This window comes from Malania oleifera, chromosome 5, assembly GCF_029873635.1.
Source record: "Malania oleifera isolate guangnan ecotype guangnan chromosome 5, ASM2987363v1, whole genome shotgun sequence".
NCBI lineage: Eukaryota > Viridiplantae > Streptophyta > Magnoliopsida > Santalales > Ximeniaceae > Malania > Malania oleifera.
In genome coordinates, this window is record NC_080421.1 from 31,323,693 (window position 1) to 31,395,781 (window position 72,089).

The 72,089-nt window shown below is 36.0% G+C and overlaps 1 protein-coding gene across 1 annotated transcript; it reads left to right on the top strand.

Annotated features, from left to right (window-relative positions):
• Positions 1-18,021: 18,021 nt before the first annotated feature.
• LOC131155172 (conserved oligomeric Golgi complex subunit 6) lies at positions 18,022-54,362 on the top strand. Its single transcript, XM_058108120.1, has 11 exons — positions 18,022-18,397; positions 18,473-18,525; positions 19,550-19,697; positions 19,795-19,902; positions 33,054-33,121; positions 51,398-51,521; positions 51,624-51,770; positions 51,878-52,141; positions 52,250-52,534; positions 53,012-53,158; positions 53,600-54,362. The coding sequence occupies exons 1-11, from the start codon at positions 18,179-18,181 to the stop codon at positions 54,119-54,121; spliced, it is 2,085 nt and encodes a 694-aa protein (XP_057964103.1). The 5' UTR covers positions 18,022-18,178; the 3' UTR covers positions 54,122-54,362.
• Positions 54,363-72,089: the final 17,727 nt, after the last annotated feature.

Sequence of the window (72,089 nt, forward strand, 5' to 3'; positions counted from 1 at the left end):
TTATCCCAAAATATCCCTATAACTATCTACAATTATCTTAAAATGCCCTTATACTATTTAATTTTTTGTTATTTTTTATAATTTTTTAAAAACATTTTTTAAAAATGGAGAACCTTAGGGCACATATATAGTGTGCCCATGACTAGTGAGATATAAAATGATTAATGTCAAATTTTTGTAATTTATACTTAATTATGTAACTTCAATGTCGAATTGTGTGTGCGTGTGTTTTTTTTTTTATGAAAGTTCATACTATTTTAAAATTATGCAATCAATGCCAATTAATAATTAATAAAATATTAATTCAATTACTATCAACAGTTACAAAAAATAAATTATAAACTTATATAGAGGTTTCAAAATATTAAGGAGAGTTTTCAAAATATTAATAATTTTATTTATCATCTTATAAGTTAATTTGTTTATTAATAAGGGTTGTAGAAATAATTAACTGAATTACTGTTAAATTACGAATTCATTATTAATAGCAATTAAAAATTAACTTATATATGGAGAATATACTTACGATGTTGTTCCAACTTATAGATTAGCACGGTTACATCCTTACCCTCTTGAAATGAATCAATACTTTCGACCCGAACTCCATAGTTTTCAAAATTTAAATTAAAAAATTAATATATTTTTTAAAATTTAGTTATTAATAGAGATTATGAAAATAATAATAATTTAATTATTATACTAGCCATGGGCATGCAAAAAGAAAATAAAAAATTATTAAGTAGTATTATTAAGTAGTATAAGATCATTTTGGGATAGTTGTAGATATTATAGAGGTATTTTGGGAAAATTATAAGTTGTTATAAAGATAAATTTGGTATAATTATAAGAGTGTTTTGAGATAGTTGTGGGAAGTTAAAGGAGTATTTTGGAATAATAATTGATAGTTATAATGATAAATTTAACATTTTGAAAGAAGACACCAAAGGAAAAATCTCCTATAGTATTAGAGATTAGAGATTAGATATTAATGTTTTGGAAAATAAATTAAAAAATTACAAGGAAATTTTATAAAACGTATTGACCCTATGGGTCATATCTAGTTTTGATAATGACAAATACTCTTTGTATTTGATGACTTTCAAATTTGTGTGCAGGATCATACTAACTGGATTATATTGATGTCATGCGACAACTTGAAGAAAAATGAAGACCTCGACATATTTGTTTATTGTAATCTATATTAATTCGGGTCTGTAATAGTAACATAGGAAAAAGGTCTGTAATAATCCCTGCATATCATGCATGTAAATTCTAATAAGCTCAAAAGACCTAGACTGACCTTAGGACCCTCATGTCTACATTAAAATATGCCCTAGTGAATTAAATTCAATCACCATATGAATAGGGATAATTTTATAAAGGGACTAGAACCGAAATGCTCGAAAAAGGCATGATCGGTCGACCGAACAGCAATACACAAAAGCATTCGATCGACCAAACCTTCACCGGGTCAACATTTTTTACCCTTCGGTCGACCGATTAGAAATGTACTCCAACATCCTGGTCGACCGAACCTCCTTGGGGTCAACAAGTTGACTCTTCGGTTGACCAACCAGAAATAAGTTGCAACGCTCTCGTCTACCGAACCACCTCGAGGGATGTCCCAACGTTTTGGTCGACCGAACCTCCAAGTTCAAAAGAACTTGGTCGGTCGAAGTTCGTACAATTCGGTCAACCGAATCCAATACAGTCGACCAAACCACGGAGGTTCAAAATTGCTTTATGAATGGTCAACCAAATACATAGTTCGAATTTTCCCTGGTCAACCAATCTTAGCGCTTCGATCAACCAAACTCTCAAGACGATCGACCGGTCCTCTCGGGTTATCTGAAATTGCCAAGGTTAAAAACACTGTTATTATTATTAACCTCACTTAAACTTTTACAAAAATGACATATATGTCCCCAACAATTATAATTTTCACCTTTTCTATATATGAGGGCTCATTTGTGAAAATTAGTAGGAGATTAGCAAAATAATTAGTGAAAAATCCTCTGAAAATTTCCAAAGCCTATATTTCCCAAATACTCTCCTACTTCATTTTCTTTGATCATCCAAGCTTAGAGAGAGTGTTTAGATTATTAGTGTTTCATTCTAAATAGCCTTATACTCTCATTGAAATTTGTATTGTTTGATTTTTGTATTGAGAGTTTGGCTAGGGTTCTTCCCACAGATTTAACTTGATAAATCTTGTGTTGGAAAAACTCATTAGCTTGAGGATCTTTGCATTGTCATTGCAAGATTCCTTAAGTAATAATTTTTGTGTGCAAAATATTTTACAAACCTTGATTTCAAACAACTCTTGTGCTTGATACAATTTGAGAAAATAATTTTGAATTCGTTTGAATATTATTGCTAGTATCTTTGAAACACTAATATGATATTGAGATTTGATATACTTTGCTTTCAAAGATTAACTTGCTTGAACACTCTAGTGCATACTTGAGATTATCATTGTATTAAGTGTAGATTGCACATATACACCACTGAGCTCATCGTTCTTACATGTTTGGTGTGCATTGATTTGTGATTGTGCTTAGTGGTATATACTTGCTTAGTATAAGAAACATTTCCGTGTACGAAAATTTTTATACATTTGTTGTATTCCAGGCGTGGGCCTGAAGAGGGAGACTAGTCTTGTGGAATAGTCCCGGATTGGCTTAGACCCGGTTAGGAAAGGTAGGTGTACCATCCTAATAAGGTGTAGGTTGAGGTTAGCCGCGCTAATTAATCTAATTGTAATCAATGCCGCTCCACCCATTAAGTGAGCATTAGTAGAATCCTCTTGTTTGTGAGCTTGAGGCAGGGATGTAGACACAGTTGGTCGAACCCCAATAATATATCATGTGTGCACTTTATATTTTTGCAATTTACATTCCTGCATATGTATGTTATATTATGAATGTTGTGCATGTTTTAATTTACGCACATTTTATTTATTTGCACATTTGGGATTCCGTAGATAGACTTTAGGTTGTGTATTATTGCTTGTGAAATTGAAATCAACTTAGGAAATTTTAAATACCCAATTCACCTCCCTCTTGAGAATACACCAATTCCAACAATACGGTCTCACTACAAATAGATGAGGATAATTAAATTAAACCCAACCCATAAGAAATATTTGATTGTACTTTGCTCCTAAATTATTAAATGAACTCCACAAAAAATTATCACTCTACAATATCCCTATATTATTATCAAATTTATAAAATATTTGAGAGAAAAAATGGATGATATCAATTTTTTTATAATTTATACTTAGCTAATTTCATTGTTGAATACTGTGTGTGTGTGTGTGTGTGTGTGTGTGTTGTTCTTTTAAAGTTTATATTTACTTTAATGATGTAACTAATGTCAATTAGTAGTAAAATATTAATTCAACTACTATTAGCAGTTAAAAATTAAATTATAAACTTATGAAAGTTTTAAAATTCTAGTTATTTTATTAGAGATTTTTAAGATATTAATCATCTTATTTATTTTTTATAAAATAATTCATGTATTAACTTTATAGAAATTATTAATTCAATCACTATCAAAAATTAAATCATAATTAATAGTAGCTAAAAATTAAATTGCAAATTTAAATTATAAAAAAATCATGGCACAATTTTATTTGAAAAAGCATAAAAGGATCCTTACAATAAACTTAGCACAAGAAAATTATTTAAGTATAATATAAAGATATTTTAACTTTGGTGCTAGACTGTTAACTTAATGAATCCTATAAAAAATTTAAATTTGTAATATCTCTATATAATAGTTAAATTTAATGAATATTTGATATATAAAAATGATAATATTGAACTTTTATAATCTATATTTACTAACTTCATTATTATTTTTTTAAAATTCATGTTATTTTTAAATTTTACAATTTGTGGCTACCGAAAATCGAGCGGCTTTTGTAAATCGTCCTTAGACCGCAACCACCTGAAAAGAACCAAACGAGGATGGCTTGGAGGACTAGGGGCGTATTCCATGGGATCACTTCGATGCCTAAGTCAGGGAATGAGAGGTTCAGATTGCAATAGTAAGTGAAGAGCGAGTGAGAATGAGATGCTTATTGGCCTTCTCCTGAGATCCCTTTTTATATAGTGGTGAGGGCAAACTCCCCTTTAGCTTAAAATTTATGAGCGTGCCATTATGCTTAGAGGGGTTAAGAGTGAATTGCCATTATGCTTAGAGAGGTTATGGGTGACTCGCTATTATACTTAAGGAGGTTATGGGTGACTCGCCATTATGCTTAGGGGAGTTATGAATGACTTAAGGCAGTTATGCAGGATATCAATAGTAGCTCTTGTAACTGCATCAGAAGTTATGGATAACCTGAAGGCAGTTATGCGAAACATCAAATGTTGTCCAATGTTGGTCTTATAACTATCCATCCTTATGGGCATATTTTTCAATTTTGGGTGTATTAGTTGCCCCCCAATACTCTCGAATATTTGAAATAAATTTCTCTTATTCAAGAGTAGTAATAAATTTATGGGTAGGTCTATGGGGCCTCACGAGCTCTGCTCATCATATGGGCTAATATATGTGAGTCATGCTCATTCTTCTATACCTCATGAGCCATTCTCATCAAGTGGGCAAGTTTTAAGGGCCTCATGAGTTGTGCTCATTAGATGGGTCATTATGGGTGAGTTGTGCCCATTCCTTCATTACCTCATATGCTGTGCTCATTAGGTGAGCCATTATAGGTGAGCTGTGTTCACTCCTTTGTTACCTCATGAGTTGTGCTCATCAAGTGGACAAGTTTTCAGCACCTCATGAGTTGTGCTCATTAGATGGGTCATTACTGGTGAACAGTACTCACTCATTTGTTGCCTCATGAGCTGTGCTCACCAATTGGGCTTATTTTCGAGGCCTTGCTCGGTGCTCATCATATTGGTCATTGTTGGTCTAGGCATGTTTGCACTGTTGGGATTCACACCATTGGGGTTTGCACCACTGGGGGTTCGCGCTCTGTGAGTTTATAAGTTGCCCACACTATTTGCATCTTCTACCTTCTTTACTGAATCTAAGGCCTTCACAGCAACTTCTTGTGGGGCAGCTACCTTCCTATCAGACATTGCTTCTATCCAGTTAGCCTTTGGACCATGCTCCCCATGATCCTTTTTATTTATTTATTTATTTTTGCAAGATCCTAGTGAACATGTCTTCTACCCCTCTCTTAGAAGGCTAGAAAGTCACTCAGTGGCACACTTGGGTTATCTATTGGAGTGGAATGAATTGACTAGGGTGATGGGTTTCCCCCAACAGGTTCTAATTTGGAGTTATGTGATGTGATCATGGTCAATGATAGAAAACTTCCCAAGGGTTCCCATAGACGGTGCCAACTATTGCTGCCAAAAATCGAGCAACTTTCGTAAATCGTCCTTAGACTACAAACACTTGAAAAGAATTAAATGAGGATGACTTGGAGGATGGGGGGTGTAGTGACCCAAAAAAATAAAATGATAAAAGAAATCAGAAAAATGGATATTTGGTCAAAGAAGGTGAAAATCGACAACGGTTTTCTAAAGGAAACCAGCAACGATTTTGGAAAGTTACCGCGGTCGAGTAAAGGTAAAACGGTAAATTAAGGGGCCGATTAATAGAAAACCGACGATGGTTTTCTAAGAAGCATAGAAAACCGGCGACGGTTTTCTGGCTAGCGCTGAAGGTTATAGAGAACCAAGAGCTTCATTTTGTTAAAACTAAATCAAATTACTCTTTCTCTCTCTCTTTCTCTCTCTCTCTCTCTCTCTCTCTCTCTCTCTCTCTCTCTCTCTCTTCAGAAACCCACAATCCCTCTCCATTCTCTCTACAATTTCTACTCCAATAGGCCTCATTTCGACGATTAGGAACCACCACGGAGTTCTTGGGAAGATTCTCTACAACGTAGGTAGAAAAGAATTTCATTTTGTGGTTTTGGGGCACCATCCCAAAATTGAGATAAGGATGTTATTTGGATATTTTTGGATTGATTATTTAATTATTAAAGGTATAAGCTTAGATGTGTATGTATTTCTGAGGGTAAATTGAGAAATTAGGATTTTATAAAATATAGGGTTTGGTGCCTATACTGCAGGCATGCTAGGATTTTCAGTAGGTGTTTTTCCTCAGGAACCCAGGTAAATGATAAATAGTTTATAATTCAGGAAATGTGAGTATGAAACTATTCTGGGAAATTTAGTTGATTGATAGGGAAATATATATGCGTAATTTCAGGATTTGGTATTTTGGACGCCGTGGGAGTGAGTTAGAAATTAGCATACGAGCTTAGTAGTCAGGTAAGGGAAATATGCTATGCTAGTAAATTTAGAAATTTGATTAGTAAATTATAGTATTTGTATACTAAAGATATGGATTATAAGTATACAATTTTACATATTTCAGAACATGTATTTTATTGATTGTGTGGCATGAGTAAGTATTTGTTCAGTACATAGCTTATATAATTTTCAGAATATCATGTTTTACAGTATTTATGCACAAAAAATATGTTTTACCAGATTTTACAGAATTATGATTTATAGTGTACATAAGACAGATATATCTTACAGTATTTACAGAATACCATGATTTCTAGAATTTCAAAACCATAACACTTAGATATTACAGTTTATTCAGTTCAGATATTACAGATCAGATATTACAGTTATTCCAGTTTAGATAATACAGTATTTTTAGATCAATTTTATAGTGTTATGGTTATTTTGAAATCATTATGAAACAATAAGATAATTATATATATTAGTATTATATAGTATCAGACCCTGCTGAATCAGTTCAGTCAAATTCGGTTAGCAGAGCACAGTACCGTAGCTATTTCAGATCAAAGTGCAACCACATATCTTAGATAGTGTGTGGATTTCCGTCAACCATGCCTTGGAGGGATTGCAAGCTCCCCAAAGGTCTGGGTTGAGGTGGCCGGTTTGACAAGGGAGATGTCAGTTACCGTGCCTTTGGAGGGATTGCAGAGTCGCCGGTCAGATGATTAATAGAGTTTTAGTTGACTTATTCTGTAGTGACCCGAAGAATAATAGCATTTTAATAATAAGAGGGAGAGAAAATAGATACAGAAACAGAAGGAGGCTCCGCGTTCGTCGATGACATTGCATTTTGGAGATAATATTAAGTAATCAAAATTTCAGAAAATTGCCAAACTTCGTTGACGAACACAGGGTTTCGTCGACGAAGGCCTTAAGGATTTCGTCGACGAACACAGGGCTTCGTCGACGAGAAAATACCGAGAGACGATTCAGGCTTCTCTGAATTTCGTCGATGAATACAGGGCTTCGTCGATGAATTTACTGCAGGATTCGTCAACGAAGTGACGTGTCTCGTCGATGAACCTAGCCCTATAAATAGTGGAAACCCGGGATATTTATCATTTTCACCGCGCCTCTCTCTCTCCTCTCTCTCTACGTCACTCTCTCCCTTCTCTCTTCGTTTCCGGGCTCGTTACTCACCGAATCGAAGATCTGAAGCCTCCACAATGCTCCTAGCGCAGTTCTCTACAAATTTGCCAGAGTAGATCATCGGGAAAACAGAGTTGGAATTCAGGGTAAGACCTTTTAACCTATTTTTGGCCTTATGGCAGTTATAGGAAATAATGTAGGTGGAGAAATACTGATATTATGTTCTGACATATGTTGATTTCAGGGTGTTTTGTAGGAGGTCCTGCGGGTGTTAGGCTTGTATTCCCTAGGGTCTTTCCAGTAGTCAGGTAAGAGAAATATACTATGCTAGGTATTTCTTAAAATACTATACAACTTATTTAATTATGAAAATTATGTATTTAAGTATGGTGTGGCTTGTGAATATGAATATGGTACGGGTATATGTTTTACGTATGCTAGTTTCATGATTTTAAGAATTTTAGTACCATGATTACACGAATATCAGTATTATAATTATGCAGTTTTCAGTGTTATGATTATTCAATTCTCAGTATTACGACATATGAATTACAGTACAGTTATGCAGTATCATGGTTATTACGATTACTTCAGAATCATGGTAAATCAGTTAGATATGTGTAGAAATATATTATATGATATCAGACCCTGTTGGACTTGCAGCTACAGTGCACGATACCATTGCTACAGATACTATGTTACTTTATGAGTGGAATTACCTATTCAGATAATACATGGTAAGGTCGACCACCTAGGCCCTTGAAGAGATTAGGCTCCCCATCCAGATATGGGTTGAGGTGGGCAGGTCGACTGACGGAGTTCAGTGATTTATTAGCTAGCCTACGGGCCGCACAACCTTATCATGAGGGGGCATGTCATGACACACAGATAGCCACAGGGAACAGTTTCAGTTACTATTACTTACGTACAAATTTACAGAAACAGGGACCATACTTATGTACATTAGAAGTACTTTGAATTATAACCATAATATTGTTATGTTAAGCAATAGGGAAAAAGGGGTGGTGTATTTTATTATTTGTACGGTACTTATGTATTCAGTTATTTATGGTTATATGAAAACAGATTTCATGATATATAGTAGCTCATTTGCCACACACTAGTAATAGCATATTTCTTCTTACTGAGCGTTGGCTCATCCCAATGTTGAAACATTTTTCAGGTGATCCAGGTAAGCGAGCAGATCAGGCTCGCAAATAGAGGAGCGACTGTAGTGCCCTGTCAGCAAAGTGAGTACAGTGGAGGATTTTTGTATTTGCCCTAGTTAGCTAAGGGTAATTTGGGGAACAAGTATATGTATATATTTTGGGAAACATGTAGTACTCTTGTATTGTGTGGTATTGTATCTAATGGTTATGGATATGTTTATGTGATTCTGCTTCTTGCTGCTTAGGTTAATGTTGTGGTATCAGAGTATGTTAATTGTTACAGTGTGTAAAAAAAAAATTCAGTTAATTAAGCAGGTCGTTACATATTCTGGTAGGTCAACCAGTGTTAGGTCCCGCCTACGAGCCGCACAATCCTATCATGAGGGGTTAAATCATGACATACGATTTTCCAGGGATGTTTTCACAATTATATTTATATGTATACAGATTTACAGAATAACAACAAATATATTATAATACTAGAAGTATGATTAAATAGAAAGTTCAGATATTACATATATATTTTAAGCTACATAGGTGTGAGTTATACTGTATATTTTACAAGTTATCTCAGTTTCAGTTATTTATCAGTAAATTATTTATGTAAACTCAATTGCCACACACTGGTAATAGCATATTTCTTCTTACTGAGAGTTGTCTCATCCTAGTAATTTAACATTTTTCAGGTGATCTAGTTAGGCGAGCATATCAGGCTCGGAGGTAAAGAGGTTATTTGCACTGCCCTGTCTGTAGGGTAAGTGTTATAAAAAAGATGCATTTTTGATAGGTTTCAGGAGTTTTAGTAGATGATGCTAGGGAGATGTGTATTTATGTATATATATTTTGGGGAAATACTAAATTCTGGTATTGTAATAATGGTTATACTGTTTTATGTTTTCCGCTGCATAGGTGTTTTCAATAGTCATTACAGGGGTGTTAGAGTAAGAAGAGTATCGGTCTATATATATATATATATATATATATATATATATATATATAAAATGGTATGACTAAAAATGGTATGAATTTTGGGGTCGTTTCATTTTGGTATCAGAGCCTAGTTTGCTAGGTTCTATAGACTCTAGTGTACAGCGGAAAACAATACCAAAATATAGGAATGGAGTTTTGAGAAGGATAGAATAGGATATCAGTGAATTAATGTTGGGAAACTAGGGTGAGAATTTAGGGTTCTGTTCTGCAGTCTGGAAGCAGGAACTTCAAGGTGGTTTCTGTGTTTTTCCTGGGGTGACGATTTCAGGAAAACCATAGTAAACTATCGTCGGTTTCCATTTCCATCTGGTAGGACTAGACCTTAAATTAGTAATAGGTACTATAAGGGCATTTTAGTTAGATGAAAGTAAGGTAGTATTATGAGGTTTGGATTCTTAGAATAATTTGTTATTATTGTAGGATGGATCCCGGAGGTAGTAGTGCTCATGCTAGTGGCAATGATGGAGCAAGGCCTTCTAGCATGGGGGTGGGGACTCAGATGCTGTTTTATGTAGCGTAGCTCAACAAGTCATGGTAGAGATTGCATGGAGCTCCAAGGGGCAGGGAGGTCCATCTGCAACGCAGGAGTATACCATAGAAAAGTTCACGAAGATGAACCCTCTAGCGTTTTCAAGAGCAGCTAATCCTGCAGTTGCTAAGAACTGGATGCAGGAGATGGAGAAAGTACTGATGGTGTTTGACTGCATCGATAAGCAAAGGGTCGTCTATGCCACATACAAGTTGTCAGGTGAGGCCGAGAGATGGTGGACGACTATGAAATTATTGGAGAAGTAGAGACCCATATTAGAGCCTATGTCTTAGAGCTAGTTTAGAGAGATATTCTTTGACAGATATTTTCCCACCATTATTAGAGAGGGTAAAGTGCAGGGGTTTCTGAGTTTGACTCGGGGGCTGTTGACACTTCAGTAGTATGCGGCAAAATTCATCGAGTTGTCATGATTTGCTCCATACATAATGCCAGATGAATCTAAGAATGCCATGATGTTTAAGAGGGGTTTGAGGTGAGATATATATAAGCAGGTGGCGATTCTAAAAATGCAGGACTTCTCTGAATTAGTTGACAGAGCCACAGTAGTAGAGGAGAGTTAACATACAGATGTGGGAGTACCGAGCCAGAGGAAGAGGCCCGCGTCTTCGGGATTTCAAGTGGGTTCCAGTCAGGACCCATGGAGAGGAGACCAATATAGAGAAGGCCAGAGGTAGATGACAGGACACCATGGGTTTCAGGGTGAGCAGACTTACCTCATTTGTCCTAGATGTGGCTGGAGGCATCCAAGTGAATATAGGATGGGGGAGAACATCTGTTATCGGGGTGGGAGACCCAGTTATAGGGCTTGGTCATGTTAGGGACTGCCGGCCCACGCACCAACTTACAAACCGTTCCGGGGTGGTTACCATACGCCTCATGGCGGCTAGCGGAGGAACGCAACTCCAACAAGAGTTTATGCATTGACGTCGGGAGACGTTGAGGCTGCTGGAGACGTCGTGACAAGTATTCTTACCGCTTTACCATATAATGTTGTTGTTTTGTTTGACACAGGTGTCACCCATTCTATCGTGTCATTGGGATATGCTAAGTTATTTGGGATTGAGGCACAGTTTATGGATGTTGAATTGTCAGTAGCCACGCCGACTAGATCAGTAATAAGGTATAGAAAGATATTTAAAAACTTTCCAATGGGCCAGCCAATCTTGTGGTATTAGATATACAGGGGTTCGATGTGATATTGGGTATGGACTAGCTGGCAGCTAATCACACATGCATAGATTGTCATTGAAAAGAAGTGATTTTCAGACCCCCAGGTGAGCAAGAATTCAGATTTATAAGTTCACGTGTACATGCCTTGCCACAGTTAGTGTCAGCTATTCAGGCGAGGAGATTGCTATAAGGTGGTTGCGAGGGGTATGTTGCCTACATAAAGGAGTTGCCGAGGGAAGAATTGAAATAGGCTGATATTTAAATAGTCAGAGAGTTCCCAAATGTTTTTTCAGAGGATTTACCTAGTTTACCACTGTACCGAGAGATTAAATTTATTGTGGATCTTCTACTAGAGTCGACACCGGTATCTAAAGCACCGTACATAATGACTCCAGCTAAACTGAAAGAATTAAAAGACCAGTTGCAGGAGTTGATGGATAAAGGGTTAATTAGACCTAGTGTATTGCCTTGGGAAGCACTAGTTCTGTTTGTGAAGAAGAAAGATGGGACCATGAGGATGTGCATAGATTATAAAGAAATAAATAAACTAATAGTCAAGAATCAATATCTTTTTCCCAGAATTGACAATCTATTTGATCAGCTCCAGGGGACCCAGGTCTACTCCAAGATTGACCTACGGTCGGGACATCATCAAGTGAAAGTTAGAGTAGAGGACATTTCGAAGACAACTTTTCGAACTGGGTATGGGCACTATGAGTTTTTGGTAATGTCGTTCGGATTGACTAATGCACCGGTAGTGTTTATGGACTTAATGAACCGAGTGTTCCATCAATTCTTAGACCAGTTTGTGGTATTCATTGATGATATACTGGTCTACTCAAAGAGTTTTGAGGAGCACGAGGATCATATAAGAATGGTATTGTAGGTGTTAAGGGAGAAGAAGTTATACGCAAAATTCAAGAAATGTGAATTCTGATTGAGACAGGTCACTTTCCTCGGGATGTGATCTTCGGGGATGGTATATCAGTTGATCCGCGTAAAATAGAAGTAGTGGTGAGTTGGGTGAGACCGGGGAATGTTCAAGAGGTTAGAAGCTTCCTAAGTTTGGCAGGGTACTACCGACGTTTTGTGGACGGTTTCTCCAAATTATCAGGTCCACTGACACGACTCACAAGGAAGAATATGAGGTTTGAATGGACAGATGATTGTGAGTAGAGCTTCCAGGAATTAAAGTAGCAGTTGGTTACAACACCAGTATTATCTATACTATCAGGAGAGGATGAGTTTGTTATATACAGTGATGTGTCCCAAAAGGGACTTGGGTGCGTGTTGATGCAGCATGTGAAGGTTATTGCCTATGCTTCTCGGCAGCTTAAAGAATATGAAAAGAACTACCCAATACATGATTTGGAGTTAGCTGCAGTAGTGTATGCTCTAAAGATCTGGAGGTACTATATTTATGCTGGGAAATGTGAGATCTTCACTGACCATAAAAATTTGAAGTATTTCTTCACTTAGAAAGAATTGAATATGAGGTAAAGAAGATGGCTAGAGCTCATTAAAGATTATGATTGTACGATCATCTACCATCCAAGGAAAGCAAACGTGGTGGCTGATGCGCTGAGTCGAAAGTTAGTGAGTACAACATTGTTAGTAGTAGAGGTACAACATTCGATTTGGATGGACCTGGAAAGGCTCGGTGTAGAGTTCATAGAGGGTGGTCACCAAGCATTTATTGCCAACCTGGTGTTATAGCCTACCTTGCAAGAGAGAATTAAAGCTACTCAAAGAAATGACGCAGAGTTGGTAGAGTTGATAGAGAAGGTGCAGAATGGACAGGGGAAGGAGTTCAGTATATCAGATGATGGAACCCTACGGTTTCGTACTAGACTGTGCATTCCTATGATGCTGAGATTAGGAAGGTTATTTTAGAGGAGGCTCACAGATCCCTTTACATAGTTCATCCTAACAACACTAAGATGTATCGGGACCTTCGAGAATCTTTCTAATGGAGTGGTATAAAGAGAGAGATAGCTGAGTATGTGGAGTAGTGTTTGACATGCCAGCAGGTAAAAGCTGAGCACCAGAGACTGGCAGGACAGTTGCAGCCACTCCACATTCCTGAGTGGAAGTGGGACCATATTTTCATGGATTTTGTTACAAGTTTACCGTCGACGTTGCATGGGCAGAACACCATTTGGGTAATTGTAGACCGACTGACGAAGATTGCTCACTTCCTACCTATTAAAGTTAGCTACCCTATGAACATATTGACAGAGATATACATTTAGGAGATAGTTCGACCTCTTGGAGTGCCAGTATCTATAGTTTCAGACCGAGACCTGCATTTTACATCACGGTTTTGGAGAAGCTTACAGTAGGCTTTGGGGTCTCAATTATCATTCAACACAGCTTTTCATCCTCAGACTGATGGGCAGATAGAGAGGATGATCCAGATACTTGAGGATATGCTATAAGCGTGTGTGCTGGATTTTGGGGGTAGCTAGACCCAATATATGCCGCTGGTTGAGTTTGCGTATAATAACAACTATCAAACCAGCATCAAGATGACACCTTATGAGGCATTGTATGGTAGGAGGTTCTGTTCTCCACTATACTGGGATGAAATGGGTGAGAGGCGAGTTTTGGGACCAGAATTAGTGCAGCAAGCATACAATAAAGTTTGACTAATTAAAACAGGATCAGTGCAGCTTAGAGTCGGCAAAAAAGTTACGCAGATACTCATCGCCAGAAGTTAGAGTTTGATGTGGGAGATCAGGTGTTTTTGAAAGTAGCACCACTGAGAGGAGTTATGAGGTTTGAGAGGAAAGGTAAGCTGAGCCCTAGATTTATTAGCCCATTCGAGATACTTGAGTGAGTGGGTCCAGTGGCTTACAGGCTAGCTTTACCGTCAGCTCTATCCAGATTACACGGCATATTTCATGTTTCCATGTTAAGGAAATACGTCTCAGATCCCTCCCACGTGATTAGCTACTAGAAGATAAAGCTCAAAGACACACTAGTATATGAGGAGACACTAGTGCAGATCTTAGATAGAAAATATCAGGAGTTGCGTACTAAGAGAATTCCACTAATAAAAGTTCTGTGGAGAAATCACATAGTGGAGGAGGCTTCGTGGGAGCTAGAGGAGGAGATACGACAGAAGTACCCACAACTGTTTGGTAGGGATCAGTAGTAGTCAAGAGTGATAATTCAGAGAAAATCAGTATTACTTATTTCAGTGTAGAGTAATTAAAGTATGAATGTATATTAGATTATAGGATAAATAATGTTTTTGGTTTTGGGAGAATTTTCTTTTATGTATATATTTGTAATCTTCCAGAACTCTGAATGTAACCATGATATTCCTCCACCACAAGTGAGGGTAATTAATAAAATAAGTAGCCAATTTTTCCTTAGAGGATGACATATAGCACAGATAGTAAATTTTGAGGACGAAATTTTATAAGGAGGGGAGAATGTAGTGACTCGGAAAAAAAAAATGATAAAAGAAATCAGAAAAATGGATTTTTGGTTGGGGAAGGAGAAAACCGGCTACGATTTTGGAAAGTTACCGTGGCTAGGTAAAGGTAAAACGGTAAATTAAGGGGATGGTTAATAGAAAACCGGCGACGGTTTTTTGGCCAGTGCTGAAAGTTATAAAGAACTGAGAGCTTCATTTTGTTAAAACTAAATCAAATAACTCTCTTTCTCTCTCTCTCCCTCCAGAAACCCACGATCCCTCTCCCTTCTCTCTACAATTTCTACTCCAATAGGCCTCATTTCGACGATCAGGAACCACCACGGGGTTCTTTACAACATAGGCGGAGTAGAGTTTCAGTTTGGGGTTTGGGGACACCATCCCAAAATTGAGGTAAGGGTGTTATTTGGGTATTTTTGGATTGATTATTTAATTATTAAAGGTATAAGCTCAAATGTGTATAAATTGAGAAATTAGGATTTTGTAAAATATAGGGTTTGGTTCGTATACTGCAGGCAGGTTGGGATTTTTAGTGGGTGTTTTTTCCTCACGAACCTAAGTAAATGATAAATAGTTTATAATTCAGGAAATGTGAGAATGAAACTATTTTGGGAAATTCAGTTGATTGACAGAGAAATATATATGTGTAATTTCAGGATTTTGGTATTATGGACGCCGTGGCCGTGAGTTAGAAATTAGCAGATGAGCTTAGTAGTCAGGTAAAGGAAATATGATATACTAGTAAATTCAAAAATTTGATGAGTAAATTATAGTATTTGTTAACTAAAGATATGGAGTATAAGTATACAATTTTACAAATTTTAGAACACATTTTTTATTAATTATATGGCATGAGTAAGTACTTTTTCAGTACATAGCTTATATAATTTTCAGAATATCATGTTTTACAGTATTTATATACAGATATATGTCTTACCAAATTTTACAAAATTATGATTTATAGTGTATATAAGACAAATATATTTTACAGTATTTACAGAATACCATGATTTCTAGAATTTCAAAACCATAACACTCAGATATTACAGTTTATTTCAGTTCAGATATTACAAATAAGATATTATAGTTATTTCAGTTTAGATAATACAATATTTTTAGATCAATTTTACAGTGCTATGATTATTTTGGAATCATAATGAAATAGTAAGATAATTAGATATATTAGTATTGTATAGTATCAGACCCTGATGAATCAGTTCAATCAGATTCAGTCAGTAGAGCACAGTACCGTAGCTATTTCAGATCAGAGTGCAACCACATATCTTAGATAGTGTGTGGATTTCCGTCAACCGTGCCTTGGAGGGATTGCAGGTTCCTTAGAGGTTTGGGTTGATGTGGCCGGTTTGACAAGGGAGATGTTAGTTACCGTGCCTTGGAAGGGATTGCAGAGTGGCCGATATGATGATTGATAGAGTTTCAGTTGACTTATTTTGGTAGGCCAACCAGTGTTAAGTTTTGCCTACGGGCCGCACAACCCTGTTATGAGGGATTAAATCATGAAATACAGTTTTCCAAAGGTGTTTTCACAATTATATTTATATGTATACATATTTACAGAATAACAACAGATATATTATAATACTAGAAGTATGATTAAATAGAAAGCTCAGATATTACAGATGTATTTTAAGTCACATAGATGTGAGTTATACTGTGTATTATTTTATAGGTTGTCTTAGTTTCAGTTATTTATCAGTAAATTATTTATGTAAACTTAGTTATCACACACTGGTAATAGCATATTTCTTCTTATTGAGAGTTGTCTCATCCTAATAATTTAACATTTTTCAGGTGATCCAGTTAGACGAGCAGATCATGCTCGGAGGTAGAGAGGTTATTTGCACTGCCCTATTTGTAGGGTAAGTGTTATCAAAAAGATGCATTTTTGGTAGGTTTCAAGAGTTTTAGTAGATGATGCTGGAGAGATATGTATTTATGCATATATATATTTTGGGGAAATATTAAATTCTGGTATTGTAATAATGGTTGTACAATTTTATGTTTTCCGCTGCATAGGTGTTTTTAGTAGTCATTATAGGGGTGTTAAAGTAAGATGAGTATCAATTTATATATATATATATATATATATATATATATATATATAAATAAAAAAAAATGGTATGAATAAAAATCATATGAATTTTGGGGTCATTACAGGGGGTGTACTCCGGAGAATCACTTTGATACCTAAGTTAGGGAATGAGAGATTCAGATTGCAATAGTAAGTGAAAAATGAGTGAGAATAAGATGCTTATCTCCTCCTGAGATCTCCTTTTTATAGTGGTGAAGGTAGACTTCCCTTCAACTTGACATTTATGAGCGAGCCATTATACTTAAGGGGGTTAATGGGTGACTTGTCATTATGCTTAAGGAGGTTATGGTTGACTCGCCATTATGTTCAAGGACGTTATAGGTGACTCGCCATTATACTTAGGGGGGGTTATGGGTGACTTAAGGCGGTTATGCAGGACATCAATAGTAACTCTTGTAACGACATTAGGGGTTATAAACCTTAAGGCAGTTATGCGAGACATCAAATGCTGTCCAATGTTGACCTTACAACTATCCGTCCCTATGGGCATATCTGTCAATTTTGGGTGTACCAATTTTTGGTGTATCACAATTAATGACAACTCTTATGAGTAGGACTGAGTATTTGTTCGGTATGGTTAGTTCGGTTAATTAACCAAATTAATTAAAAATTTTTAACTAAAAAATCTCATTAATCAAACTGAATCAAAATTCCATATTAGTCAAACTCAAAACTGACTGAACCAAATTTCGATTAAATTGGTTAACCGATTTTAACCAATTGAATATTTTAAAAATATAAATAGTATATATGCAATTTTACTATATATATAATATAAAAAAATATATAAAATTTTAGTAAATATATAATATGTAAAATATTTTAATATATATAATTTATTAATTATTAATTAATACTATTCGGTTAACCTATTCAAAAACCGAAAATCAAAATTTAACAAAAATAAAAATCAAATCAAATCAAATAAATTTTTAATTGTATCAAATTAACCAAATTTACTCTCTTAGTTCTATTTTAACCGAGTCAAAAAATTATGAAACGTCTTTGTCAAAAACTTGATTTTGATACACTGTACTCAATTTTATGACTTAGACATTATTGCTAAACCTTATTTTATATTTTATTATTTTATTTTTTTGAAGCCCTGCCAGTGCTCGTATTAACTTTATTTATTTATTTATTTTTCACCCCCTGTCTTGACAAAAACGGTTTTTTGTTTTCTTCTCATTTTCGATGTTTCCGACGGCTTGACACGACCGGTAAATGCGACGGGAAGGACAAAGCGCAGGCGGAGTCGGTGACTCGTAAATAACAAAGGAGAGAGGAAAGAGAGGCAGAGACAGATCGGGCATGGCGACGGTGGCATTGGCACCGGGACTGTCCCGGAAGTTGAAGAAGGTGTTGGAGTCGAGAACGGACTCTCCGGAGGTGTTGGCTTCGCTCAACACTCTCTCCGCCTTCTACACCGATAACACCCCTCAAGTTCGCCGGAACCTCAGATCCACCATCGAGAAGCGATCTCTCTCCATAAACCACGAATTCCTACTCGCCTCCCATGCTGCCCAGCAGGTTCTCTCTCTCTCTCTCTCTCTCTCTCTCTCTCTCTCTCTCTCGCCAGTTTGACGAACCTGTCCCTTGCTCTAGGCCTTGGATCGCGTGGAGGAGGAGGTCGATGCACTTGCCGAATGCTGCGACAGGTCAGATTCTTTCCCTTTTCTTGCTACACTCATTTCTCGAGGATTGGATGCAATTAATGCGTATGCGTTTGTGTTTTGATCTGGTCTCACCATTGTTTTAGTACATTAGCTTTCAGATTTGGAAATCTATCCTCTGTTTCTAAGTCTGAATGCTGTTCGACTAATGCAATATTTTGCCACTTTATGTTCTTTCCCATGGCTGATCAGTAATCACACAGTTTGTATCTGATTGCAGTCTCATATAATTGATAAGCATAGAATTTGCATCTAAAACTGACAGCTCGTGCTATGTAGAACAGTAATTCGTGCCCTAAAATGTTTCACTCCGTAAAATTATAATTTGTAAATTGCTTGCACAACTCATGTAGAACTCCGATAAAACATACATTTGTTTCACAAAATATAACATTGTATATTTGATGTGTGCATCATGTAATTATTTGTGGTATGCATAGAAACAGTCCTGCTTTAGACAACAATTATTCAGGCTTTAAAAAGGGAACAACTTGTGCTCTACACACCAATAGTTCGTGTTCTTAGAAATAAAATAAAAATCACTTTGTCATTAGTGGTTTAAGGGAACGTGGGAGGATTATTTTGAATTTTGAATAGTAAAATCCAATTGTGGATTGCAACGATGTTTTCATGCAATAATGGATGGAAAACCTTAGTCTGAAATTTGTTGTAAAAGAGAATCAAAGGAGAGAGCACTAGAGATAAAATACTTGGCCAAGGGGCTGATATTCTGAATTCTAATGCCATGGAAAAAGAAAGGATGTATAGTTTGGAGAATGCAAGCCCAGCCTAAAAGGCCAAGTTAAAAAATTATGGGGGATATCTTCAAATTTGTTATTATACAAGGGCAGAGTTACTAATTTTTTTTAAAGTTATTCTAATTCTGTCCAGCTTCTAATGTCAGCTAGCTCTCTCTCTCTCTCTCTCTGGAGCTTTCCCTTGCTAGTTTATAAATAAAAAAGATCATTGTAGAATCATAGTGAAAATTGTTAGTTTTCTACATTCACAGGATTGCTAAAGCATTGAACAGTTGCAATGCCAGCACCAGTGATATAATCATCACCACAGAAAGGCTTAAACATGAACTTGAAGTAACTTCACAAAGGCAAGAGATTGCGTCGTGCTTCCTTCGTGATTATCAGCTCTCTAATGAGGAGGTTTAAGTCTGATCCTTAATGATCCCCTGCCATTTGTCCGTGGTAGTGTGAGTTTACTTGCCTTGCATTTTATGTTATTTTATTATCCCATTTCTAGATAAATGCGTTGAGGGAAGAAGACTTGAGCGAGGATTTCTTTAAGGCTCTTTCTCATGTTCAAGAAATTCATGCCAACTGCAAGATACTGCTTAGGACACATCACCAGGTTCTCTCTCTCTCTCTCTCTCTCTCTCGTTGTGTGTGTGTGGCAGTGCGTGCATGCGTGTGTTTGTGCGCACACATGCAGCCATGTAACTGAAGGATATGTCTTCTGCAATAACATTGTTGGTGAAGATGTTCTGTTGTTAGCTTCTGGCCTTGATGGTCATTGAAAAATTGTTGGTTTAAATTTGAGAAAACATTTAAAAAAAAAAAAATATTTGCCAAGTTTGTGACAAACTTTTATTCTTAGCACCCTCATTTTGAGCGTGAAGAAGATTATATGATGTAGGATTAAAATTAGGTAGCATTTAATATTTAAAATAGATAGATGAATACAAAGGAGGTCCGAATATGAAAGTAGGTATTAAAAATGGTAGCCTTTAATCCACTGTAATATTTGCTATATCTTCCTTTTATGAGTTAATGAGTTACCACATATATAAAGGATGAATTGGATGTAGCAAAATTGGAGTTGATATATTGCTATTCATAATAAAATTCCAAAATACAAGGGAATGTGGATGGATAGGGTACATGTTTATGTATAAAATCTAGCACTCATTGCAATGTGTGCATGCACATTTGCATAGATTTATTTCATAGTTACATGAAGTTGGAGCTATTAAAAAAATTATTTATATATTTATTTGATATGGAATTTTATTAAAGAAAAGACAGGGAAAAGAAAAAAAAGAATAGAGAAGGATGAAGTATTCTCCTAATCCAGGAAAGGAAAATAAAGAAAAATATTCTTTTGAGTCCCTAACTCCGCCGTCTGTGATGCACTTAATGTCCTAATTTTTTCACACACAGCCAGTCCCAAGCCCGGGTTAAGGAGGAGGGTTGCGTTAGGTAGCTGACAGTCGGCGTAAAATTTGTCAGATCACTATGATATGAATCCTTACCGAATATTTGCTAGGGCGTCCCCTACGAGTGACGCGTTGCACTTGAACCACCCGGGTGTAGCGAAAAGTGGGCGAGGGTGGGCTAGGTTGTCGCCCCGAAGTGACGCGCCATGTTGGCACCCGAGTACGGTGTCAAATATGTGAGGGTTCTTGCATCATTCTGGACGTGGGCAGGTGAAGACGCTAGTTCAGGAAACTCGGATTAGATTAGCAACTTGGAATATAGGGACACTTACGGGTAAAAACATGGAAATTGTGGATACAATGATTAGAAGAAGAATTAATATTATTTGCCTTCAAGAAACTAAGTGGGTGGGGGAGAAAGTTAGAGAAATCGATAAATCAGGATTTAAACTTTGGTACACTGGAAAAGAAAAACATAAGAATGGAGTAGGCATTAGACAAAAACTTAAAAGATAGCATTGTGGATGTAACTAGAATAAGGGATAGAATTATAAAAATCAAGATGGTATTAGGACAAGAGATAATAAATATCATTAGTGCTAATGCTCCTCAAGTTGGCTTAGCAGAAAATCTTAAGAGACAATTTTGGGAAGATATGGATAATATTATACAAGGCATACTAGGGACGAGAAAATATTTATACGAGGAGATATGAATGGACACGTTGGAAGAGATAATAAAAATTATGAGAGGATACATAGAGGATATGGACATGGAGACAAAAATGAGTTTGGGGAGATGATCTTAGACTTTGCTATGTCATATGATTTTAGTATAATGAATACTTGTTTTAAGAAGAGAGAAGAACACTTAATAACCTTTAAAAGTGGACAAAATAGAAGTCAAATAGATTTTTTTTTAACTGGGAGGGTAGATCGTTTATCATGCAAGGATTGTAAAGTTATTCCAGGTGAAAGCCTAACCACACAACATAGAGTCTTAGTGTTAGATATATGTATTAAAAAATGGAAGAAAAAGGACAAAATAAACCAGGGTAGGAGAACTAGATGGTGGAACCTAAAAGGAGAAAATATAATAAAATTTAAAGATAAAATGATCAAAGATGGGGATTGGACCTTAGAGGATGGGATGGATACAAATACTCTTTGGAATAGATTAGCTAACTCTATTAAAAAGATAGCAAAAGAGATTTTAGGTGAATCAAGGGGAAGATTCTCGAATAGCAAAGAAAGTTGGTGTTGGGATAAAGATGTACAAAAAATCATAAAGACAAAAAGAATTTGGTATAAAACGTGGCAAAAATGTAGAAATAGAGATAACTTTGAAAGATATAAAGAGGCAAGAAAAGATGCAACAAGGGCCGTTAGTGAAGCTAAATATAATCATTTAATAGTTTGTATGATAGATTAGGTACAAAAGAAGGGGAAAGAGATATATTTAAACTTACTAAAACTAGAGAAAGGAAGAGCTAGGACTTAGGAAATGTAAAATGCATAAAAAGTGAGGATGATATTGTCTTGGTTAAGGATGAAGATATCAAAGAAAGATGGCAAAGTTACTTTAGTAAGTTGTTTAATGAAAACTAAATAGAAGGTTTAAACTTAGAATTGTCAAATGAGGAAAAAATTAAAAATATAAGATTTATTAGCAAAATTAGAGTTAATGAAGTTAAGTTTGCACTAAAAAGGATGAAAAATGGGAAAGCCATGGGACCAGATAACATCCCAATTGAAGTTTGGAAATGCTTGGGTGATAACGGAATTATATGGTTAACTAATTTATTTAATACAATTGTAAAAACTAAGAAAATGCCAGATGAATGGAGGAAAAACACTTTAATACCTATATACAAAAATAAAGGAGATATTCAAAATTGTAATAACTATCGTGGAATTAGACTTATGAGTCGTACAATGAAACTATGGGAAAGAGTAGTTGAACGAAGATTAAGGTTAGAAACGAAGATCTCAGAAAATCAATTTGGTTTTATGCCTGGGAGATCTACCACAGAAGCTATTTATCTTTTAAGAAGATTAATGGAAAAGTTTAGGGAAAAGAAGAGGGACTTGCATATGATATTTATTGACCTTGAGAAAGCATATGATAGGATACCTAGGGAAGTTCTATGGTGGGTTTTAGAAAAAAAAGGTATATGTTGTAGGTATACCGATGTCATTAAGGATATGTACGATGGAGTAATGACTAGTGTAAAGACTATAGATGGAGAAACTAGAGAATTTCCAATTACCATAGGTGTACATCAAGGATTTGCTTTGAGTCCTTATCTTTTTGCTTTAGTGATGGACCAATTGACTAAGAGTATTCAAAAGGAGGTTCCATGGTGTATGTTGTTTGCAGATGATATTGTATTAATTGACAAAACTAGGGATGAAGTAGAGGCTAAGTTAGAATTATGGAGAGAAACTTTGGAATCTAGAGGCTTTAGGATAAGTAGAAATAAAACAGAATATATGAAATGTAATTTTAGTAATGATATGAGGAATATTGGAGACAAAGTTAAACTTGATGATGAAAAAATAGATAGCACTTGTAGATTTCGATACCTTGGTTCTATTATGCAAGCTGAAGGAGAAATTGAAGATAATGTAATGCATAGAGTTAAAGCAGGTTGGGTAAAATGGAGAAGTGCTTCAAGTGTGCTATGTGATCGTAGAATACCCTTAAAATTGAAAGGGAAGTTTTATAGGACAGCTATAAGATCAGCTATGCTATATGGATCAGAATGTTGGGCGACGAAGAAACATAATATCTAAAAAGTAAAAGTTGCCGAGATGAGGATGCTTAGATGGATGAGTGGTATAACATTGAAAGATAAATTAAGGAATGAACATATTCGTGGTAAGTTAGGTGTAGCTCCTATAGAAGATAAGATGAGGGAGGGACAACTTAGATGGTATGGACACTTGCAACGTAGGCCTTATAGTACACCTATGAGGAAGAGTGACTTAGTTATTGTGGGGGGCAGTAGAAGGGGTAGGGGTAGACCTAAAATAACTTGGGAGGAGATAGTGAGTAAGGATTTAATATCCTTGAATCTACCAAAAGAAATGGTCCATGATCGCATAAATTGGCGGAAAAGGATTCATATAGCCGACCCCACTTAGTGGGACTAAGACTTGGTTTTGTTTTTGTTTGTTTTTGATTCTTTTGAGTCCCTAAAAAGCAAATAAAATGAACACACCAAACCTTTCTAATCCCGTAACATAACAGAGGTAAGCACATTTCTTTTATTGGTTTCAGATCTAAAAGATGCCAAGGAGGCAAAAGAACCGTCAATTCCCAGAGTAGGCACGAAGGTAAGCATTGACCTTGAATATTCAACCATTACTCTCCAACCAAACACACCACATCGTGGCGAACATAACACAAGTTCATAATTTTGGAGCATCATTATCCCTTCTAAAACTCCTGAGGGATAGTTTGGAACTACTTGTGGAAAAGTGCTTCTTTGAAAGAAGTGCTGAATTTGATAAATGCTGAATTAGTGCTTGACAGGAAAGATGTTGAAAGTCATAAGTACTGTTTAGTTATGTCTAAAATAAGTGTTGGTTTTAAGTACTCATGAAATAAGTTGTGTATGGATACTTACTTTTATTATGAGTGCTGTATGAATTATTATCATACGAATAATATTATTATTTCAGCATATAATTCATATATTATAATACATAACAAAATATATATGATTATTAAATTATGTTAACATTTTTAATTGATATTTTCTAACTAATATTTTTAATTAATATTTTAAATATTTCCTAATTAATTGATTAATTAATATTTTATGTTGATTAACATTTTTAATTATTTTTATTAAATATAATAATATATGATTATTATTTTAAGAAAGTAATTCTATTATTCATTTATGTTTATAATAGTATTAGTTTTAAAATATATATATATTTTTCATCATTAATCTCTAATTAGATCATTAGAATTCTTGAGAGAGAAAGAGATAGGCCATGGTGGCAATTGGTGGTGGAATACAAATAGGAGCTGCTGTGGCCAGTGATTGTGCAGCAGTCATTGCAGAAATGAGTTGCTCTGGGATGCCTTTAGAATTGGATAGTGGTGGAGAGGAGGCCAAGCCCAAGATCTTGAGGAGTGGATTTCGGGGGTGATGGGTTGGAGGAGGAGGAGTTCAAGCAGTGGCACCTAGCAGTGGAGGTGGTATTATTTTGTCATCACATTTTTGCAGGCATGCCAAACACCATTTTTTTGCACAAGCACTTAATTTAAGTGATAAGTGCTTGTGCAATTAGTGAAGTATGTAGAAAATTATCCGTAGAATTTGAGAAAACCCACTGCTCTCCAGGTGACCAAAAAGCTTATTTCACATACTACAAGCATCACAACAATGCAAAATAAGGAGGAGATGGAGTAAGATGAAAAGAAAAAGATTTGCAGGAATAGATAGTATAATTATTCAAAATCCATATTCTACAATCACCTTTGGAGGAAAGCTGAGATGAATCCAAGATAGTGAGAAGCAAAGTGAGCTTATTTGCCTGTGTCACAAATTCCATAAATAAATTGAAAATTTTGAGAAGAAAGCGCGCTCTGCTATAGCTAAAAAGCTAAATATAAGATCATGATGAAGACCAGAGATAAATAGGCGGAAAAGCAACCGTGTAATGGAAAGGAAATCACTTCTTCAAGACAAATGACACTGGGAGCTTTTCGCTTGTGGAGTATAAGTTTGATTTAGTGAATGGATCTGGCAACAAGAATTATAAAGATGGGGTTATATTGTAAAAGAAAAATGGAGGAGTGCATCTGAGGAGAGTGAATTTGGATGCCACGATGGTTTGTTATTTGATGAAATTCAAACACAATATTCTTATAATTTGGATTCATCTTTAGATTGTATTTCTAATGTGTTGAAGTCTCTTAGTGTGCACTTGGAAGGGAATCCACTTTTGGTGATAATGAAATTAGTTAGGTGAGGCTTGAAGCAATGGTAAGGTCTTACATGCGAACTTGAAGGTCACAGGTTAGTAGTTGTGTAAACAACCTCTCTAAATGTGAAGGTAACATTGCATGCATCATCCCCTCCCCAGATCCCTGTGATGGTGTGAGAGCTTTGTGAATTGGTTGTTGCATTTTTCTGTGGAACTAGTTAAGGCAAGGCTTATAATTTTGGTGTACAGGGAGCACATCTTTTATATGACAGGACAAGGTATTTTAGCAACTCCTATTACTTCTGCATAAAATGGTTTGAGATTGTCTAGCCTAGGAGTTTAGGAAATAAGAATGGATATCAGTAAGATTTTGAAAACCAAGGGTCACAAAGAGGTAGAAAAATTTAAAAAGCTCCACAAACTATTAAACTGAAATGGGAGGGTATTAAGAAGATTCTTTTAAACTGATTGTCCTACTCATTTGTTTTCATTTATCTTCCTCTTCTTCTTCCTTTTTTTTTTTTTGTTTTGTTTTGGGATTTAGTGATGAGGGGCTCTTATCCTCTTTCTCACTTTATCTTTTAATAAAATATATTTTGTCACAAAAAAGGAAAAAAAATATTGCCATGTTTAGCATCCCGCCCATTTGCTGGGAAGGATGATGGGTAGGGCTGTAGATAGTGGATTGTGAGGGTTATTAAAGTTGGTAGGAAGGAGGTGGTAGTGTCTCATTTGCATTTGGCTGATGACACAATTATTTTCTTATATGACCATGTTGACTCTTTTTTGATCACCCTTACTATACTATAGATATTTGAGAGGGTCTTTGGTCTTAAAATTAATTTGGGGAAGAGTGGTGTTGTTCCAGTTAACCTTAGTTACATGAGGATTTAGGAGTTGACCTCCCTAGGTTGGTGTGGGGTTCTATAGCGGCCCTTGACCTATTTGTGTCCCTTTGAGTGGAATGCCACATTCTATAGCTTTTTTGGGTCTTGTGGTTACTAAGGTAGTCAAGTGGTTGGATGGTTGGAAAGGAGCTTTGCTCTTTTTTGGTGGTAGAATTACTTTCATATTGGTCAGTCTTTCGACCATTCCTCTATGCCTTTTTTTTTAATCCCTTTTTATGATTCTGGGATAGGGGTACCTCAGAAGTTTGAGAGGGTTATGAGGTGTAGGGGAGAAGAGAGATCATTGGTTAAGTGGGGGGTGGAGGAAGATTGAGGGTTGCGTCTATGTAATGTGGTGTCTTAAAACATTGCTCTACTGTCTAAATGGTTGTAGCAGTTTCCCTTGGAGGAGAATTCCCTTTGGCACGAAGTAATAAAAAGCAAATATGACGTGCAAGATGATGGGTAAGATGCTCATTGGGCCGTAAGAAGCTCTTTTGAGAATCCTTGTCCTTGGAGGTTCATTTTTCATGTTTACCCTTCTTCCTTTATTTAACAAAATTTCAATTGGGCAGAGGAAATTGTATTAGGTTTTGGGAAGATGTTTTTTTGGGGGGGGGGGGGGGGGGGGAGTGGGCAGCATGATCATGTTTTTTTTTTGCTTGTTTGTATCGTCTTTCGCATGAAAATGAAGTGATTTCCTCATTTCTTATTCTTGAGAGGGATTCCTTTTCTCGGGAATTTCATTTTAGAATAGCTGTCTTCTTTGCTCATTGTACTGGAGGGTTGCCATATATCCAGTATGAGTGATGATAGAGTTTGATCATTGGATCTATAAAGGGATTATTTTTGTAAATCTTTCCTTTATCACCATGTTAAAGGTGATGTGGTTTTTCCTCTCTGCCAGTGTATATGGGAGGCTAAAGTTCCTTTTAAGATAAAGGCGTTCCTTTGGCCTGTGGCATGTATAAACTTAACACCAATAATCTACTGCAGAGTAGGAGACCTTCTAAAGCTTTGTCTCTCGATATGTTGTGTCTTATGTGTGGGAATAACTTTGAGAATGTCTCATTTGGGATACACTATTGTTTTCTTGGGGCTCGTGGATTACATTTTTTTGGAGGTGAAGTAGGTTTGTCCAAAGTTGGTGGAGGACCTCTTGACTATTTTCTTTACTGGTTTTGGGAAAGGTAAGGATGTCAAGGGGTTGTGGAAATGTCCTTTTTGTGCTTGTAATAAGGAATTTGGCCAGATAGGAATGCTAGACTTTTTGTGGAAAGAGATTATCAATGGGGCTTCTTGGGGACAGGGTGCAGTATTTGGCTTTTCTTGGGCTTTTAGAGCCAACTGTTTTTAGTTTTAAGGGCTACTAAGATTTGGTGGCTTGTTAAGCCGATATTAACTTTTTGTCTTCTATGTTTTCATGAGTAAGGACTTTTCGCTCTCCTATTTTGTGTTTGTTTTCTTTTTTATTTCTTCATTATAGCTTCTTTTTCTATTGAAAAAAATCCATCATAAAGTATCAGTGGTATTGAAGATGCAAGAAAATGTACCCTAATTACCATCTTATACAACAATTTTGCCCATAATTTATAGTAATTGAAGGGCAATTTCTTCACTCAAATTCCTCATAAATTGTTGGTCTTGTGCTGTTGTTAGCTCCATTACTGCTTTTCATCTTCTTATTCCGTTCCAACTAGCATAGGTAGATTAAACTGTAGGAAAATTTCATTTGCTGATGACTCCTTTAAAAAATTATGAAGTGCAAAACAAGCAATAACCATTGGAAATCTAGCCTTTAATACCCATATGAACACCTAATCACATGGTTGAACCTTTCCTCCTTATAATTTGCACGTCTTATGCAAAAATCTCCTCACTGATGTTACACATTATGCCATGAATATGGCTGTGTAGGTAGTATCATAGAGGTAATATTTGTCTACACCACATTTATTTTAAAGAAGGTGAACATGTCTATGTCAAATCAATATTAAGTTTTTGTTATGCGTTTTAAAAAAAAATGTTGGAAAGGGAAATAGATCCAGTAGCTGGATCAAATTGAGTCTCTTGTATTACCCTTTGCATCATGTGTTGTGTTCCCCTATCCCTGTCAAACAAATGTAAATACCATGTTATAATCACATACACTAGGACATTTTTTATTGCATGCACCTTTCCTCTCCCTTTGTGATCTTTTAATTCTCTGCATGGACAACTGCATGCCCAAAGTTCCATCTAGTACACCAAAGGTTCTCTATGCCAAATCCAATATATCAATAGCATCATACTAATGGTCTTAAATTTCCATGAAATTGTTGAAATTCCCATCAATTTCTGCTTTCCATCACTCTCAAAATCATAATGGCAGTCAATTTCGTCTAACATAATTTCCTTTGAAATTTCAATGAATCATCGGAGACACCACCCTTCGATCTATCACCTCCCATAAAAAGCATCACCGGAGCACCCTCACCAGTGGCACATGCACCCCATGCACCAGTGACCAGTAGTGAGAAACTTCCAGAGTGTTCTCTTGCTGCCAGAATTGTGAAATTGGTTCCAGCCATGAGAATTTGATGTTTTCTCTTGAGATTCGAGAAAAAAGCATCTCTTGTTTTTCATTCCCATTCCATAGGAATGAATACTATGATTCGCATTTCGAACAGGCATGCATACAACATCTATGGGATAACTTCTGTCTTGAAAGTTATTTGGCATTTTGTCAACGATTGCGAGAATTGCTCAAACTATCCCAATCGAACCTTCTTTTTTTCATTTTTTTTTTCTTTTTTATATTGAAAAAGTAAATAAGTCAACCTTTCGAATTGCTGCTGAATCCATGGGAGCCTGGCAAACTGAAACATCTTAGTAGCCAAAGGAAAAGAAAGCAAAAGTGATTCCCGTAGTAGCGGCAAGCGAAATGGGTGAAAGAAAATTCTTTTTTATCCCACGATTCATCAAGAAATCAACCCATCCAATCCAAAAAGGTAATTTTCTACGAGAAGTGAGAAATTCTCGCTGTGAGCACTAAAAAATTAGGTTCCATTGCTGCATTTTTGAGTTTTCTAAGTGAATTCATTTTGTCTACATGATACTCAAGATTAAAGGTTAAGAATGAAGTTTGTGGTTTGCATGAATAATTGAGGCTTGTTCCCAAATCAATATGAATCCTCGGTGATATATATTTGCGTCATGGTAACTAATGTTGAATTGTCTACAAAGGTGGACTTGTTATCCGGTTGGGTACAGAACACTAAAAATGTCTTGGAGACTATTACCAATGCTTTGAATACGCTAACAACTAAAGTTGCAACTTTAGGTAAGAGGCCCATGGAATTTCCTATACAAGATGGTGATGGTTTTTGAGTTGTGTGAAGGCCAAATAATCATTTGAGTAAGGAAAGTACTCTAGAAGTCTCAGATTTTAATGGTGATGGTTCTGCTAATGAATTTGATGATTGGATGTATTCTTTGGAGTACTATTTTTGATGGTATGACATGAATGAGACTAGAAAGTTGTATTTGTCTAAATCAAAATTGAAGGGAATTGCTCGAATTTGGTGGATTAAACAACAAGAGATCTTTAGACGAAGTTGATTGGTGAGATTACAATGTGGGATGAGATGAAGTGAGCAATGTAAAAGCAATTTGTGCCTCCCAATTATCAGCAGCTTGTTCATTTCCAACTCTTTGATTTGAAGCTAGAAGAAAAGATAGTTTGAAGTACACTAGTAGATACTATCATTTGGCTACTCGTGCCAACATAGAATGGAAAGAGGATGTAATGATAGCTTTGTATAGAAAAGGGTTGAAGCCAGCTATTGCCTCCAAACTTGTTGCATGTTATCTCATTATAGTCAGGGATGTAGAATAGGTTGCCACTCAAATTGAGGATATGCAACATAATCCTCCTAGAGCTACATCTGCCCTTCCATTTGATTAGAATACTAGTGGAGTTGCATGATTGAGCAATTGGGTAGAGGAGTTCAGACTAATACCCCTTGGAAGACTCCTGAACATTCCAGAACAACTTCTAAGAGCCAACCATCACTTAAATGCTTTAAATGTCAAGGTTTTGAGCATCGAGCTGCACAATGTCCTTACCAAGTCATGGACGTTGTGGAAGAAGATGCATTCAAGTAGTTGAAGTTGAAACTACCAGTGACTTAGATGATGATTGATGTCAATGTGAAAATCTGTTTAGTGCTTCGACGTGTGCTTTCTTCCTGTAAGGTTGAAGAAACAGAAGATTGGAGGCAGACCAACATATTTTAAACTCAGGTGATATGCCAAAAACAGATTATACTTTGGTCATTATTCCTGGTAGTTGCACAAATGTAGTTTCCAAGGAAGCTGTGAAGAAGTTAAATTTGGAAGTTGAGCCTCATCCTGAACCATACAAAATTGGGTGAATAATACCAACTTGAAGGTCCATGATTGTTGCTTACCTTCAAGATTGGTTCCATTGTGGAGACAATGCAATGTGATATCCTTCCTCTGAAAATTTGTCATATCCTTTTGGGCTGTCCATGGTTATTTGAGAGAAAGGTTAAGCGTGATGGATACAAGAATTCCTAGTCCCTCTCCATTGACAACAAGAAGTACAAGTTAATGCCATCATGAATCCTCATACTCACCAAGTTGAAGCATGCTGCTGGTTCCTTTCTTATGAAACGTGATGATTCTATTCATGGTGATGGGTTCGTTGGTACTTTCCCGTTCTCCTCGGAAGGAGGAAATTGATTTAGAACAAAAAGTGGGTATTTGGATGGATCATTTCAACCTAATGTGGAGGCCTATGTTGAAGAATAGGGTCAATGGTTTATTGGGTCCAAAACCCAAATGTTCTTAGTTAGTTAGTTGTTTAATTATGCGTGTTTAGTTTACTTGTATTAATATTATGTATATTGGGGGCTTGTTTGTAGCCTTATTCTATTCTAAGGGTATGTTTGTAATGTAATGTAGTTTTAGGGTTTTTATGTGTAATTTCATGTGACGAGGCTTTATTATAAATAGTGTGTGAAAAACATGTTGTAGGCAGTTATTGTTGAATTTGAATGTGAGACTTGAATGTGAGTTTCCCTTGTGTCTCCTCTCTCCTTTCTTCCCTCTTCCTCTTCCTCCCTTATCCTCTCCTACATTCTTTCATGGCTGCAGATCCTTGATGTTGCCCCTTTGTCATCTGTTATAATACATTTTCATTTCAGGTCACTGTATTCTAGGTGGGTGATTGCATGGAACTGGAGGGAGCTCGTTTCTCCTAAGTCTGTTGCTTGTATTAGTTGTTTTAGAGGGGTTCTACTTGCAGAAGTTTGTAAATGGGGCATTTTTGTATGGATATGCTACTCTCAAGAAAGAACTTGGGCACTTGTTTGTGACAGCTGCAGATCTTCAACATTTTTTGCATGAAATTGCTGTTCTCACAACCAAACTTGGGCACTTGTGCTTGAAACTTGACAGGCTGCTCAACCATGGCAATGGATTATAGGCCTGGTCTCCTTTTATCCTTATTTAGTCATCATAATATTAGGTACATTTGATCTGTTATGAGTTTTTTTGTGTATTTATTGCAAATACAAAGAGAAAGCAATATGAACTCATGAACTACACAACCTTATCATTTCGTGTACCATAGTTTTAGTTCTTCCAAATTGCACTGTTTTTCCTGTCTCTTTATGATATTTGTGGGTATGACGCCCCTACGAATTGTTAGTTGTTATGCTATATACATGTTCTGAGATGCAAAGAGGTAGCTTTTCCCTCTTAACCAAGATGAACGTCAATTAGGTTTCTTTTTGTTGCAATTGGCATTCTTTAATTGACTTGAAAAAATGCTAACATATCAGATGCACTTGTTCTGCCGTAAGATTATATGGGTGATTTGGTATATGTATATGAAAAATATGGGTTGATAATAGCCCATGATTTTGAGCTTGAGTTAATTGTCTTAAAAACATGTCAGAAATGGGTTTTGAATGTATTCATGGATTATTCCATTTTGGAACAGGCCTAGAGGCTGAGAGAGGAGCTACTGTTTGAGTATTTTATGGGAGATTGTCTCATGGTCTTTTTCAATGTTTATTTGCAATTTTTTCCTCTTTATTTGTAGCCTCCCTTTCGCAACACGCTCTCTCTCTCTCTCTCTCTCTCTCTCTCTCTCTCTCTCTCTCTCTCTCTCTCACACACACACACACACACACACACAAACACAAGCATTTAATGTATTTGTTAGCTGTAAAAGTATCAGGTATGGGCTCCCAATGCATGTGTAGATGTCTGAAAATAGATTTCTCATGTTATGGGAATACAAAATTGGTATTGCATATTTCTTTAGATTAGTGCTTGCTATTTTATGTTGTTTACATGGTGGGAGGTACAGCCGTACTGGTTTGCAATGAAGTTATTCTTGTACTCCCCTCTTTTATCTCCTTTTGTTTATTTGGGGTTCACTTTTCTTCACTTCTCAACTTCCGATAAAGAGATTATTATAATTTGTGAGCTGTTTCACAGCGTGCAGGTTTAGAGCTGATGGATATGATGGCAGTATACCAAGAAGGAGCCTATGAACGTCTATGCAGGTGACACTTCTCTAACATATACAAAATTTGAAATGTGCATCTTTTTGAACTTTGCCTTGTTTGTTGGTTTACAGCTTCTACCATGCAGGACCTATATTTTCACAAATGGAGATTGTTCTCTTTTTTAGTTGTCAAAGTGTGAAGGAAGATAGAATATGAAACAAATATATCACATGGATTTAGATATGGCACCAATTGAGGACTAAGAAAAATAATTCGTTTGAGAGGGTGAAGTCATGTAATAAAAATTAACCACGAGAATATGAGTAAGAACTTAGAAGTAATTTGATTTATGCTGAAAGTGCCACAAGACAAAAGGATCTATGCAGCCAGCCCAAGTAATTGAGAAGTAAGATTTTGTTCTCTTCATGGGATTGAGTCTAAACAAATAATGTGGGAATGCCCTCATCATGTGGTTGAATTTATGATGTGAAGTTTTGGGGTTTTGTAAAGAGCAAGAGAGGGAATGTGTTGTTGCAGTGTGCCTGTTTTGCTAATTGTTGGGTTCTATGGAAGGAAAGGAATTGTAGAATTTTTGAAGGTCAAGCCTCAGCTCCATTACTTTTTTTGACATCCTGTTCCCATGTTTCTTCTACTTTCTTCTTTCAGAATAATTTTTTTATTCTATCAAAAAAAAAAAAAAAAAATTTCCGAAAATCAATTTGGAAAGATTAGCTATATAAGTGGCTTTAAATGCCACATAGATATTATAAAAAGCAAAGAAGAAACTGAGAAATGTTTGAGGAATTTATGTCAATGCAATGGATCGTAATTTCTTGTTATAATGGTATTTATAAATATTTGGCTGTCTAGGAAATAAATGTTTTAGAAATTAAATGAAATTATTGTAATCACTAGATAGACAATTAAGTTCAATTCACCACTTTTTGTAAAATTGAAAAGGGATCTAATTAGAAATTTTTCTTGACTTAATTGAACTAATATGGCTAAATGAAGGACTAGAGAGGTATAGGAGTAATCTACCAAAGAATACCTTTCTTTTCTTTTTCTGGAGGAGAAAGATGTAGACAAAGTTGAAGAAATAGAAGAGATTTGAGTGAATGGAAAGGACAAGAAGCTAGAAACAAAGGATGAGTACAGCTTTGCTTTAAAGTGACAAGCCATAAACGAATCAGTTTAATGGTTTATCAAACTAGGTTATTTCTATAATAGGAGTGATATTTTGCTTTTATGGAAAGGAATATCTGTGTTATATATATAACCCTGTGTACTGGATCTTGCAGCTGTGTCCTGCATATATATCAAGTCATACAATGCTTCCCCTAGCATGTGACTCTATATTGCATGTGAAGAGGTGAACAAAGTGGACTTGAGCAGATGCACTGATATGAACTGAACAAAGTCCATACTGCATAAACCAAACATAAAACAGGAACAAGTGCAGATCATAGAACTTGAACCCAAGGGGAATGATACCATGTTTGACTACAAGTTGTCCCAATAGCTTAACCTGTAAGGAATTGTACCCAACCATTTACCCGTCAATTTAACAAATTAAGGGCCTGTCACTTGTGGAAAACATTTTGCAAAGAATTACAAGAATGCCACCTTGTTTCTGGTTTTTCAACATTTGTATAGATAAGCTGGCAAACAACTTTTTGTTTTTCAGATTTTCTATATGAATGTTGGAAAATTGGGAAATAAGGTGATATTTTTGTAATTCCTTGGAAAATTGAAATAGGGAATGAAAACCATAGTAGTCAAAGGCGCAACTGCGCAAGGCGCAGCAAGGCGCAGTGGGTACTTGGAGCTGAGGCGCGAGGCACAAGGCGAAGGCGCATGCCTCATGAAGGTGAGATGCACAATTATTAAAAATTGTGTACAATGCCTATTTGGTGGGTAAGAATATTACCTTACCTTGTGGACATATCTTGGACTTCTTGTGTGGTCAGAGCCTGTGTCTTCTTCCTATGGCATATTCCTCCGGCACAACTAGTTTCTACTCGTTCTGAGTATTTAGTTGGTCTCTGGTTACAGCCATATCTTCCCGCTACCCCACTTATCTTGGGACAGCATTCTAGATTCATATACGACATGTTTCTTACATCTTGAAACATGTGTCGTTGCATACAGTAAAGTCTTATCATTTGTCTTACTGTTTTAGCTCTAACTCCGAGAGTATCTGATACTTCTGTATCTCTCTCAAGTGGACATATCTTGCCTTCTTGTCCATTGGTTTCTCTCTTCTTATTCTATTTCTAAGAGATTCCTGATTAGGTAAGTTATACCCAGCGTCTCTTGTTTCGTTATTCAGATCTCTATAATCAATAACCATTCTGGAATTTGTTTCTCAAATTCCTTTATCATTTCATTTGGATAACTAATCCCTTTACTCGTGATAATCGTATCTGGATTTTTGAGCACAATATCAGCTTCTGGCATGGCCTTATGCCGTAATGCCTTCAGATTGTCCGACCAATTTTCTGAAAGCATCTTTTTGACTTCTTCAAGATTACTTTCTTCTTCTTCTGACTGATTTATCTTTAGGATCCTTTCTGATACCCATTCCTTCCAATTATCAAGTTTCTCCTGATAATCAGACCTTCTTTCCTCGACTAACATATAATTCCTTATATTAGTTTCTGAGGACTTAGGGATGAAATGGTTATCTAGGATTATTCCTTCTGAAAATATCGTAAATGGCTGATATTTTCTAAGAAACACAATTCCTAATAGAAAATCATTTGGTAATTCTAGAATTAAGCAAAGGATTTGTTCTTCATAATCTTTGCCGTTCATCCTAATCTTCACATTTTTGGCAATCTCTCCAATCCGGAGTAATGCACTGTTGCCAATTATGACTTGAAGATTCTCTGATTCCCAAGTTACTTCTGGAAACCTGATTCTTGTGCAAGACCACGTACATCCGGTATCAATAAGGGCTGTGCATTCTATCTTACTGATAGAAATGTTTACCAAAATTTCCCTTTCTTTGATTTTGGCACTCAAAATGGATGCTCTCATATATACTATATGGGATTGGTCTTCTTCCTTATCTGCAAAGATAGGGATCCTTATGGTTCTTTGACCAACTATCCTTCTGCTACTTGAGGGTCTTAATTCAGACGGTCTAGATCCTTCTGACCTTGTTTCTGAATTAATATCTTCCTCTCTTGATACACTCGCTCTACTAGGAGTATAATCACTTAGAGGCTCTGTTATAATTAATCTATTTGCCTCTTGTCGTACTAACTTTGGCAAAAGATTTTTCAATCTTTCCTCTGTTCTTGGGGTTACCCAAATCTGTGGCCAACTTAGTGTTCTCGGATTTACCACCTCTGGTTGTAATCCTCTAATTGAGTCGGTTTGATTTGTCTCGAAGAGTTGAGTGAATCAACTAACTCCCCTTTTGAGGGCTGGTTTCCCCGTATTATAGAACTTTAAATACAATCTGGCAATGAGTCTAATGTACCTCCTATCTGGGCTGCATTTTAACATATTCTGCCAGTCTCGTGTATTAACTCTAATCTGTAGAGTTTTCTCCACACTCTTATCTTGAAGATCCACATGTAAATTCGGCATAACTTTTATCCAGACTGCTCCTGAATGTAAGTTAGCCCTTGCTCCTCCTAGTAAGGACCTACCAAAATTACCAATACTTCCATCCGTAACTGTAATAAGGATAGGAAGATCTTGCCCTTTTCTTACTAATGGATCTATTCCAACCTGAATAATTCCATAGTGGACATATCTTGCCTTCTTGTCCATTGTTTTCTGGACTTCTTGTGTGGTGAGTAATGGAACAATAAACGTCCCTATATTTGTACTGGATATTTCTGCTGTTACCTCTTTCTCGATCACCTTTACAGTCTCTTTGTAAGGTATCCATGAGGCGTGGTATGCTTCAGCCCTACTGGCTCGAGGCATTCTCTATTCCTGACAATCCCTACTTTTTGAAGGAATTTCAGTTTCTGCAGTCTGCGCTAGATCTTCTTCTTCTTCTCGTACTAGAGAAACTAGTTTTGGTGCTTTGTCTACTGCTCACATCATGGCTAGTCTTAGCTGACTCAGCTTTAAATTATAAGGAGATTCTTCTTCTGAATCTTCCTCCTCTTCTCTAGATTCGGAGTATTATGAGAAAATAGAATATATACTCTCATCATCTGAGTCTATCTCCTCTCCCCAAATTGGTTCACAAAGTAGTTCCGAAGGATTTTCCATCAAGATACTCTTAAGGCTACCCTTCCTTTTCTCTGCTTCTGGACAATTATTAGCCTTATGACCCTTCTTGCCACAAAACCAACAACAGTCACAATTCTCCAGAGATTTTCCTTGTGGACATTTAGGATATCGTCCGTATTTCTTCTTAAACGATTCGCCCTTCTTGCCACAAAACCAACAACAGTCACAATTCTGCAGAGATTTTCCTTGCGGACATTTAGGATATCGTCCGTATTTCTTCTTAAACGATTGCTTGACATCTTCTCTAACCCTACTGGGTCTAAGATATCTCTTCTCCGGTTTTATGAGAATTTAATGGAAGAAGTTTGGAGAGAAAAATACTTCGAACTAGTTTATGCTAAAACCAATTTTGAATCTGATCCTATTGTGATAGATCTATAAAGAGTTAAGGAAGGTCTAGAATCACAACTAATAGAGATTGAAAGACAGATTAGCCTTTATAAAACACATCAATAGTTATATTATAATTTAAACTGCCAAAACATTCAATAGTAATTATGACAACCAAGTACCAAGTTCCAAGTGAAACAAACATTGTTCAACATAAGTAATTATGCATTCAAGATTTCAAGATTCAAATTAGAAATGAAATAAAATTGCTAGGTTGAAGGCCCAAAAACATCTTCAATTTCAAAAGAAAAGAGTACAATAAAATAGCAGCTAAATTCAGTAAAAAATGTTATATATTAATATATTTAAGAAAAATGTATAGTTTGTACATTGCATTTCCAAACAAATTAGAAAAAACAAGAAGAATCAGAAGAAGAAGAAGAAGAAGAAGGGCTCCTGCTGGTTTCCTACTGCTTCGAAGGATCGATTGGTCGAAGACGAACTTCTCCTGCTAGTTTCGTGCTATTTTGAAGGGTCGAAGACAAACTTCTCCTGCTAGTTTCGTGTTGTTTCGAAGGGTCAAGGACGAAGGGCTAGGGCGAGGGTTGGTTCTGGTTACGTTTTATTTCTTAACAACTTCAAAAATTTCAAGGCGCAACTCACTGCGCCGGAAGAATCAGTGCTCTTCAATGCGCTTACTTGCGCCTCTTGAAGGTCGCGTTGCCTGAAGAAGGATAAGGCACTAGCTTGTCGCCTCACTGCGCCTTGCACCTGAGGCGCGCTTTTAACTACTATGAAAACTGTTTTCTCTGTCTTAATAGGCCTTGACGCTATGTTTGAGAGTATAAATTTTGGACCTCAGATTTGGATTTGGGTGGATTTGGACAAATTTTAATACAATTTTATATTACATCTTACCCAGATCGAATACAAATCAAAATCCAAGAACCTCTTTAAACATAGGGTAAATGTTTGTGGCGTATAGTATATGTATATATTTTTTTTGAAGATTTATTTATTGCCTTGTTGTGACCTATTGGACATCGGTTCAAGTCCTAGGAAATAACCTTTTTGCATAAAAGAAGGGTAAAGGCTGCATTCATTGTGACGACCCTCCCCCAACCCTGGAGCCTTGTGGCCTAGTGTCATGAGCCAAGCTTATTTAGGGCATTATGCTTGCTTGTAACTGCTTGTCTTGTGTACAATGGATGTGTAACTATAATGTAATAGTAGTATAGGTTTTATTTTATTGAGTATGCTTATGACTTAGCATAAAATGAGAGTATGACTCCTCAGTTAGAAACTGTTGAGGATATTAGGAGCAGGAACTAAGGAAGAAGAAGGGGCTTGGTTTTAACTTGGATTTTGAAAAAGCTTATGATAGTTTGAGCTGGAATTTTTCGGATAAGATTTTAGTGAGGAAGGTTTTTGGTGAAAATGGTGCAAATGGATGAAAGGTTGTATGTCTAATGTGAATTTTGCGGTGATAGTGAATGGTGAGCCTAAATATTGGTTTAGGCCATGAGGGGAATTAGACTAGGGGGTCCTCTTTCTTCATTTTTGTTTGTGTTAGTGGTGGAAGTTTTGAGTAGGTTGGTTGATAGGGTGGTGGATAGAGGTTTAGTGAAAGGTCCTAAAGTGGGCAGGGAGGAGATTATGGTGTCACACTTGGATAGACTAAGCTGGAATTTTTCGGATAAGATCTTAGTGAGGAAGGTGTTTGGTGAAAATGGTGCAAATGGATGAAAGGTTGTATGTCTAATGTGAATTTTGAGGTGATAGTGAATGGTGAGCCTAAATCTTGGTTTAGGTCATGAGGGGAATTTGACAAGGGGATCCTCTTTCATCGTTTTTGTTTGTGTTAGTGGTGGATGTTTTGAGTATGTTGGTTGATAGGGCGGTGGATAGAGGTTTAGTGAAAGGTCCTAAAGTGGGCAGGGAGGAGATTATGGTGTCACACTTTTAGTTTGCAAATGATACTATTTTTTTCTTGGAGGACTATAAGTCTTCTGTTTTAAATATAATGGGGCTTCTTTCATATTTTTGAAATGGTCTCGGGGTTGAAGATTAATATGGGAAAGAGTGGAATCGTGGCTATTAACGTGCCTGTAGAGAGTGTTAGGGAATTAGCTTTGCAAGTTGGGTGTGCTGAGTTCGGGTGGCTGATGTCCTATTTAGGGGTTTCTTTGGGGGGCAATCCTAGAGTAGCTAGTTTTTGGGATTTGGTGGTGGAAAGAGTGTCCAAGCATTTAGACTGGTTGAAGGGAGCCCTTTTTTCTTTGGGAGGGAGGATTACTCTAATTTAGGCTTGTCTTTCTAGTATTCTGTTGTATTTTCTGTCTATTTTTAAAATTTCAATGGAGTCACTTGTAAGATTGTGAAAATTATGGGAGGATTTTTGTGGTCAGGAGTAGTGGGTTTCAGGGATCACTTTTTGAATTGGGAGGTGGTGTGTAGGATTAGGAGTGAGGGTGGTTTGGGTCTTGGAAATTTGGTTTCCAAGAACACGGCTCTTTTGGTTAGCTTTGGTGGTTCCTGTTTGAGGTTTCCTCCTTGTGGCATAAAGTTATCAAAAGTAAATTTATTAATCAGTTTATTCATCAACAAGTTTATTTTGTTCTAGCCAAGTCAAATCTGTTGTCCAGACCAAGTCAGGCTGTACTCAAATAAGACTGATCCAGCTTTGGTATAGTTGATCCAACCCAGTTTTTGCAGAAAAAAAATGAGAAGGGCCGCCGGGGGGGGGGGGGGGGGGGGGGGGAGGGGGAGGGGGAGGGGAAGGAAGTACTGTAACCATAGACCAATTCGAGCTTGTTCAGCAAGATGTGCTTGAAATGGTGTGGATAAATACTCCCCATCCTTCTAGAACAGAATAATCTGGATTTAGAATTGTGTAACAAGAAAGTGTAAATATGAACAGTAAACTGACAGAAGTAATGGCCCTGTTTAGATACGTTGATAAAAGAGCCTGTACTTATGATCTAGGGTACTATTCTAACAGTTACTGATCTAAGTAGTCAGTCCAGTTTTCCCAGCCAAAGCTGAAACTCTAGCCCATCGCAATCACACCTATAGCCATGCCCAAGGGTTTTATTGCAGGGAAATTGGGGAATTTGAAAGGATGGAAAATAGAAAGAGAAAATAGGGTTGATGGGAATCCTACTTCTATTAGGAATAGTGGGCATGGTTCGATTAACCGAACCATACCCCAAAAATTTATAACGATTTGAAGTTTTGGTTCCCCCAAAAAGGCGAGCCAAAACTGAACCATTTAAAATGGTTAACCAAACTTTGATAAATTGGTTTTTAGACCATAACCAATGGCTAACCATACCGAGCTGATAAACCTTTGGCGATTGGAGAGAGAGAGGGAGCTTCACCATGGCCAAGAACAACAGCTGAACAACGTGAAGCCTGACCCTAATGTGCTGCGGGGGAGAGGGACGGCCCTAATGTGCTGTGAGGGGGGCCTAGCTGTCTGCTGAAGCCAGAGATGCTGCTGTCACTGGGGATGGTGCTAGCACTTCAACGATTGTGAGGTTGTCTACTGAAGCAGAAAGATACATTTGCCACCCTTCAGCCAGTGAAAAAATCGCCATTGATGAATGGAAAGTCTAGCGGGCATCCTCCAAAGAAATCCAAGGTTGCAGATTGCTCAAGTTTGTCAGAGGGAGCGCTGCAGCAAGGTCTCCAGCTGTGCTGCATCAAGAATGAGGGGATGGCTGCAGAGGTGAAGCCCCTAATGGCTGCCATGGGGTGTTGAGTTGTGAGAATGGCAGGTGGGAGACACGAGAGTTAGTGGCGGGCTAGGGTTTTGGAGGTTTCAAAGTCAAACAGAAAAGGGAAAGGTTGTTTGGAGTATTGGGGTAAAATGGGTAATACAAGATATAATGATTTGCAGGTTTATTTTTTAAAATATTATATAATATATAATTATAAACTATATTCTTCTATTTTCGTAATATATCTGTTTGGTTTGACTAACTGTAGTTATTGAAAGGGCTGAACAGAAATTGAACCAATAATGGGGGGAAAAAAAAAAAAAAAGGACTGAAGCCGAAGAGAAAAAATGGTTACCCAAATTTCTTAGATTGGTTTGGTTTGGATTTACAATTTGGTTCGGTTTTTTGGTTTTCCGGTTTTTCTTTCCAACCCTATTAGGAATGTAAAAAATCCCAATCAAAGTCCTTAATGGACTCAATCCTAATTGATTTGGGAATCCTAACACATTAGCTAGAAATTCCAATTGATTTGGGAATCCTAACATTCCCGCCTCCTTCAAATTAGCCCTATCCTCGAGGTTGAGTAGCAGTAAACACTAGGAATCTCTCCTCCAAGGATTGCTAACTTTCAAAGTTGCTTCTTCAGTTGGTGAGTGAGACTAGTGAATTAAGAACTCCTGTGATGTCTCGATTTCTACATTTAACCACTTTGCAATCTATAATTTCTTGTGGCCGCACTTAAACTCACTACGGGTGCAATATTGGGCAAATGGCGTTGCATGGTAACTTTCTCCCCTAACTTCTTCTTGAAGCAAAAGACTTGAAAAACTTGATTTACCTTAGAACTTGGTAGATCACGACAATAAGCAAGAGGGCCTATATAAGTTCCAAGATCTTATAAGGCTGATAGAACTGAGGCGAAAACTTCATTAAAGAATGAACAACCACTGATATTTGTTTATAGGGCTGTAGCCTGAGAAAAATCCAATCTCTTGCTAAGAATTCCCTTTCGCTACGATGCTTACTAGCTTGCTATTTCATACAGCTTGAGTTGCAACAAAACTTTCCATATGGATTTAAAGCACTCTGTCTCTATCATGTAACTCCTTGTCAAGTTTATCAATTCTAGACTAGTTGAATATCTAGCAAGGACAGGAGGAGCTCAACCATAAACAACCTCAAATGGAGCCAACTTGATGAAGGAATGATAAGTGGTATTATACAGCCATTATGCTCATCGCTTTAAAGTCTCCAAGCACTTATTAACAACTTCAATCTGCCCATTTGATTGTGGATGATATGCTTTCTCTTATGTTTTTTGCAAATGGAAAATTTCCTTCTAAAAGTTGCTAGTAAAGAATTTTTCACTGTCACTGACAATAGATTGAGGAATTCCATGCAACTTGACAATGTTCTTGACAAAAGTATGAACAACACTTGTGTTAGCATAAGGGCGAGTTATAGCACAAAGCCATATTTTGTGAGACATTCCGCAACAACAAAAATAGTAGATTTCCCATGAGAAGGTGGTAGTCTCTTAATGAAATCGATGGAGATATCAATCCAAGCTTCTTTTGGAATCGAAAGAGGCTGTAAAAGGTCTAGACTTGCCATTGTTTCACTTTTACCCTGTTAACAAACATCTCATTCTACCACAAAATTTTTGATTTCATCCTTCATTCCCTTCTAGTAAAACTCTTGAGAAATGCGCTTGTAGGTTCTAATAAATCCGAAGTGACTTGGAACAAGTGATGCATGTAATTCTTGCAATATGGTTTTCTTGTGGGCTGAATTAAGCACTAATAAAATTCTCCCCTTATATAGTACATTTAAAGAGTCCCAAAATTAAGGAGGGACTGAAGTTGGCTATTATTTTAGCCTTTGGATAATATCTATAGTCTTTGTTTTTTGCCACCATTCCTTCCTGATTTGGTCAAGAGTAGTACATGTTGGTATAAAAAAATAGGTACTAGTTCAATTTGCTTAAGAGGTCGTGAGAGTGAATTTGTGACCACATTCTCTGCCCCCTGTAAATAATCTCGTAGTCATAGCCTAACAACTAAGTGGCCCACTATGTTGTTCCATGGAAGAGATTTGTTGCGCCAAAAAATAATTGAGGCTATTGTGGTCATTTTGGATTTGGAAATGCTGGCCAATTAAATATGGTCTCCACTTTGTAACTGCATGCGCAACGTTTAGCATCTCTGTTGACGCCCTATTTTGCCCAAGATCAATTTAGCCAATATTTAAGTTAATTCATAATTAGTTGGATGATTAAGGTGCAAAAAGTGAGTCAAGAGCAATTAGTTAAGGGCCCTTGATATTTTCTAGTGTTTTAGCATGCGTGTTGTGGGCTCAAGGTATTTTTGAACTTCAATTTTACATTTTAGGGATTTTTACTCACTTATTTTGAATGGGAGATATCTGTAGCTCATTTAGTCTTTTCCATTGAGGATAGGTGTTGCCCAAGCATCTTTTTGGGTAGGGAATGAAATTCTTTGTTGTTTGAGGGGTGCTTTTGGAAGAGTGAGATATTAAGGCAAAACCCTAGCCCCTTATTTTATAAAAAAGAGTGCTTGGGAGTCCAGTGAGGGGATTCACGTTCAGTACATTGGAGGGATTCATGCTCAAGTTTTAGAGGAGGACACACTTACTTTGAATACCAATAGATAGAAAATTCACTCAATTGGAGGCATAAGTTGAAACACATTCATGCTACATACGTTCAAGAAGAGGGAGACAACTTAGGATTTCATGCATCTTCTTAGTATTGGGTTTTCTCTTAGCATTCTAGGCTTTTAAAAGAATAAGAACAAGGTATGCATGTTGATCTCTCTCATATATTTTTATGTAGCTTAATTTGCATTTTGTGTTATGGATGATAAGAAGAAGATTAAAGCATGAGTATGATGTTTTTTTGAATATGGATGAATTTTGATGTTAAGCTTAACTTATGATTTCTTCAAGTTTGCATTAAAATAAAAATATTTCTTCTGTGTGTATTAAAATTCCAATTTTTATTATATGGTTGTGTTTAAAGTTGCAAACTTTGTTCCATGCTTGTGTTAGAACTATGATCTTCATACCATACTTGGGTTAAAGCTATAATCTTTATCTTGTCTTGGTGTGAAATTTGAAGTTTGGATTCCATGTTTGTTGCAAATTTCTTCATCCATGAATAAATTAAAGCATGTGATTTTTTTCTTTTTGATAAAAGAAAAAACATTTTTGATGTTTTGTGGATTTTTGCTAGAGAGAGAGAGATAGAGAATAAAGATCTAGTTCTAGGGCTTTTGGTGGCTAGGACAGGACCGGTGGGGTATTTTCCAGAAAACGGCGACAAAAACAAATGGGTTGGTGAGAGCTGGTGATTTAGTCACCTGCAAGGGGCAGGCTTTGCCCATGCAGTAGTAGTGGCATTGTGGCAACTAGGGAGGAATGTAGTAGAAGAAAGGGGAAAAGGAGAGGTGTGGTGGTGATGGCGAGAGGAGTCTCTAGTTGCAGCTGGCTACAATGGTCTAGTGGTTAAGTGGCGGGGTAGACAAGCCTTGCAGCATTGCAGCAGGGGCGCACTGAAACCCTAGGGCCCAAGAAGCTTGAAGATGATGAAAAGCGGCCATCTTCCCCTATGTGTGTTTTTGCTGAAAGTTGAAATGGTTGACTGATTCAGCTAGACCAATCAACCAGTTTTTCTTTTCTTTTATGTTATTAATTTTTTTTTTGCATTCAACTCTAAAAATTGATTTAATTCATAAAAAATAAAAAAATTAAAAAGAAAAAGAGTTCTATTGTTATCTTGAGCATTTTTGGTAATATTTCAAAGTACTATTATTATTATTATTATTATTATTATTATTATTGAATCAAAAATCTAAAAAAAGGAAAAAGTAGTAGGATATTTTAAAAAATAATGTTCTTCAATCTTCACTATTAGCATTAGATTATTATTGCTTGCATTATTATGATTATAATTATTATTACTATTTTTTATTTGTTAGAACTTAGAATACCACTTACCTTAAAGCTTAAGTTATTAGGTTGGGCCAACAACCTATATCAAGCTTAACACTCTCCTGCACATGCAGTTCGATAGCATGTGGAGATATAAACACACAATAAATAGCACCAACTATTGGGAGTACAATAATTTTTTTAAACATTAACAATAAATGCGTGCAACAATAAATGACTCTAGGGCCTTCTAGTATCTAGCTCTGATACTATGTTAGACTACCACTTTATCTAAAAGTTTAAGCTGTTAGGTTGTGGGCTACAATGCATATCATATTTAAGACTATTCATTTTAATAATTTAAAAATAAAAAATAAAAAGAGAAAATTTTCTAAAATTGCTAGGGTACTTTCTAGGGTTTTTAGAGTCTTTAGGGCTTTCTTTGCAGAAAATTAGGGTTTCCAAATTGGTCAAAAAAAAAAAAAAGCGGAAAAATCTAAAAGTCAAAATGAGTTTCTTTGTATATAAAGTTTTGATTCTTCTTTGTTTTGTTTCTCAATTTAGGAGGATTGGATCTTTGTAAATAGGAAATTTAGGTTGAAATTGTTTAATTGTTTTTTTTAGATTAGGTAAGTGTTGCATGTGAACTTATTTCTAGCTTTAGTGGTTGTGCTGCTATTTTTCATTGTTAATGCATCTTGACTTTGGTAACTTTGATATATTTGGAATGTTTGCTTCCATTGCAGATTTTACTATTATTTTGGCACGTTAGCTTACGTTTATTTTTTATTTTTTTATTTTTTGCATAATTATGTAGATATCGCTCCATTTTGTAACTTGCTTTCATATGTTATATGCTTTTTCAAATATTGAAAACCCTAATAAAAAGGAATTTGATGATTAAACTCGAAAATGGCGTGCTAACGTTCTTTTAGGATTTTCTAGATGAGAGAAGCGCTATGATCTTGATCGAGATAACAAATGATCATGGAGTGGAAGAATATTTGAAGGATGGTAAACTAAACTTAAAAGGGAGAATTAAAATGGTCATGCATTATTCATGTTTGAATTCCTAAGTTATTATGGTGCTATTTGAAAAGACGGGTGTGTAGGAGGCTCTAGTCCCTTCCAATCGTACAACTGTACTCTTGGTATTGTAGACTATGACAATTGATTCCTTGGATCTAAGTTTAGCTAGTCATACTTAGATTGTCATCCCCATTGGGACTTGAAATCCTTGGTTTGCATGTGTTGACAATCTCTTTGTCATAAACAGACATACTGATGTGGGATGGAGAAAGAGCTTTACTAGTAAAAGCAATGGGTGCCCATCTTGCATTAAAACTGCACCAATGCCAACTCTTGATGCATCAAAATCAATGATGAACACCATGCTGAATCTGGCAATGCTAGGACTGGTGTGGTGGACATTGCATGCTTAAGCTTGACAAAGGCTTGTTAAGCTTCTTCTCTCCGTTTGAATGCATTCTTTTTCTGTAGAGTGATCAGTGGGGTATTATTCTTTTCGTTATCCTTGGCAAACTTGTAGTGACCAAACAAATCCAAAAATCCTCGTAGTATCTTGACTGGGAATAAGCTAGTCTATCATCGCTTGTACTTTAGAAGGATCAATTGAAACACTTCCCTAGGAAGCAATATGCCCAAGGTATTCACATGTGGTAAAGCAAAGCTTCATTGAGATTCTTTGACAAACAGATGATGCTCATGAAGATTGGTGAGTATAGTTCGCAAATGACGTAATGATCTCCAAGATGAGCTATATATCAGAATATCATAAAAAAATATGAGAACAAACTTGCATAGGTAGGGAAATGTCCTTCACAAGACTCTGGAAGGAGGAAGGTGCATTGGCTAGCCCAAAAGGCATAACCAAGAACTTATAATGGTCATTGTGAGTTTTGAATGTTGTCTTCTGAATGTCATCCTCATGTACTAGAATCTACCAATAACCTGATCTTAAATCGAGTTTGGTAAACCACTTGGCACCTCCAAACTCATCTAACAACTTATCCACAATAGGTATAAGATATTTGTCCTTTACAGTGCTTTTGTTTGGTGCTTGATAATCAACACACATCTGCCAAGAACTATTGTTCTTCACCAATAAGATAGGAGAAGAATATGGATTGACACTTGGTTGAATTATGCCATCATCTAACTTTTATTGCACTATCTTTTCTATTTTTTCTTCTTGAAAATAAGTATAGCGATAAGGACAAACATTAGTAGGGACGCTACTTGGCAATAAAAGGAATGTGGTGATCATGTGTTCATTGAGGTGGCAATCCCTAGGGCTCCACAAACAAGTTAGAAAATTCTGAAATAAGAGATTATAGCCTTTCATACTAGCCAGATTGATGTTGTAACTCCTCTGGTGCTCAAAGCTGTACCAGGAAACCATGTTGCTCCTTAGAAGCTTCTCCACATGATGGCTTCAAAGTTCAATTTGTAGTGACATCACCACAATGTTTGCCTTTAAGAGTCACTCTTTGGCCATGCACGAAAAACTTTATAACCTATTTAGAAAAATTCCAAGTTATATCACCAAAAGTTTGTAACCATTCAATACCCAAAACCACTTCGTTGCAAAACCAAGTCAAGATGATACAGATCAGTCTTCTAGTGGCAGCAAAAATAAATCAACATACAACTCATAATTCTGAACAGTAAGTTTAACCTTTAGATACTTGCTTTGACATGTCAAGGTCGTTCCTGCTGCAACCTTACATCTAACTTTTCACATTGCTCCACGGGATAGGCTAGCTGTTTAGCAATTTTAGTATCCATGAAATTATTAGTGTTACTTGTATCAATTTTAGGAAGCCGTTAATTTTTGTGATTTGAGGATTAGCATACCTAGCTAAAGCATGAACTAAAGAACTGATAGATTCGTGATTATCATCTAATTTCATACCTTGCTGATCCGAATTAGCACAATCATCCTCAACCACTTTTGGCTCCTCTATTGGTTCAATTGTTAAGAGTCGTCCCCTTTTGTAATAGTGCCCCTTGTGCTACTTATCATCACAATGCCAGCTCAAACCCTTTGTCTTTGGCTCCTTAAGTTTCTCTTGATTCAATTGTTTGGTAGGGGGATTGCGAGGAGCAGGTGGTATGATAGTGCTTTTGACATTTTGCTCACTAATGGTCTAGCTACAGTGATGTTATTCTTTTCCTAACTGCTCTTCTTCCATCCTTACAAAGGAAATTGCGGCGGTCATAGTCCATGACTGATGCACTTTGACCTCACGTCAAACGTCCAGTAGGAGACCTTCAATAAAAGTACTAACGAGTTGGCTTTCCTCCCAATCTTTAGTTATATTTGATAGCCGCTCAAATCATGTCGAGTACTCCAATATAGTGCTAGTTTGGTTTATCTTGGCAAGCTCTCCATCAATATTCGCATATCCAGTGGGCGAAAATCAGACAAGTACTCTGGCATTCCATAACAAGCTTCAAATTAGTCATACCATTGAATAGCATCACCATCCAGACTAATAGCTGCAATCTCAACTTTAGATGTTTCTGGAGTGTGGTGAAAGTGATGTTATTTTTCAGCTCGAAAAACCCAACTAGCAGGTCATCACTGTCCCACAGAGGAAATTCCATCTTCATACAAGAAAGACCATGATCATGCTTTCCTTGGTAACCTCCTTTGTGCACATTTGGCTGCTCCCTACAATTAGCTGACATAGAGGCATCATTTCACTCTCTTTACATAAAGATGCACCGAGTAATTTAGAGAGGGATTCTTGGATCTCGCCAATTTGAGGCTTAAACATATTGCTAATTTCATCCTTAGCCTAGCTTCCATCTGGTACTCAGCTGAATTTTCTAAGGCCATTGTGTATGAGTGATCAAGGATTCCAAGGTCTTGCGTTTTTTAGTGGGTTAATAGCATCTACATGAATGTCAGCTCTGATACCAAATGATAGGATCCTAGGGTTTTAACATGGGGAAATTAGGGGATTGAAAGGATGGAAATAGAAAGAGAAAATAGGGTTATTTCGAGGGGATTTGCCTCCAAATTAGATGAAGGCTTTGAATTATGTTATTGCTTGTATTGAAAGGCTCCATAAGGTTACATACATACATACATATACATACATACATACATACATATATATACATACATATATATATATATAGGATAGGTAATCCTACTCGCATTAGGAATGGAAAAAATCCAATCGAAGTCTTTAATGGACTGAATTCTAATTGATTTTGGAATCCTAACAAATTAACTAGAATTCTCAATTGATTTGAAAATCCTACAAGCCACCACCCACAGCTCCCAACCAGCTGATCTTCATGCTGAACAACTTCTGAGTGATCCACTGTAATCTCCTTTCCCTTCAATCTTGGGTCATGACCAGGGCCCCATTGTTATCAAAAACTTGCCAGCGGCAGTGGCAGCACTGCAAGCTGCTTGTTGCTCATCTCCAACATCGATTCATGGCTCTTCCATTTACCTTCTGTGTGTGCTATTGAATGCAAGAACCTCCCAAATCCCTAACCCACACCCTCAATTCAATCCTTGCTGTTGTCATCATCACCCCACCATCACTCTTGCATACATATGTCATTGTGACCAAGGACCAATTTGAGCCTGTTCAGTGAGATGTGCTTGAACTGAAGATCTTGAGAGATCCATGCCCTTGTAGAACAGACAAATCTGGATCTACAACATTACAAGAAGGAAATTGTAGGCATGAACAATGAACTGAGAGAAGTAATTAGATACATAGATAGAAGAAGCTGTAGTTACAAATGAGCAAACCGCTCCAACATTAGAGTTAAGAAAAGCAATTCGGTATTGTTAAAGCTCGCAACTGGACCACAAAGAACTTACTGTTGAAGAAGAGAAGGAGATGTATGTGGAGATGTTTGTGAGCCTGTCTCGAAGCCAGAGCTGCAACCAGTTGCATTGGCAGTAGAATCAGAGGGCATAAAGGATCTTCCAAAATTGAATTATAAGCTCAAAGAATCTGTGAAAGAACTCGAGGAAATTGCAGAGATTAAGGTACTTATGGAGAGTAAATCCATCGAGCTCAAGGGTGAAGATATGAGATTGCATGTGTTGAATCTATCATTCCAGAGAAGTTTGTTTCTGATGACTTTATCCATTTGTTTTCATAACTATTTTGAAACTTGCAGATCCATTGTTCATTTCCAATTTTGCTCGACTCATTAATTTGTCATCCTTCAAATGTTTAAAACTTGAGGTTGAATTTTTTTCCCAACCAGGGGAGGATGGTGGGGAAGGTCAAGAGGTCACGTATGAGCAGGATTAAGGCATTTGGAGATGTATTTGTTTACCATATATGTAGGCATAATTTAAAATTTTTGGACTTATGCATGTAGTTTTCAGCACTTAGGGATTTACTATCATGTTTCATCAATTAGGGATTTGCTATTAGTTCCCAATATTTCCTTATTTAGGTATTTGCTATTATTCCCTAGAGATTGTTTCCTTACGGATTTGATATTATTCCTAGAGATTGATATCCTTTATTTAGTTTTAGGAGAATGCCTATGTAAAGGCTTGAAGTGTAATCGTGAGCCCTAAATTATGTCTTGCTCTGATTTTCCCATTTTATTTTCTGTTGTCTTCTTTTAGTTCTCTTAAATTTCTATCATTTTCTTGCTTAATTTTCTGTTGCCAATCAATTCTGCATCAATAACAGCTATGTGCTGTGTACATCATCTAACCAACACTGCCTGTCATGCATGACCTTATCTTGCACATGGAGGGTTCAACTTGAGCAGATGTATTTTTATGAACAGAACTGCATATGCCAAGCAAAACACAGGAGCAAATGCAGATAACCACACACAAGCATATTCACAAAAACTGGCCATGCTCTTGTACTGGACTTAAGCTTCTGAGCGCAAACCCTGACAATTTTACTTGAATAAATAGATTCCCTAGCTATCAATTTTTTGAGGGAATCTGTGTTTTTTAATCTTATTTAATGGTTTGCATTTATTCTGCTGTGTTGTCCTTGTGTGGGTCAGAAAATGTAAGGCTCATTTTTTTGGCTTCTAGGTGGGTTCAGGCAGAGTGTAGGAACCTAGGTGACACTGATAATCCTGAAGTTAGTGAGCTTTTGAAAACAGCAGTTCGCTGCCTTAAAGAAAGGCCTGTCCTATTCAAATACTGTGCAGAAGAGGTGATATAATAGTGGATTAAGCTTATTTTTTTCAGTAAATTGCAGTATGCCTTGGTTTCTATCTAGTATTATGTCAGAAAGCATCATGTTTGAGTTATACAGGTAGCAAATATGAGGCATAATGCATTGTTTAGAAGATTTATTAGTGCTCTTACACGTGGAGGATCTGGTGGATTGCCTAGACCAATTGAGGTGCATGCTCATGATCCTTTACGATATGTGGGTGATATGCTCGGCTGGCTGCATCAGGTATGACATATTGATCCTTTTGGTTTCAGCATTCTGATAGTGCTGGATTCCTTGGGCTTTTTTTTACTCTAATTGCTGCTTTGTTTTTGATGGTTTTCTTTATGCAGGCCTTGGCGTCTGAAAGGGAACTTGTTCTTGTGCTACTTGATCCAGATGCTGTGGTAGATATTGGACCAACTGCACGACGGTTCTCCAGTAGCATGGAGAGTGATTCTGGAAAAGTGGGATCTGACTTGACCTTTGTTCTGGATAGGATTTTTGAAGGGGTTTGTCGGCCATTTAAAGTGAGAGTTGAACAAGTTTTGCAGTCTCAACCAAGTCTTATAATTTCATACAAACTCAGTAATACTTTGGAGTTTTACAGTTACACTGTGAGTTGAGTTATATCCTCTCCCTCTCTACACTCCTACCACCAAGTCACTTGTACATACCTATGTTGTCTTTATGGTTATAACTGTTTCTTTCTCCCCTTATTTTAGATATCAGATTTACTCGGGAGAGAAACAGCTCTCTGTAATACACTTTGGCTACTTAAGGATGCTGCTCAGAAAACATTTTTTGACATTCTCAAAACTCGAGGTGAAAAGCTTTTACGATACCCTCCCCTTGTTGCTGTTGATCTTTCTCCACCGCCTGCAGTGAGGGAAGGAGTCTCAGTGTTGCTTGAAATAATTGAAACACATGACAGCATGATGGTTCCTGTTTCTGGAAAGAAGCCAGTATTTGATCCTGTGATATCTGCATTTTTGGATCCTATAATTCAGGTGTGTGGTAACATTTAATGGTGCAAGTTGCGATGTGTTTGATGCACCTGCTATGGGTTGCCTGGCACTGGACTAAATGGCACATTTGCAAGATGTACATGATGGTTCATTAAGATGAAATATTTAACTTTTACTCGAACTGAAATAGTTTTTATTTATTTATTTTGGGATGATATAACCTTGCGAATGAATACTGCCCTGGTGAGTCATTTAATGCATTAATAGGTTCCAAGTTGAATTCTTTTCTGGGCAAACTTGTCTTCCACAGCAACCTAAATACATGTTTGCTGAGTGTTGAATTATTGAAAAATTTGTTTGTGCCTTTGTGGTACCTCCTATGTAGTATTTTTGAGAGTTTGATATTGGATAAATTCAGTCAATCCTTTAAAAATTTTATTGAGGTTTGAGATCTTGTAGGACTGAACTCTCTGGACAGCAGTATATGGTATAATTTTTTTTTACTGCCAATTATTGTAGATGTGTGAGCGGGCAGCAGAGGCGCAGAAGTCCAAGGGAACTGTCCACTCATCAAGACGAAGCAGAATGAGCTCTGACTCGGGCCAAACTAGTAAATCATCAGTTGATGCAATCTTTTCAAACGGCAGCTCTGCCTTGTCCTCTCAGGTTTTGCTCTTGATTATTTTTCTTTTTTCTTTAATATGTTTAGTCTCTATCTCTCCCTCCCTCTCTCTCTCTCTCTCTCTCTCTCTCTCTCTCTCTCTCACACACACACACACACACACACACAAGAGTACAAAAAATGAAATGGTTTTAATGCTACTCAAATTATTTTTAAAACTTCACTTGTAAAAAAAAAAAAAAACAATTCTTAATCATCCCTTAACTCATTGTATTTTCTATTTATATCTAGTAACTTAATTTAAACTATCAGGGTCATTTATTTCCCTTATTTGTGGTCTGCACAAATGGATAGCCAATTTGGACATTCAAAATATGTCATGAATTCATAATCTTGCGACATAACTGAATGGCTTTAATTTTGTGTGAAGGCTTCTTGTTTGCTATGGATTCCTATTTTCTGACACAATGCATGCATGCACGCAGAATAGTGAAACACCTTCCAAGATATTCCTCATCAACTGCTTGTGCGCCATCCAACAGCCTTTATTAGGACATGAGGTTGCTACTGAATATGTGAAAAATCTTGGAGCAATAATAAATAATCACATACGGGTTCTTGTCGAAAAAGAAGTGGATTCCATTCTTAGAAGATGCGGCTTGCTGCACAAGATGACTCACTTCCGTAATTCATTCGACAGTGAGGCTGGCGATGCAATTTTAGGGCCACCGCTGGCAGAAATAGAGGAAACATCTCCAGTCTCTCTTTCGGAGTGTCTGAAGGCTTTCTTTGGGCTTGTTTTGGGAAGTGAAAATTCCCTGCCGGAGTTTGAGCTGATGCAGGTTCCAAGGTTGCGTGCTGAAGCTTCTATTCAGGTGGCTAGATTACTGGCTGAAAGTTATGAACTCATTTACAAGGCAATCCTGGACCCCAAGAATGGCTATCCCGACCCGAAGATATTAGCAAGGCATCCTCCAGACCAGATAAGGACCATTTTAGGTATATAATACCGTGTTGAAATGCCGATCCCCATATTATTGTCAGATTGAAGAAGTTAAAATTTGTCATTTCCTTTCCCATCTTCCAATTTTACTCTGCAGAAACTGCTAGTTTACTTGATTCGGATGTAGGAATCTTAGAATCCATTGCTGCTGTTGTGATTTATGGTTTCACTTATAACAATGATGTACAAAAATGACCTCAATGAAGCCCTCTACCTATACTATATGGTTGATTACTCTTCCTGGATTTCTTCTTTTAATTTGGCTAATATGGGTTTTTTGGTTGATCCTTGCTACTACCTTAATGAGCAAACTTCCCTCGCTGCATCAATGAAGTAACTTTGTATTCTGTGGTTTGTATCACTTGCCTGGCCTTTGAATTAATAATATACCAATGCTTCACGGCTTTGTCAAAATGTGACGACTTCTGATCATTAAATACTTCCAATGAATACACTTATTCAATACTGCAAGTAAATGAACGGAGGGGAGAGACTAGTTGATATAAAAAATATGTAGGGATACAGTGAAGTTGCTTTTGATTTGCGAATTCTCTACTTGTTCAAGAATTGATTGGAATGGTATTGAGGATAACAAAAAATAGACATTCTGCAAATAATGCAAATGAAAAGAAACCCTATTGTCTACTTTATGTTATGATTTTGGATAAATTTTGTTTTATGATTTTATATCATGTTCAAAAATGGACATTTCATGAGTCAAGTTTAATATAATTTATGAAAAGTAATCCATGCAAAAGTTTGTATTATTTTAACATGAAATTAGATATAAATAGCTATTTTTTTTATAGAAAAAATTGTAATATAATTCACCTCATAGATTAATAAAAAAGTTTACCTGATTATTTATTTTAAAATGTTATATATATATATATATATGTATACACATTTACATAAGCTATTACATTTACCATTCTATTCCTAGATTATTTCTGCGGAAGATGATCTGTGGAATTAGCTTTGAGATGGAAGTTGCATTGCCTAACTAGGTGCAAAAGTTACACCAATTTTGCATGCAAATCGAACAATGTCAATATTATTTGGTAATAAAATCTTTATCAGGCATGATTCAAAGGCACATTTTAGAAACTCTTACTTTTGACTTGAATGTAAATGTAAAAGTAAAAAAATGTTTACCTTTAATTATCTATTAATCAGCATTACGAGTAACTTTAGTTACGACAATTTGTCCTATTTGTTTAATAAGTTGTATAAACCATTTTCTCAAGTTATTCCAAATGACTTATAGCATCAAGTAAAATTATTTCAGTGCTGTGCATGCTATAATGACGTTTTAAATCATATTAGAAAAACTTAGATGGTTACAAATTTTATTAGGATGTCAATTGTGATGGCTTATGAAATTGACTCTTATGATAATAAGTTAAATAATGAATTATTTAGAAATGGAAGTTTATGAGTACTTTTTAGGCAAAAAGCTCAAAAGTATCTTTTTGCATGAAAATTTAACAATTTTACCATTTAAATGTTAAGTGACATCAATTTGAATATAGAAATAAAAATAATTTAAACATGGAAATTGTGTAAGCATTATTTTTGTCATAAGTCACGTATATCATTTCTCTAAATCATATTAAATGACATTTATATTAATTATTCTTGATTAACAACAAGAGAAAGTTATGTAATAATAACTATATTGCTATAAGAAAAATTTACATGGCTAAATTTTCATTCGAAACATAAGTTTTAAAAATATATATTATTATTTGAGAAGACTTAAGATAATATTTATTTTAATTAAAGGTTTTGTTAGTTATCTCAAACTGGTGTCTAGCCACGTCTTCGATACACATTAGAGTGAAACCCTAAATCTAGATGTAACGTTCATTCCTGTGTGTACTCGAGAGATAACCTGGATACAAAGTTAAAAAAAAAAAATGATTATTTCTTTTTTAAATAATGATTTATTTTGTGATGACCTATCTTGGGATGGAGGTTTCATTAATAATTTCTAAGTCAAAAACTTAAAAGTGTAATTTTGTATGAAATTTGAACAACATTACCATTTTTTTTTGTAAAAAAAATCTTTAGTCATAAAGTATGACTAGAAGTTATGCCAACCCTACTTAAAATATTAAACAATCTTTTACACTTGTACTAATTATTAGATGTTTGTCAAAATTGTGATTATTCTTAAAAACATAGTAATTATGAAAAGCAACTTTTTAATCAAAATATTTTCTTAAGTCGTTCATAATGATGTGTTTCTTAATTGTTTTCTAATAAAAATTACTTCGGTGCATGCCCATGTGTTTATGTGTCGTGAACATTATAATGACTTTTTGGTACTATCATTATCAAGACTTAGATGTTAAGTTTATGATTCAAAACAATATTACATTTAAAATATATGATGATGTTTGAGGTGACTTAAGATGATAAATTAAAATAATAATTAAATTGTTTTGAAGTGCAAGCTGCATAAGTATTTTTTTAAGTGAAAAAGATGAAAAGTGAGAATTTGATGAAATTTTAACAATGTTATCCTATTTTTATAAATAAAATCTTTAGTGATAAGGTATGATAGAAGTTATATCAACTCAAGTATAAAAAATAATATATTTTTTTTAACCATTAACTAGTTACAAGTCAAAATTTTGAATAACTTTTATAAATGTTAGGCATTATGAAAAAAAATGGTATGTTTATTTCATAATTCACATAAATCATTTCTATAAGTCATTCAAATAAAATTTATTCTAATTATTTTAAAATAATTTTTTTTAACGATCTTGCCTTTCTAGTTTTTTTTTGTATTATGTTTTTAATCACCATAATCAAAACATAGTTATGTGAGGTTAAAATTTTATTTCAAATATTATAAACTCATGAGAAGACAAAATATTGATAAAACACCAGTATCTTATGTGTGTTTAAGTTTGCGAACAAGTTTACAATACAACACGCATATGAGGTTCAGAAGAAATGGAAGCCTAAAGAATATAAAGAATACATTTACTTGGCGGATTCCATAAAAGACCAAGAAGAAGCAAAAGAAGATTGAAGACATTAATTGTTCTTAAATTGTATATGTATTTAGTTTGTGGTCTGTAATAATTGCATGACATGCATGATGCGATTGATAAGCTCGACACGACCATAGACAGACCCTAGGGATCCATGTTTTTCACAAAAAACCTCTTTTCTAAAAATACTAAAATCATATAGGGTTTTCAAATAAATTTAGGGTTAAAACTGGGGTAAAAACAGGACTAGGTCGACCCACGTTGGATTTCGATCATAGGGAACCAGACAAGGATCATAGCTGACCTTAGGACACAAAATCTTTAATAGAAAAATCTCTCACTTAAAAACCATACTTACACATTTAAAGGGAAATTTCGTTAAGGTCAAAATCAGGGGCAAAATAGGAATTTCACTTGCCTTGGTGGACCGACCTAAAAAGTTGACCAAAGTCAAAGTTTCAGTTGACCAAACCCTTGGCGTTATAAAACCTTGGTCGACCGAATCGGTCAGAAGTCAACATATTGACTTCGCTCGGTTGACTGTTCTGAATTGAACATATTGTCCTTGGTCGACCGAACCATAAAGTGTTTGACACCCCAACAACTTGGTCAACCAAATGTGTAGTTCAAAATTAGCCTTGGTCGATCGAACAAAATAAGCAGTCAACTGAACTTTAGCAATGGTCGACCAAACCTATAAAAGGTTCAAAATCGCCTTGATACGGTCGATCATATCCGTAGTTCAAAATTGCCACGGCCGACCGAACTTGGCAAAGTGGTCAACCGAACCTCTCGAGTTAGCGAAGTTTTTACCGTAATTAAATAGGGTTAATTTTCATTAAACATAATTAAACAATTTTCAAAATACCCTTGATAACGGTTATATTTTTAGCAAAATCTATATATACCTCCCCATTTGCCTTGATTAATAAGGATATTAATTTTTGATTAGCAAAAATTCTCTCCAAAATATTTTTTGCAATAATTTTATACTCTTTGATTTTCAAGTATATTTGATTCTCTTTCTCATTATTCCTTTGCAAAATCATCTTAGAAAGAGAAAACATATTATTTTCATCCTCTTCATTTGCAAACCCATTGCAACTTGAAGAGTGATTGATAAACATTATTATGGGCATATTTTCATATATTTCAAAAGCCTATACTCTCTCATTCATATTTGTAATTTTTTTAGAGAGTAAGTTTGAGTTCTTTCCTTATTATTTCATTCATAGATATTGATGGGAAGACTATACATTAGCTTATGAATCTTTGCATCCTTATTGTAAGATTCAAAAGCTTGTTTTGAGTTTTTGATAAAACTATTTTTGTAAGCTTAAACCCTAATATCTACTGTGCTTGATACTTGAAAAATATTTTTGAAAATATTTGTTTAGGGTTTCAAAGATTCTTTGATAAATACATTTGGTAAAAATTTTATATTGATATCAAAGATCTTACTCTCACAAACTCATATTCATATATTTCTAAGAGTTAAAATATAGTTTACTCATTCTCACTTTAAGCTTTTACTTCATATCATACGTGAGTGCATTTGTGCTTCAACTTGTATACATATGCTTTTGTAGAAGCGTTCTGTTTGTACGAAAAATTTCATATATATTGTATTCCCAACGGGTGGTCGGAAGAGGGAGACTAACCATGTGAATAGTCCTAGACTTGCTCAGATCCGGTTAGGAGAACACCGAACTGCTTCAAACCTAGTTAGGAGAACTAGGTGCACCATCTTGGTAAGATGTTGTAAACAGTGTCACTTCACTTGCAAGTGAGCAACTAGTGAAATTCTCTTACTTGTAAGCTTAAGGCGGGGACACAGGTAGTATTGGCCGAACCCCGATAACATATCGTGTGTCTGTTTTTAATTTCCTGTACTTTATATTCCTACGCATGTATGTTATATTCGATATATTGTGAATTCTGCGCATGATTTAATTACTACATATTATATTTATCTGTGCAATTAGTATTTGCTTAGGAAGACCCTAGGTTGTGTATTACTGTTGTTGGTTTAATTGAACCTAAGAGAAAAATTTTAAAATTCCAATTCACCCCCGTCTTGGGAATACACCAAAGTCAACAAAATTACCACTCATCTCATATTTAACTCAATAAATAAATGAGTCGAGAATGAAAAATGAAATTAAAAATTGAATAGTGAATATATAAAATCTAAATAATAAATTAAATTCCATTATAGACAATATCATTTTATTCTTACTTATTAAAAATATAATTATTGTAAAAAACAATCTTGTTTAGAACTAATATTTAGAGGATTTACACCCGTATCATTTTTTCTGCTAACTATTTCAATTTGCACTTGCTGTAAACTCAAAAATTTTGTTTAATGGGACAATTATATGTGTATATGTTTGTGGGGGGAGAGAGATCTACAGAGAAGGGGGTGGGGGGGTGGTAGGTAGAAAATGATAATAAAAACAGATAATTTTGTTCTACTTTTTTTTTTTCTTTTATATGATTTACCATATAGAGGAATCATTGTGATGGATTTAAAGATTGTGTTATATCATGTCGATTGATCAAATTTAAGTCATTCTCAATTACAAACATTTCTATTAAAATGATCAAAATTAAAGTATCTTTTTAAAACTTTTATGGAATTCACAAGATTAATCTTTGCTTGATTAAACTAAGAGCCTATCCATTATTAGATGATGTCAAAATTTTGACTAATAAATATTCAGTAGGTGAACTTTTACCCGACAACCAGAATCCTTCCTTTCATGATTTAAGGCAAACTTGTTTACAAAAAGTAAAAAAGTAAAGTGAAGTTATATCCATATATTCATATGTGCATGTGTTTGAGTACATATATACTTCATTTTCTTAATTATGATTTTAGAGTACTATTCTATTGGTCAATGAGAGCCTTTGTTTTTATTTTTTCCCTTCTATTCCATTGAAAGAAGACACTTCGGGTTTGATGAACTACATAACTAGGGAGGGGGTGGGTTGCTCATCAATGGCAATCCTAGAATAAAAAGTCCTCTATTTCTTGAAGTTCAATGAGCATAAATATTGTCACATCAATTGCACATATCTGTAAAATATGACAATTGACAAAAATGTATATTTTCTTAAAAAACTACATCAAAAAATTGTATGGGACACTTGCAAAGCATTTCTTGAAATATTCTCGGGACAATTCTTTTGAAAAGTCTAACTTCATGGGCAATAAAAGAAAATTTTCTTCATTATGAAAAAGAATATATATATATATATATATATATATATATAAATATATATATATATATATATATATAATATAATATAGCAAATGGTCTTACATCACATTATTTTTTCCTACTTATTAAAAAAACAAAGTTAACTAATTCAAATGAATAATAAAATGTAATCACTAGTAATTTTTCTTGCAATGATTTTAAAACCATTTGAGTACATTAAGATTAATAATATTTCACATAAAAGCTGCACAAATCATGTTGACATATTCCCGTCTTTCGTTCAATTCAGGGCATACATCATATGAAGTTAAACTAAATGCATCATCTCTCAAATTAACATGCACAACAAATCACTTAACTATTGGCCAGATAATTGAAATCATTAAACTCAATGATGTATACTCAAAAGGAATGATAAAATTATAATCATGTTGTAATATGTGGCTCATATGTTGAGTGGAATGCATGTATAATGAGAAAACATGATAGAAAATAGCAGTTGTGGTTTGCGAGAGCAAATCTTTGGCGGTTTCCCTAAAATTGTCAATGGTTTTTCTCAGGATGACAAGACACAATCGACTATTTTGGTGCTGTTACTTCGATTGTTTGCTCTCCCTATTAAACTGTCGACCGTATGTCTGAAACCATCGACGGTTTGGCTTATTAACTCAATGTTGGTTTTCAAATTTCGAATTTGGGAAGTTGTATGGGTTAGGTTTCAGGGAAAAAACCTCCGAGAGGGTTATATATACATGGTACATGTTGTATCTATGAAATGTTCATGTCTTTGGGAACAAGATAGTGAAAATTACATTTCTATTTGCTCTCGTGGATGTAAGCATTGCCAAATCACGTAATTTTTCATGTCATTGTTTTATTGATTTTATTATAATTTGTGTGATGTGCTTTTTTTTTAAATATATTTCACTATTGGTTGCTGCATTGTAAGATTGTTTGTTTCCGCTGTGCATTAATTTGCACAACAAATTGGTATGAGAGCATTATTGTAATGGTTTTTGGAATTTCTTTGGCAAAGTTTGATGTTGTTAAGTTCAATGAAATGGGGAACTTCAGACTATGGCAGAGAAGGGTTAAAGATCTGTTAGTGCAGTTAGGTATGGTAAAGGCCTTATACGGAGGTCAACCGGAAGGCATAGATGAAACAAGTTGGAAGTTGGAATGACTTGGAGCAAAAAGATGGTCCTGGACTATCAGCTTGTTTAACTGAGAGTGTTGTATCACGTCATGGATGAGGATTTTTCCATGGCTATTTGCTAGAAACTTGAAAGCCAGTATATGGCTAAGTCTTTATCGAATAAGTTGTTTCTTAAGAAAAAGTTGTATTGAATTAAGATGACGGAAGGTTTGGATTTGAACCAATATATCAATGCATTCAATCAGATTGTAAGTGGTTTGATGCATGTTAATGTAAAGTTCAAGGAAGAAGACAAGGCATTAATACTATTGAATTCCCTAACTGCATCTCATACATATGAAAACCTAGTTACGACTCTAAAATGGGGCAAAGAAACCCTGAATTTGGAAGAGGTAACAAATGCCCTATTGGGTTTTCATTAAAGGGAAATAGCATGCAATGAAATTTCGCAAGTTGAAGGGCTTGTGGTGAAGGGTAACCAGGAACGTGGGAGAAGCAAGTTCTGGAGTGGATCAAGTGGTAATAAGTCTCAGTTGTAGTTCAGAAAGAAGAAAGACATAAGGTATTTTAAGTGTGGAAAAATTGGGCACATAAAACCGGAGTGTCTTGAGTGGAAGAAGGGGAATGCAGAAAATTAAGAGGGTTCGTCAAAATCTGCTAATGTAGTGGTAGAAAGAGACTTAGGGAGCATTGATGGTGATATGGTTTCTGCTTCATCGGTTTCATAATGCCTCACGAATTCTTGGATCCTAGATTCAGGATATTCTTATCACATGACACCAAATAAAAATTGGTTAAGCACCTGTAGGTTAGAAAATTCTGATTATGTTCTAATGGGAAATGATACTTCATGCAAAATTATTGGAATAGAAAGTGTCAGAATTAAAATGTATGATGGTGTTGTGAGAACATTATGTGATGTAAGGTATGTACCGGATCCACGGAAGAATGTGATTTCATTGGGCACTTTGGATTGTAACGGGTATAGTTACAAGTATGAAAGTGGGATAATGAAGGTTTGTAAAGGCGACTTGATGGTGATGAAGGGACAGAAGTTAGCGGGAAAAATCTATGCACTGCTGGGTACCACAGTTGTAGGTGGAGCTGCAGCTACAGATTCTTATTGTTTTGTGTAAAACAACCACACAAAAAATAGATGGTATTCTTAAATACATTTATTTAGATGTTTGGGGACCAGTGAGGGTAGCATCACGGGTTGGACATATTTACTTCGTGATTTTATCACGAAAGGTCTTGGTATACTTCATGCAGCATAAGTCAGAGATGTTTGCCAAGTTTAACTTGTGGCTAAGTTGGAAAACCAGACCGGGAGAGAGAACCTCATGTCAAACATTGGAACTGAGTACGTTGGTGTTTAAGGAGTTTTGTGAACAGCATGACAGGTGGTATGTAGGGCTAGCAAGGAACTTCTTGGTAAAGTTAGTGAGTATGACTTGTTTCTCAATTAACCGATTGCCAAGGGTATCACTAGATGTGAAAGTTGCAGGTAAGGTGTGGACAGGTAATGTGATAGACTACTCCAATTTGAGAGTGCTTGAATGTTCAGCTGTGTACGTTTCTAGTGAGGTGAGATCTAAGCTTGGTGAAATGTCTAGATAGTACAACTTTCTGGAGTATAAGAAAGGTGTGTTCAAGCTATGTGATCTAATGACAAACAAGGTGGTGATCAGTGGAGACATGATTTTTGGTAAGAAAGCCATGGTGCAACGTACTCAGGTAGATGAAGAGAAATAGGTACCAGAAAAATACAATAGTAATGAGCATGTGATGCAGGTGGAGTTGGAGACTTAGGACCGAGATGAAATTGTTCATAATGCAAGGAGTTTTAACTCAGAAGACTAACAGGATCACAGTGGGTCCAGATGCACTTTTAGACCACCACTCAGGTATGAATTTGATGATTTGATGTCTTTCATTACTACTAGCAAAGTTTCTACTATTTTTCAAGATGTGGTGCAGAGCAAAGGAAAAAAATAAATGGATGAGTGTTATGGTGGAGGAGATGGAGTTAATGCATAAGAATAAGATGTGGGAGTTGGTGGAGCTTCCAGAAGGGAAAAGGGTGATAGGATGCAAGTGGGTAATTTTTTTGTTGTTTTATATTGATGACATGTTAGTTGTCGGGAAGACTTTGACTGAGGTTAATTAGTTGGAAACTCTATTGAAAAAATAATTTGACATGAAGGTTTTGGGTACTACCAAGAAGATTCTTGGATTGGAGAATTGCAAGGATAGAGCTGCAGGGAGATTGGGATTATCTCAAGGTGGCTTTGTAGATAGAACTGCAGAGAGATTGTGGTTGTCTCAGAGTGGTTTTGTGGAGAAGGTATTGGAGAGGTTTAACATGGTCGTTATCGAATCATTTTTATTTGTCTACTGCTCGGTGCCCAAGGATAGACGGTGATGTTCGGAATATGTCAAAGGTCCTCAATACCAGTGCAGTTGGGTGTTTTGGTAGGCAATAGAGTGATTCGTTAATTATGATATTTTTGGATGCAGATTATGCAGGGGACTTGGATGACAGAAGGTCTACAATAGGGCATGCGTTTACTGTTGTGGGAAGGCCTATTTTTTGGAAGTCCGGGGTATAATCTCTAGTTCCACTATTTATAAATGAGTTGGGGTTTTTGGCAGTAGCCGAAGCTGTCACGGGCAAGTTCATGATTTTCTTGGATTGGTTTTTATCTCCAGTTACTAGATGACAGGCGGTTCCAACCTATATGGATTTTGTCCCGGGTGGAGCAACGAGTTATGCTTTCAATTTTCTCCTGAGAGGCGTATATTTGCCAAGGTGGAGATTGTTGTAATATGTGGCTCATATGTCGAGTGGAATGCATATACAATGCAAAAACATGGTAGAAAACAACAACTGTGGTTTGTAGGGGCAAACCGTCGTTGGCCGACGTCAATGGCTCTGGTCGAGCGATTGGCTTTGTAGGTGATTTCCCCCATTAATGTAGGGCATATGCCTTCTCTTTAGGGTAGGTGATATATTTAGGATATATCAAGAATTCATAATGAAAATTGTACAACGAGAAGGTGAACAAGTTAAGAAGGAAACTGTATGTAGATTGAGGATCTCAATTGTCAACAACTCCAATTCGGCCTCTATCTTCCTCTTCTTTTTTCTAAGCTTCAAATCCCTCTTTGATGGTGAAGAAAATCCTCCTTTTCAAGGCTTTGGTCATCCTCCCTCTTATCTCCCCAAAACAAGATTCTCCCAAAATCGGCTCCTTTTCTGCTGCTGCCTTGGTGTGCTATTTTCTCTATCGAGATCTTCTTTTCTTCGAAAATCTTCTATACGAAAGTTCTGGGATTTTTTCTTATCTTTTATGCTCCAAATACTAAAGGGTGTTTTTGGAAATTCGAGTTTGAATTTGAATCAATGGTCCCATTTTTTTAGGATTCTTGATGAAGGGAATTTGAATTTGAAAAGGAAAGTTTCCTCAATTCACATGACTCCTTTAAATTATTTATCTGTGAACAAAAAATAAATAAAATAAATTAAAAATTTAATAAATAAGAAAATTAAACACAAACTAGCATACAAATAAGAGTAAAAATATGACAAAACATGTATAGAAATTAAACACATCATAAGTCATTCAAATAAAAGGCTTATACTAATTATTTTAAAATAGTTTTTTTAGATCTTGTCTTTTTTTTTTTTTTTCTATGTTATGTTTTTAATCGCCTACATCAAAACATAGTTACGTGAGGTTAAAATTTTATTTCAATTAGTATAAACCCACTAGAAGACAAAATGCATACGTCCATAAAGCAATTGAAGTCAAATTCATTAAAAAATGAATTGCATTTTATGCTAGCCTAAACAATCTCCTATCTAATCTCATATTTAACTCAATAAATAAATGAGTCGAGAATGAAAAATGAAATTAAAAATTGAATAGTGAATACATAAAAACTAAATAATAAATTAAATTGTATTATACACGATATCATTCTATTCTTACTTATAAAATATATAATTGTTGTAAAAAACAATCTTGGTTATAACTAATATTTAGAGGATTTACTTCTCTATCATTTTTTCTACTAACTATTTTAATTTGCACTTGCTATGAACTCAAAAATTTATTTTAATGGGACAATTATATGTGTATATGTATATGAAGGGAGAGAGATCTACAGAGAAAGGGGGGTTGGGGGGGAGGTAGAGAATGATAAAAAATAACAGATAATTTTGTTCTACTATTTTTTTTTTTGGTATGATTTACCATATAGAGGAATTACTGTGATGGATTTAAAGATTGTGTTATGTCATGTCAATTGATCAAATTTAAGTCGTACTCAACTACAAACAATCCTATTAAAATGATCAAAATTAAAGTATCTTTTTGAAACTTTTGTGCAATCCACAAGATTTATCTTTGTTTGATTAAAATGGAGAGCCTATCCACTATTAGATGATGTCAAAATTTTGACTAATAAATATTCAATATGTGAACTTTAACCCGACAACCAGAATCCTTCATTTCATGATTTGACGCAAACTTATTGTTTACAAAAAGCAATGTGAAGTTATATCTATATATTCATATGTGTATGTGTTTGCGTACATATATACTTCATTTTCTTAATTATGATTTTAGAGTTACTTTTCTATTGGTCAAAGAGAGCCTTTGTTTTTATTTTTTCCCATTGTATTTCATTGAAAGAAGATACTTCGGGTTTGATGAACTACATAACTAGGGAGGAGGTGGTTTGCTCATCAGTGGCAATCCTAGAATAAAATGTCCTCTATTTCTAGAAGTTCAATGAGCATAATTATTGTCACACCAATTGCACATATATGTCAAATGTGACAATTAACAAAAATGTTCAATTTCTAAAAAATTTACATCAAAAAATTATATGGGACACTTGCAAAGCCTCTATTGAAATACTTTTGGAACAAAAATGTTTGAAAAGTCTAACTTCATGGGTAATAAAAGAAAATTTTATTCATTACGAAAAAGAATATATATATATATATATATGTATGTATGTATGTATGTATGTATGTATAATATAATATAACAAATGGACTTAAATTACATTATTTTTTCCTAGTTATTAAAAAAACAAAGTTAACTAATTCAAATAAATAATAAAATGAAATCACTAGTAATTTTTCTTGCAATGATTTTAAAACCATTTGAGTACATTAAAATTAATAATATTTCACATAAAAGCCGCACAAATCACGTTGACACATTCCTATTTTTCGTTCAAATCATGGCATACATCATAAGAAGTTAAACTACATGCATCATCTCTCGAATTAACATGCACAACAAATCACTAACTATTGGCCAGATAATTGAAAGTAGTAAACTCTATGATGTATACTCAAAAGGAATGATAAAATTATGATCTTGTTGTAATATGTGGCTCATATGTTGAGTGGAAGGCATGTACAATGAGAAAATATGGTAGAAAATAGCAGTTGTGGTTTGTAGGAGCAAACCATCGACAGTTTCCCTGAGACAGTCGAAGGGTTTTGTTAGGATGACAAGAAACAATTTACTATTTTGGTGTTGTTACTTCGATTGTTTACTTTTGGTGTTAAATCGTCGATGGTATGTATGGAACCATCGACTGTTTGGCTCGGTAACTCAGTGTTGGTTTTCAAATTTTGAATTTGGAAAGTTGTATGGATTGGGTTTCGGGGGGAGGGGGGGGGGGACCTCTAAGAGGATTATATATACATGGTATATGTTGTAACTCTGAAATGTTCATGTCTTTGGACACAAAATAGTGAAAATTATATTGCCGTTTGCTCCCATGGGTGTAGACATTGCTGAACCAAGTAATTCTTTGTGTCATGATTTTATTGCTTTTATTATAATGTGTGTGATTGTGTTTTTTGTATATTTTATTGTTTGTTGTTTCATTTTATTATTGTTTGCTTCCGCTGCGAATTAATTTGCACAACATATCACATAGAAATAAGATTCGAAATTTTCATGGAGAGGGTACATAGTAGTCTTAGCAATAGAAATTAGGTCATAATAGAATCAAAACAAACTATAATAATTCTAGAATTGTTGTTGCCAAAAATGTTGATCTGACCTCTCGCGAGCTTTCAAATCCAGATCACCTTAAAAGGACAAAAACAAACGCGGCTTGAAGGACCCGGGGTGTACTCCGGGGGATCAGTTCGATGCCTAAGTAAGGGATTGCTCCCGAGAGATTGTAAGCAATTGTAAAGATGGGTTTAGAATGAGGTACCTTAGCCTCTCCGTAGTACCCCTTTTATACTGGCCAAGTTTGACCCTGGTAGATCTGTCATTTATAGTGCTTGACGTGGATCACTCTGATAATTATAGCATGGGAATGGATTACTTCGATCAATATATGGCCGACGTCAATGGCTCTAGTTGAGAGATTGACTTTGTAGGTGATTTCCCCCATTAATGCTGGGCACATGCCTTCTCTTTAGTGTAGGTGATATATTTAAGGTATATCAATTGCACCCCTTAGTTTCGAAGTTTTGAACCATGTTCTCAAAGTTCAAAAGTTGTTCCCGATGGGCTTTTGTGGAGCCTAGTTGTGTTTGATTTGGGTGATATCCTGATCCAAAGTAATGATGCGTGGTTTCTTAACGAGAGATTTCTTAGGACCAAGCCGCAATGCTCATGAACTAAGCTATAATGCTTGCCCTCGAGAAATTTTTTTTTAACATCCTCTTCAGCTACTTCTTTATCGACGGCTTGCTGAGGTAGATTTGGGGCATGCTCGAATTACCCGAGCTGATCTTGTGGTGCTCCTGGCTTTGCCGAGTCGAACTCGAGGGGGAGTCGGCTAGTCCGAGCCAAGGTGGAGGCGTACACGACTTTGCTGAGCCAGATTTGGGTGTGGCTTGCCAAGCCGAATGTACAAACATGGAGCTGATGCTTTTGTGTGCGAGTCGTGCCGAGTCGGGTTTTTCGACTCACCCGAGTTGATAATTTTGAGCATGTGATACCTCGTGAAAGAAAGGATTAAAAAACATTTGATGTTATTACACATATTTACAAGGTACACCTTTCTTTACGGGAGCCTTCCCAAGAACTTTACGGTTAAGCGTGCTTGACTTGGAGTAATCTTGAGATGGGTAACCTTCTGGGAAGTTTTCTCAAGAAGTGTGTGAGAGAGGACGAAACACACTGAAAAGGACACATGTTGGTTTGTGGGGCCATTCATTAGTCCGATAAGGCCCGTCCCCCCTTTTTTCTGGTCTAGGTGGAGGAGGAGAGACACAGTGCTCACTAACAGACCCAGGTTGGAGTATTACAAAATGGTATTAGAGCAATTACCCAGCCGGAAGTGTGATGAGATTCACATCGCCTGGGTTTGGAAATGTGGGTTCGCAACGAAGATGTTGCATTCTGTAAGTGGGAGAGAATGTGATACCTTATGGAAGAAAGGCTTAAAAAGGATTTAATGTTACTACCCATATCAACAAGGTGTACCTTTCTTTTCGGGACCCTTCTCATAAGAACTTCACGGTTAAGCGTGCGTGGCTTGGAGTAACCTTGGGATGGGTGACCTTCTAGAAATTTTTCTCAGGAAGTGTGTGAGTGAGGAAAAAATACATTGAAAAGGACATGTGTTGGTCTGTGGGGCCAATCATTAGTCCGATAAGGCCCCCCTGTTATTTGGTCCAAGTGGAGGAGGAGAGATGCAATGCTCCCTGGCAGACCTAGGTTGGGGCATTACAAAGCAGGTGTTCATTGAGCATTTTGTGCCGAGCAGGTCTCCATAAGGCATCTGTGCCGAGCAGCCCATCGTGGATTATTCATGTCAAGCAGCTCTTTGTGGGGCATTCGTGTCAAGTCGTAGAACTGCTCTTTATGGGGCATTCTTGCCAAGTTGTTGAGCTGCTCTTCGTGGGCACTCTTGTCGAGCTGTCGAGTTGTTCCTTATGGGAATGCTGAACTGCCAAGTTGCTCTTTATGTGCATTCTTGCCAAGCTGCCGAGTTGCTCTTCATGGGCATTCTTGCCGAACTGCTCCTCATGGGAATTTTGCCGAACTGCTGAGCCACTCCTTGTTGACTTTGGTGTAATCCCAAAAGGGGGGTGAATTGGATATTTAAATTTTTTTTCCTAGGTTTAGCTAAGCCAGCAGTAGTAATACACAACCTAGGGTCTTTCTAAGAAAATACCAAATGCATAGATAAATTTAATATGCGGAAATATAAAATAGAGCACACACGATATGTTATCGGGGTTCGGCCAATACTGCCTACCTCCCCGCCTCTAGTTCGCAAGTTCGAGGATTCCACTAATACTCACTTAACGGGTGGAGCGGCACTGTATACAACACTAATTCAAATTTTCAAGGCTGACCTCAACCTTTACAACCAATCCTTAACGGGCTAGATAAAAACCCCTTCAGGCCACACCAGAAATACAACAAATAATTAACACAATTTCATGTACAATTTCAATGCTTCTAACACAAGCAGATTTATACAATATTACGATCTAAAATATATGCACTCATAGATGATAAGATCTAATGCTCAAGTGAGATTTGTTAAAACACTATTTTAGCTCTCAATAACAATGTATATATGTGTGTATACGTGAGAGAGATTACCTTTGATTCAAGACAAATAAAATTAGTATATATCAAAGGAACTTTGAATCTCAAAGAGAAAATATCAACACAATATTTTTCAAGTATAAGCACAAACAAGATTAGGGTTCAAGCTTGCTCAAAAGTATTTTATCGAAAATGCAAGCAAGCTTTCGAATCTGGCATTGAAGATGCCGAGACTCAGAAGCTAACAAGAGTTCTTCTCAAAAAGATATTTATCAATCAAATATATTAAGAAAGAACCGTAGCTTTACTCTCCAAGAAAAATATTAATCAATACACGAAAATGAGAGTAGTGAGCTTCAAGAATAAATCTATGTAGGCATACAACAAGTGAAAATAAAACTCCCTTTAGCTTGCAATTTGTTTACAAAGGAGTAAGTAAATAATACTCTCTGATTTTGAAAAGATTTTTCAAGCAAAGATATATGAGAGTATGAAGTATATGCTTGAAGATATGAAAAATGTGCAATGTAGGCTGAGGAAAAATCAGAGAGAATTTTTGTCTAATTATATTGCTAATCGTGTGCTAATCTAGACAAATAAGGGGTATATAGACCATTAGGAACACAGGGAATTTCTGAAAAGTTTAATTAACAATTAACCCCTGTTTAGAGCAAGTTACCGCGGTTAAAAATATGGTAACTTGAGAGTTTCGGTCGACCATATTGAGGGTTTGGTCAACCATTTTGGGAGCTTCGATCGACCGTGGTATTTTTCAACTGAGAAGATGGTTGACTGTATTTGAGCGATTTTGACCTGTTTGAAGTTCGGTTGACCAACAAAGAGTTCAGTTGGCTAATCAAAAAGTTTGGTCGATCGTGGCCAAAGAGAACTAAAAATTTGGTTGATCGAGTGTACGAGATGTCAGGCACGTGGCGGTTTGGTCGACTGAGGACATTGTGTTCAGACCTGGATGGTCGACCGTACGAAGTTAAAATGTTGACCTCCGTACAGTTCAGTCGACCATATTATTTATACTACACAAGTTCGGTTGACCGAGGCTGTTGACCCCATGGGTCATATACCCTGTTTTGATCATGAAAAATACTCAGGTATTTAATGTCTATCGAGTTGATGTAGGTTTATCTTGGCAATATCATAATGATGGCACAAGGAATTGAAGCGAAAGATCCAATACATGTTGTACTTTATTTCATTATTATTTAAAGAGTCTATAATAGTAAATAGGGTTTTGATTGTAATAATTGCATGCATCACCTGCATGGTATGTGAGGTAAGCTCAAAATGAAAATGACCTTAGAAAGACCTTAGGGATTACCCTTAGGTCGATCGATGCCGGATTTTTTCGATGTCTTTAAAAAGACGTAGAAATGACTCTAGGACACTCACTCATACACTTATATGTGTTAGTCATTTGAATAAGGTGATTGTTGGCTTAAATAGGATAGAAATACACTAAATGTGCACACTCGATCGATCGAACTTCCCTGTACAAAAACGCCCGATCGACCAAATCGGTGCTGGGTCAACAGGTTGACCATAGCCCGATTGACCGAACTTTTATAGTTCATTTGACCCTGGTCGATCGAACTCCCTAGGAGTCAACTTTATTGACTTCCTCGTCAATCGAGAATATTTTCTATATCACCAACCTGGTCGACCGAGTTCCCACATGTAGGAACTCAACGGTCTGGTCGACCAACCGAGTTAGTTCAAAATGGTCCCGGTCGACCGAACCTCGCAAAAATGAGAAAATTGCCTTGGACTTACAAGTTCGGTCGACCGAACTCCCAGTTCATTTAATGCCCAATCGACCAAACCTCAAGAACTTCGGTCAACTGAACTTGGCTCGGTGGACCGGTGCTCTTGGGTTGCCCTATACTTTTACCGCAGTAAATAATTTTTAAACGGGGTTAATATATTTAAATAATATTAAAACTTTTATAATTATTCCATTTGTGTCCTTAACGGTCATATTTGTAGGGAAGACTATAAATACCCCTTCATT

Coding starts and splice junctions, on each gene's coding strand:
- LOC131155172 (XM_058108120.1), top strand. CDS start 18,179: ATGGCGACGGTGGCATTGGCACCGGGACTGTCCCGGAAGTTGAAGAAG. Junction 19,903..33,053: donor TGCTTAGGACACATCACCAG/GTTCTCTCTCTC, acceptor GCTGTTTCACAG/CGTGCAGGTTTAGAGCTGAT. Junction 51,522..51,623: donor TCAAATACTGTGCAGAAGAG/GTGATATAATAG, acceptor TGAGTTATACAG/GTAGCAAATATGAGGCATAA.